At 33.4% G+C, this 72,089-nt stretch overlaps 1 protein-coding gene across 1 annotated transcript; it reads right to left on the reverse strand.

The window, feature by feature from the left end:
- Positions 1-14,771: 14,771 nt before the first annotated feature.
- On the reverse strand, positions 14,772-60,138 carry LOC129218509 (uncharacterized). Its single transcript, XM_054852797.1, has 5 exons — positions 60,041-60,138; positions 59,799-59,875; positions 26,108-26,337; positions 25,548-25,682; positions 14,772-15,757 (listed from the first exon to the last, which is right to left on the reverse strand). Exons 2-5 carry the CDS (start codon positions 59,849-59,851, stop codon positions 15,651-15,653), a joined length of 525 nt encoding a protein of 174 aa, XP_054708772.1. The 5' UTR covers positions 59,852-59,875; positions 60,041-60,138; the 3' UTR covers positions 14,772-15,650.
- Between the last annotated feature and the right edge of the window lie 11,951 nt (positions 60,139-72,089).

A 72,089-nucleotide genomic window follows, 5' to 3' on the forward strand; every position in this document is an offset into this window, starting at 1 on the left:
AAATCGGCAAACTATTTGAAACGCTGTTTTTAAAAAGGGCATTTAATTCAACCAGATACGTCATACTTTCTGTCATATAAAAAGAGGGGCAGATTTATTTGTCACGCGGTCATTTTTTTTTTTTTTTTTTTTTGAAGAGATCCGCCCTTTTTAAGCTCAACTAAACTGAAGCTTATTTCCTCATTTCTTAGGGATGAAGTAACTCAATGCGTCATTGACTGGGAATTTATCTGAGAAAACGGTCATGCATTACTTGAGTTTTGAAAAACTGCATTGAACAAAAATGTTTTTGAAAAAGAAAAAAAAAAGAACAGACCTGAAAATAGATTTCAGGGGCAGGGGGACACTGACAACCCACCGAATCCTGAATTATAACTATACGCGAAATTAGTCTTTAAAACTAAACCTACTCAGTTACGTTAGGTAGTAGTTTATAGGAGACCCCGACTTCAAAAGGTTATTAAAAATTAAGAGATCGTATATAATTAGTTAAGTATTTAAAATAATTCATCGTATAGTAATTTAAATCAGTGTTTATTTTATAATTCGGTGTTTAGTTTAGTTGATTTTTGTACTGGAATTGTAAAATAAATTTCATTTCTATGTTTGGGTAGTAAATAGAATGTAAGTGTAATCAGTTATTTTTTGCTTTTTAGTTCCTGGGTATTTTTTTGAAGGCGGTTTTTTTTTTATTTAAAAGTAATTTATTTTTTGCTTTTTAGTGGTGTAAATAACACGGCGAGCGTCTCGGAGACTTCCGACGACTGTGAAGAAAGGCTTTTTCAAATGCATAACTAATGTACAAAAAAAATTGTCTTCATCATTTGTTCAACTTTATCAAAGTTTGCTTTCCGAAAGCAAATGCACAAGTCACTAAAAAAAAAAAACGAAATCGCTTTAAGTTTAAATTTGTAAATTTTAGAATTCTAATATTGTAAATTGTAATTAATGCTTCGTAATTAGTGTCATGTAACTCGTGATAAAAGTCGCATGTTTCTTCACATGGCCCCACTATAGATGAAGATTAAAAATTCCACTAGAATGAATTTTATGTTTGCTTCAGAGAATCCTTAATTCAAAATTTTCATTATCATTACTCTTAATAATATATATTTTTAGTACTTTCTTTAACTATAGGTAAAGAAACGTCACGTGATCGGTTGTGACTTATAAATGTTGCTAAGTAGTATTCTAATCTACTCGAACCTTGCCGCAAGCTACGTTCGAGTAGATTAGAATACTACACTGGTGTGCAAAAATAAAGGACGAAGTCGAAAAATTAGCATATCAGCTGAACGAAGAGGCAGAGCGGACAGAAAGACCAATCAGGAGATTAAGTAAGGTGATGTACGGTAGCACATGCGCAGATATGCAGGCAGACGCAATGGGGGAGTGTCTGAGTAGTATAAAGCATGTTGTCGGTGTAAGATCAGTATTTCTGGCAAAGAGATTGCACGCCGTATAGCAGTTAAAATCACACCGAGTTGCTGCCTCAGCGAGAAATGGCGAATAATCAATCTGTTAGACGACGCCTGGATGCTTTTACCCGAGGTCGAATCATTGCGAAGTTGGAAGAAGGCCGCAGTGTGACAAGTGTGGCTGCTGAGTTCGGAATTGCTCACAGCATCGTTTCACGACTTTGGAGACAATTTCAAACTACAGGAACAGCTATCCGGGGGTTCAGTAGTGGTCGTCCACGAGGAACCACACCCGCAGATTACCGGTATATTGTCTTACAGACCAGAAGAAACAGGCGGCAGACAGCGGGAGAAATCGATAGACACACGACACAGGCGACAGGACGACCGATATCGCGTTTTACCGTGGCCAGAACACTGCACGATGGTGGTCTGTTTGCACGACGCCCTATACGGTATGTACCTCTAACGCCTGTCCATCGGAGAAGGCGTTCTCTGTGGTGCCGGGAACACCGGAATTGGAGAGACAATGAATGGGGACGAGTACTCTTTACAGATGAGAGCAGATTCAGTCTGAGTAGCGATTCTCATCGCATACTCATCTGGAGAGAGCGGGGAAGCCGCAATCATCCCTCGAACATCATTGAAAGGAACAGATATGGAGGTCGCGGTGTTCTCGTTTGGGGAGGCATCATGCTTGGTAGTCGTACAGACCTTCACATCTTCGACGCAGGTTCAGTCAACGGGACCCGTTATTGTAACGAGATTCTTCTTCCATATGTGCGTCTTTTTAGAGGCGCTATGGGTCCGCAATTCCTTTTCATGGACGACAATGCACCATGTCATCGCACAGTAGCTGCCGAACAGCTCTTAGAGAGTGAGGATATTGAACGTATGGATTGGCCGGCACGATCTCCGGATCTCAATCCCATCGAGTATGTATGGGATTTTCTAAACGCTTGGCAGCTCGTACCTTACCACGAGTAAAGATTCGGGAGTTTCGATTGGCGCTGCAAGACGAATGGGCAGCAATGCCTCAGCAACTCATTGACACCCTCATTCTCAGCATGGGCAGACGCTGTGAAATTTGCCTAGCAGTAGGGGAAGATCATATCCCCTACTAAAGACCGGATGTTTCTTGCTAGACACCCATCACAGGGATGTATCGGCCTTCAGTCGCATTGCGCTCCATGCTACTTTTTCAATAAGGCTTCTTTTTATCCCTCTGATTTCTCTTTTAGTAAGTGTTGCTTACGTTACACATGTCGTTACGTATTGGGGATCTTACGGTATTAAATGTGTTGATTTGGAAAGCTTTTGTTCAAAGTTATATTGAAAAAACCGTCTCGTCCTTAATTTTTGCACACCAGTGTACTTAGCGACATTTCTACATCACAACCTATCACGTAAGCGAAAATCTCGATCTCGCAAGCTGACGAGCTTGGAATGACCGGCCTGAACTTGATTAACATTAGACCGCCGAGGAACTTTATGCTGTTTCAAACAAAAAAAGACTTTTCCTTATCGGTACAGGCAGGGGCGTGAACAAAAATTTTGGAGCCCGTCACTAATGACTTTTCCTGGGCCCTCTCCATATTGTTTACTAGGACTCGACCGATGCATCGGCCAGGCCGATGCATCGGCGCCGATGGTTTAACAATTTAGCCATCGGCATCGGCATCGGCGGCCGATGCTAACTTGCAGGAAACATCGGCCCATCGGCCTTAAAAAACATCGAAAAGCCGATGGAATTGGCCGATGTTTTTGAAAAATAAGGACCTTAGTTGTTTTACTTTTCAATACAAAGTAAAGGGAGTTATTGTTTTCATATAAAATTGTTTACTTAAATTTCAGTATAAATTTCTATTTTAGTCACCCCTGAAAGAGTTCTTAATACTGCATTCAGGTACCAAACATGTTAATTATTGCGTTGTTTCTTGCGGCTGGAGTACGTATCTCTCATAAGTCATAACTCAAAAATGGTAAGCTGTAGAAAGCTAAATTTTCGCATATGGGGTGTGCGTACGTTCCAGTTGTGAACTTTCCTTTTTGTTTTCGATCGGGTGTTCTAAAAAGCCTATTTACTCATTTTTTGTGGCTATTAACTGCTTATTTCAATGGAAAACTAATATAGCGTCTCAGACTGACGATCATTTGGTGATATATTGCCGAATTGGAGATTATGGAAAGAAATATGGCGAAACCGGTTTTGTTTCATTTTGTTAGATTCCCGTTAAACCGGCGGTAATTTTTAATTTTTCTATATTTATAACATTTATCACAATAATGCAGTCTTTTCTGTATTGCTTCGGCGGAGCTACAAGTTTGGGGCCCGTCGAAATACCTTTTTGGGGTTCTATTTCTCTATCACAGAAGTTCTAAAACATTTATCATGAGCATTTTTGTAACTCCAACGGTGCCCCTATGGTTATGGGTCTCTGACACAATTGCAACATTTGCTAAATTTTAAATCCGCCACTACACGTCAAAACAAACTCGGGTGCAAGTTTTAAAAGGGTTGTTTAAGTTAAAGGTTTTTCTGCCCAATGTTTATGATTGTTTTGAACTCTATTTTTACGACTATTTTTTGTATTTCCGAGTACACTTGCGTGCCCCTCCTCTCACTCCCTCAATTTCTGAAATTAAACCCTAGTTGTACTTCTTAGTTGTTTAAAACTAACACCATTCATAAAATTAGAGGTTTTATTTTTCAAGCTTTATCTATTGTTTAGGAAGAATTTAGAGCATTAATGTAAGAAATTGATTAAAGACGTTTTGAATGGTGACATAATTCGGAAATCAAAGGGACTTTTGAATTTTTTCTTCGGAAGTGCTGAAGTAGATTTAGAAACTCTTCCGAGGCGTTGGTGGTAGCGGTTTTGTACTAAAAAAATGAGGCTGAAGTTGGGGCCGAAGTTTAATGTTGTGAGTTACTCCAAAACCAGAGGGTGATCTCCTTACCTACCCTCGTCGTTTCAAGCATTTCTTAAATATTTAGAGATTATTTATTTTGGTCAAGAAATGTCATTTTGCGTATTTCTTATACTTGTTTCAATGATCTTTCAAATCCCTGACAATCTTATCAATTTATTTCTGTTAGATTTTTTTGAGCAATCACGATGCTTATTGTTCTCATTTAACAGTCCTTGACGTTACGCTGATTTTATTTCCCCCTCCCCCGCCTCCCTCTGTCGCACTCCCGCCCACCGTCCTCCGCAGGCGCGGCTCCTCCGGTCCTGAGCAATGTCCCCCGAAATCCACTTCTCCTGGTCGGTGGCGTCCATATCCTACACACACACAACTATACACACGTAACCGCCCAAGAGAAGGGCAGGTTTTGGGGGAAAGGAGCAGTTTCTAGAAACAATAACTCCAATGAGTAGGGTCCTGACGCATCTCGTGATTGCGAAAAATATAATTTGAATTAAAAATATTAGAACCTTGTTTGTTTTTTTTTAAATCAAATCTGCTTACTATGCGGTATAGGGGAGGGTGGGCCACAATGAGACATTGTAAATTCAAATATAAATACAATTTTGACTGCTACCACCGCACAGTGGTTCAAAACGATAAAAAAGCAGAAAAAATTCAATAACTTTGAATATTCTCAAAAAATGCGTTGGAAAATTGTTAAAATTGTTGCATGGTAATATTTTTCTTCATGCTTGCTGATCGTATTCACTGCGAAATCCCGATTTTACGTCCCTCGAATCTACGTTTTCCCCACATTTTACGTTTTTTATCATCAGGTCGCAGTTTTTTCGTACACTAATAATATTAATTTGACCCGGATGAAAAGTTTGTTATTTATGAATTTCTCTCATTTTACTTTTTCTCCCTTGGCAGTTTAAAAAAAAAAGAGATTTTTTTTTTAATTAAGAAAAGTGTTTTCCTCTGTGCATTTTTAAACATAATCCACTCTGTTGAAAGTTAATCCATGAGAACATCAGAAACGCTTCTGCTTCATCCGTAGCTGATCTTATGGACTTTTCGACCGCCAATGAAGATGAACAAGAAGAGGAAACACAACTCGTCTCTTCTTTCAGTACTACATTTAATAGCTTAATAATAGTGAAAGACTATTTTCTTTATCATAAAGATCAGGAAAAAACTGTTTCAATCCTGGAAGATGCTGTATTTACTTTGGATTCAATAACTCATTATTACTGACTACTTTCAACTTAAACGCCCAAATTCGTTATTTAATGTGTTAAAATGATCTAAACTGGTGTGTACAATAATATTCTTTTCGTAAAATATCGCATTTTTACATTTCATAAGCGTTATCGTAGCAACCTTTATTACTATTTTTGTTTCCTTATCTGATTTTTGCTTTTTATACATTTCTCGTATTTTACATTTTTTCATATTTCATGTTTTTGGATTTGAATTGACGTTTTTCCATATTTTATATTTGATTCAGACCTCTGACAAACGTGAAATCGGGGTTTCTCTGTAGTTCAAAATCATTTCTGTTTTTAGCAAAAAATATAAATTAAATCAGTCGTATGCCACCCGCAAGGTTTATTTATTGCAATTGATACCCTCGAACAATAGTTTCTGGCAATGTCGACAAACTTAGAACAGCTTTATACTAGAATGGTTTCGAAAAGGAAATCAGAAATTTCAAACGTTTAATGATTTTCTAATTTCATTGTTTTATGAACAGAATGGTTATTTAACTTTTTATATAGAATTTTGGATTGAGTTTAAAAAATTTCTTTCTCATATGTATCTTCTTTAAAGCCAAACGGGTCCGAAAATTGTTATTTTCAGGTTACTACTGCATTGCATGTAGAATAATGCTCCGAATTAAGCCATAACAACGCAAATCTGTTTTTAAAAAATCCTCTATATTTATTGAGGAATGTTTCAAAAGCCCCAACTTTCGGAAACAGTAAACAAACGTTTTTAGGCTCTCCTGCAAAGTAGTGAAACTCTGACATACGTTAGTCTGGAGTAGTGATGTGGATCGGGTAAATACCCAGTGGGTAGGTAAATATTTTTTGGGTATTTACCCGGGTATTTACCCAAGGCCTGGGTAAATACCCAAAAACTGGGTATTTTACAAAAAAATGCAAAAAGTGAATGAGAATTTTTTGCAAATGTTATGCCGTGATACGCAAAACACGCTGCAAAACCTTGAACAATTTGAAAAATCACCCTGCACACATATAATTTTATATAAACACTCATTAACTGCTATATTTTCCCCCAAAAGATGTTACTGACGGCGAGTGTAAAATGGTGTAAGTTACAAAACCAGGGTTCGTACGGGTCATGGAAATCCTGGAAAGTCATGGAAAAAAAATAACAGAATTTCAGACCTGGAAAAGTCATGGAAATTTATTTCAAGTCATGGAAAAATGTCCTGGAAAAAGAAAAAGGAACAGTAGCTAAAGGAGCATTAGAAATCTTGAGTAATTTAACGATATAGCACATAAAAGCTATTAAAAGTGGAAAATTGACGGATCCATAAATCAAATCTGCATTTTGAAATCTCATTGCATCCATTTCTGTTGCAGCCACTTGCCATTTTTTGCGATGTGATTTTACTGCGTGGACATCACTTATTTTGAATTTTCTGTTATTTTCAACACTTCTTATGTTTCATATTCTGTAGTAGCAAAATTTCACGTTCTTAGTTTTGCCACGCCCACTCAAAAAAAAAAAAAAAGCAATTCAATTGCATGCAAGTTCGATTCCATCACTCGTAAGGACTTTATTATTATATGTATCAGAGTTTATCTTAATTTGTTGAATGTTTTAGAAAATAAAGATCTTTAGTCAGGCGATAGAATACAGAAAAAGAGGAATTATAATGCTCTAAAACAGTAGTGCCCAATATACGGCACGCAAAACTAATCCATGCAACCCACTGCTATGTTCAATGACGGGAATTAAACCTGTTCTGGAATTTCTGAACCTACTAATTTATATGCATTTGAAAATATGAAAATTTGTAAACAAAACAAATATACTTTTGAATCAGAAGATTGATTCATTGCTGAATGGTTTTTTCTAAAAAGATCTGGTTTAGAAACATAAAGAACTAAACTATGTGGCTTTACTTTAAAGAACCAAAATACTGTCAAATTATGTGGATGATTAAAGGCACTGTTGACACTAAAAGGTAACTTTTGAAGCAAATTTATTGAAACAGTGATGACTCATTCAACCTTTGTCCCATTCAATATCATTCTTTCTGTTAAAAAAAAAAATCAGACATTTAAGCATCATCACATTCGCTTCACTGCATTTTTACTTTACTTAAATTTATATGATGAAGACAAATAACAATAGTTTAGTTTTTTAAGTGTGCACTTATATTTTTTCCATTACGAGTAAGTGCTTCAATGAGGCTGTGGCATTCATATAGACGTTTTGCTAATGCTCATTTCCAAATATTACCAAGTTTGAGATTAAATAGTGCTATTCTTTTCGTGTAACAAGGTCATGAAATTTTTCATTCAAGTCATGAAAAAGTCTTGGAAAAGTCATGGAATTTTTTCATCCAAATAGAGTATGAACCCTGCAAAACGCTGCGTTTCATATCTGAGTGAATATTGGTCGTACTAATGATGATTTTTTTGTAATTGTTTTTCAGTGGAGATTATTTCCCTAAATACCAATAAGTCAGAGGATCTGGGGCCCGTGTAAAAAGTTCAAATTTGTATTTTTTTACTCATTTTTATTTTTACTTCAAATTTTCAATATCTTAAGTCAGCATCTGATTTTGAACATTTCTGCAATTGTAAGTATGCATCTAGGACTAACGGTTTCAGAAATAGAGGTCTTGAAGGTTAAAACAAAACACTCTGTATATATACATAGTGGAATACATACAGAAAAGCATTTTAGTTGAATATAAATTTTTGAAATAAATACCCGGGTAAATACCCATTTTGGGTATTTACCCAGGTATATACCCTGGGTATTTACCCCTAAAAATAAATACCCGGGTATTTTACATCACTAGTCTGGAGCATGTCAAATTTGACGACCAATTTCTTTGATAAAAAAGCAATTTACCCCCGTCCTACCGTTACGAGTTATTTTTTAACTTACTATGTTGGTATTCGTAAATAGCGAAGATAAACAAAAACATCTGCCACGACTGCAGTTGCAGGTGGTCACAGCTAAAATGCTGTTGTTCATTTACAGGAAGGATTAAACTATTGATATATGTAAATTTTAGCCCACCGGAAGCCGCCGATAAAAGTATATTCCACAATACTTTTCATTATATTTTCAAGAAAATAATGTTTTTTTATTTCAGGTAGTTTTCAATTTTGATGAATTTTTAATTTTTAATTACGATGTAATATGCATCCTATAAGTGTAAAAAACCAATTAGAAATGACTTTTATTAAATTTTAGACCTCCTTATTGAACGAATGAATTAAAACTGAAGTATAAGGCGCACGTCCGGAAAAAGTAAAAACATAATTGTTCAACAATCTCGGCTTATTTTTGTATAAACGAATTTTTTTTTCAAAAAACTCTTATGGAGAAAGTTACTACAACTCAAGGGCTAAGTAATTACGGCATGAAATATTTTTTACCTTAAAACTTAAAAATTGCTATTTTTTCCGTCCTTGAACCACTGTGCACTGCCTAGGAGGAGTAAACATAACCAAAATGCTTCCCCAGAATTCCTTGTTTTATGCTGTTCTATGCTTTTGTTTTGTAGAAAAAAATTTGTCACTGTTTGGACATACTGAAAGTTATTTGGATAATTTCTTTCATGTATCATAATATTGGAAAATTTCAACAATTAAGCTAAGTGTTGTAGTTTATGTTGTTACTGACACTTTAATCCTCTATTGTTCAGCTATATTATTTTTAACTCATAGTTTATTTTAATGATATGAAGCAAAAATCTTTATTTTGTTGTTTGGGCCACAATGAGACAAATTTTTTGGGCCACAATAACGCACCTCATTGTGGTCCAAGTAGCAATAAGCAAGTGTAAAATGCTTACCTACTTCTTGTTTTAGTTTACAATAAAGAAATTTAACAATAAAAAATAGATTTGGTTTTAAAATATTTATATTTTAACTAATTATTACAAGTGACCCGGGACCTTAAAGAAGAGGATTTTGTGTTATCTCAATTCCCTTTGAGTGGAAAAAGCTCAAGCCGGCATACTTTCTATAAATATGTATCTGTCATTACAAAGTGTTCTGATAATGAGGTAGAAATATAGCGCCTGAAGAGAGTTTTAACCCCTCTAAAAACAAATTCATTTATATAGATAATTGTTTTTTTTTTTTTTTTTGTTTTTGTTTTTTGAGCAGTCACGATTGCTTATTGTTCTCACTTGACAGTCCTTGATGTTCCGGTTCCTTTTTCAGCTTGGACCAGGCCTGCAGCACCACCGTCCACCGGCGGCGTCGCGGCTGGTCCTGAGCACTGTCCCCCGGAATCCACTTTTGCTGGGCGGTGGCGTCCATGTCCTACACACGCATGCTCATACGCAGTCACCTACGCGCGCACGCCTTTACACGCATACACACGCCTACGTGCACACACGTAAGCCTACGCACACAACTATATACACGTAACCACCCAGGAGGAGGGACATGCTTGGGCGGGGGAGCCATTTCTAGAAACAATAACTCTAACCAGTAGAATCTTGTCGCAACTCGTGATTGCGAAAAACATAATTTGAATTCAAAGTTTCGGAATTCAAATTACAGTTAATTTTTTTTTTTACTTTTTTTTTGCCAACGGCATCGGCCATCGGCAATCGGCCATTTGGAAGAAAACTATCGGCCATCGGCCATCTTTGAACAATCGGCCAACAATCGGCATCGGCCAAAAAATGCCATCGGTCGAGCCTTATTGTTTACCCCTACATTTCACCGTTACAAAAATTTTGGGCCCCCTCCAGGCTCGGGCCAACAGGTATCCCTCCCCCCTCCCTGTGCACAGGTGTCTTCGAGTATTTATGGAACATTGTACAAAGGAAAAACAAATCCGATGAGTTCAGAACCTCCTCCTTTTTTTGAAGCCTGCTAATTAATGTAACCCTAATTTCAAATTGAACTGGCGGCATCGTGAAATAGTAAATCTAGAATATTGGTCAAACTTCAGAAATCATACACAGTTATAATGTATATTATTAAAAATATAAATTAAATCGTGGGGGAGGGGTGTTCTGTATTCAATTCCTCCTCATTTGAACACTAAATATATTTAAAAATTGGAACATTAAATAAAGAACTTTATATTTTAGTGCCTAAATAAAGTTATTTATTAGTAAATAAAATATTAAGGTAATTGATTCAGCTATTAAAGTAGCAAAATATATTTAATTTACTGCTTTGCTACACAGTAATAAATACATTAGTAACACTTATAATAAAGAATTACCATGCGGCGCAGCGTTGAGAAAATTAATCATCCATGTGCCGCGAGAATTAAATATCGTTTAAGAGAAAGCCAAAACCTTAGATGTGAAAATACACCGATCACAGCAACACCACGTGACCATGACGTATGAAATTCAAAGTTTCTTGGATTTCTCCGGGACCACTTATCAGATCCAGACCAAAATACAATGGGACCATCTGGGAAGTATACCCTTCCAAACAACAGGGATGAGAGTGGTCAGAGAGCAAAAAGAAGGAAATGCAAAAAATTTCGTAAAAGGGATGATATCCAAAAAAAATTTCGTGAAAGGGATGATATTCAAAGTCGCATCAAAGTAGAACCTGAAAGCCATGGTATTCAAAAACTAAACAAAAAAATGGATAATTTACCAGTATTAAAGGTAATACATATTTAAGTATGAGTAATAATTTTGTACAATTTGCTGCATTGTGTCATTCCTTTGCAAGGGTGTTTATTCCTAAATAAATCTAAATTTTGAAAAAGAGGCAACAATTTCTAACCCCTGAGTCCTTGAACAAAGGGTTGGGGGAGCAAGAGGTCAATCTTGGCTGCATCACACAATAGTGTCAACGTTTTACATTTTTTAGAGAAAAATAATTTTTTTTTCATTAAAAACATTTGAGTTTATAGTGTTAAACGAGTGAGAACATAAATTTTAAAATTAGATCTGTTTTTTAAGTAAAAATTTACAACAGAGAGAAAAATCTAAAATTTCTTTATGTGGTAGAACATACTTTTCATAGTAAGAATTGAAAATAAATATATATGTATAGAAACGATTGGTAATCTTTTTCCTTGCATTGGAACCCAAAATTTGTTTTTGAAAACTTCCCGATACAATTTTGGAATAAAAAGAACAACTTGCGGCTGCCTCATTTAATCATGAAATTTCGAAACTTTCAACAGGTTGTAAAGCCTAAATCATTTGAGATTCACCATAAATATTTTTTACCCTTTCTTAAATACAGACAAAAAAAGTAACCATGCCAAGTTACAAAAAAAATCGAGACTGTGGGTTTTAAGCCACATTTTTTGATTGAGTTTTGCATCTTTTCTAAAATAAATTAAAGAAATAAAAAATATTATTGAAATGATGAATAAAATTAGCAGATATAAAGTAGTACATCGTAAAAAAACACCCAACATTTAAAATAATTGAAATACTTTCAGGATGCAAAAAGATTGAAATCTCAAACGAGGCATGCAACTTTCGGCGCAGCACGTGTTTGACGTCGTTGGCATGATTCCAAAACGTACGTTTTTGGCAGATATCGAGGAGGATGAAGACTCAAGGGGACAAAACAGAACAAATAAGAAATCGGGGACCGAAAATTTCAAAGAATCGTATTTTTTTCCGATTTTTGAGAAAAATAAGGCTTGAAAGAGGCAAAAAAAGGAGGAAAGGTTTTAAAAACCAACAGAAAAATCTCATCCCTGAAACAAAGAAAAATTTTTTCAAATTGGTCCAGTAGTGTTGGAATAATTCGAAAACACACATAAAAAACCGCAATACGAAATCATAACCTCCTTCTTTGAAGTCAGTTAAAAACAGAGCTCAAACATTGTTAAAAGCACACCCATCAAAGAAATGTCAGAACAAGGAGCAAAGCGAAAGGGGTGAAAAAAAAGGGATTATTTAAAAAAAAAAACAGGGAAAATAAGATCGTTAAGCTAAAAAGGAAGAAAAAAACTCAAACCAAGTTCCTGTGGGCCCCAAGTCTATACAATTCATGCTGAACAATCCGGTTGCATCAACTTCAAAAAATGGAATTATAAGATGCCCTGCTTAGAAATTGGAATATTGCGACCCTCCAACAGAAGAATGGATCCAGTGCAGTAAAAGCCAAGAGTGGTGGCAAGAGGAATATTCCAATTATCAAAATGGCAATTTTGTAATTGTAACATTCCTCTGTGTCTATTGTTAGCTGCGCAACTTCACACTTCAACATTACGCTACAATGGATTATGTTTAATTTTATACATCGTAAGATGTAAAACAGTTATTTGTTAAACTAGGTAACAAATTCAAAACATGAAATATGTTCAATCTTTTTCAACGTTGTCATCTTGCCCCAGTACTGGGACAAGATGACAATTTGTTAAGGTTATGAAAAAATAAAAATATCCTTAGTTATTTTTATTTGAAAAATTAAATGGTAATATATTTAATAATACAAAGGACTACTCTAACATCTTATGCAAAATCAATTTTACTATCTTTAAAAATAAATTAATAAACCACAAAGATTGTTAACATAGTCATCTTGCCCCAGTCTCCCCTACTGTTAGGCTGTTAATGTGTTGTTTCCAGAGAGACTCCCTTCTGGTATGTCACTGTGTGATAGGAACAGGGGACCCACGAGGGCGATGTCAATGTGTTGTGGATCAATAGTAAGAGTGACTATGCTTTATATATGATAACACCCTACAACATCACTGCAGCTGTGTGAGTGGCGCGCAACTGAAAAGTAATGGTATTATTATAGACCGTTTACAACGGAGTCTCACCCATAAATGTACACTACCGTCATCATTGCCCAAATAAGCATTAGGTTTTTTTTTTTTTTTTAATCTAGCAATAAGATTTCCAGGCATCTTTGAAACACTGTTTAGATGAATTTTCTGTTAAGTTTACGCTGAACCTTGTAAAATGTTAAATTGTAACTCTAAGCTGTTTTTATTGTGCATATCAAAATGAGCTTTCTGAAATATGTAACTATTCAAAAACAACAAACATCTACAACTTTTAGCCAGTGATCTTGCGAACTATAAACCTGTCTTTGATTTAAACATTTAGAAATGTAATCTCTTAATATTGAACAAATATGTAGTTGCCGAGTACCCGTGCAACTGGAAAGCCAGTGAAAATCATCATGGATTTCAGCAATTATACAAAATGGACATGGAAACTGACAATTTGGATTTGTGGATTTTATGTTCTAGACCAAATTTTTATACCGAATTTCACAGATTAGGTGTAAAAAATTAGCATCTTTGCCGTTTCCTACATTTTGAGGCGTCAACACTAGTGTTTTACGTGTTTCAAATTCCGATTGAAATTTCTTCTGTAAAACTTACTCTATTTTCTTCACTGAATGTTTCTAAATTGATAATTTTGTTCTTTGCATTCTTTTACAGCCTTCTTGTATGTCTTGGTGTATACTAAAGGACTTGTATACTTCTACCTTTTTCGAAAATTTTAATTCATTTGTGTCCAAGCTGAATGACTAACCAAGTTTAATTTACAGTTTGATTTGCACATCGTTTTATTTTGAGTTAGTCCTACCAACACAAACTCAAAATAAAACAATGTGCTCATCAAACCATAAATACATCAAGCAGTTATGGCAAAAAAGTGTCATGTTCAAGCCTTACATTTGGAAAAATACTATAAAACGGCTCCTTTATTAATTTTTCAAAAAATATATTTATTAAAAACATTTCAGATGCTGAAAATATATTAACTAGTTTACCCTTACTCTGAAGAGCTTATTTATAACTGGTATGGGAAAACTAAGGTTTTTCATTGGCAGTTGCAGAAGCACCCTAACTACCATTGTTAATGGAGTGTAAACTTCTCAACCCCCAAGGGAAACTGGAATGTGCAAAACTAAAAAACAAAAGGAGTGGTTGAACTGGGTTAAGGAAAGATATTTTCTTTTTGTAATTTCAAGTTGAATGAATCTCAAATTTATTTTACTAAACTGTAAAAAAAGAAAAATCTTTTGAAACTTTTTTTTAATTCCAAGTTTTCTGCATACAAAAGTAAATTTCCCTGACTTTTCCAGTGTGAAAATTTCCCTGACATTTCTAGGTGGGTAGACTGTATCCTCTTCATTTAAGCTTTTTTTTACTACCTAAAAACTTTTAACATTTGGAAAGAGCAAATTAAAATATCAATTTAAATCAAAGAGGGGAAGAATGAAAGGATATTGAAATAACATTTGACAAAACTGCAAAGACAATAAAAAGTTTATTTTTAAAAAATAAAGCTAAATTGAAGCTTAAACAATACTGAAACTTATGATACACTCATACTGCTGAATTTCACAATGAAAACAAAATATTCTACAACATTACACAAAAACAGCAACATGGTATTTGGTCTAGAAGACTTCTTATTGGCATGTACATCAAAGCCAAACAAAAGAATCTAGTGCAAACTCAATTTCACATATAAATTTAAAAAAAAAAAAAAAAACAAATCTTTCACAACAAAACATTTCTATAAGACAAGCAGGATTTTTTTTATGAGGTAATTTTAATTATTTTGCATCAAGACAATTTAAATTTGATATACTTTCTAAATGACAATAGGAAATTCACAATTGCATGAACTTGAAATCTACAAATTATAAATATAGGAACCAAATTAGGTCACCATGAAGAAAAGATATGTTTATACATATAATACTGATTACTGTGATTAAAAGCCTAGTTTTTCAAGGTGTAAGGAAGCTGCTGAATATATACATTTTATATCCGTAATAGGATAATATGCCAAAGGCATTAAATACTTCTGAAAAACGCATTAAAACATTATGTTTGTATAAATACTTAGAATAACATTTCTAAAATATTAAATAAGCTCCAAAATCTCAGAAGTCAAACAATTCATACTATAAACAAATTTTAGAACTGAAGATTGCGGATTACACTTAAAAAGATTTCTTCAAAAAAAATCAGTAGATTTTAAAAAACTTGTAAATGATATCTTCAAGGACAACACAATATTGAAAAAACTGGCACAATAAGGAGTAAAAATTTTAGCACAAATAACTGGAATATAGTACATGAATATAAAAGATTTTTGTAGTGATATTCAATATTAAGCTAAAAGATTCCAGATGATTTCCCTCCTGGAGGATTTCTAATACGAATGCTCGTTTGAACATGTCTTGTTGAAAGTTCAGATGCTTTCTCTTCAGTCATTTTCTCATCTGAAATATTGGAAAAAATACTTCAGTTTCAATCTTGAAAACTTTAATACTTAAATAAAAAGGGAGATTTATGTTCAACAGTCAAGTGATATAGTTCGTACATCAGATACCCAACAATGCGAGAAAACTGAAAGAAAATTACCTAATTCTTCAATGTTTCAGATATCAGGGGTCTGTCCAGGATTTTTCACAGGGTCCGTTTTTTGTGAAAAATAAAATAATTTTGTGAAAAATGAATTAATTTTGTGAAAAATCAAAAAATTTCGCAAAAAAAAAAAAAAAAAAAAAAAAAAAAAAATTTGTTAAAACGAAATTTTCGAATTTAGAGATGGCACAAACTGCATCAATTAAACTTAAAGTTGAGCGTTTTCCTCTTCTGCGTCGAGAAAATCATTCTGAATTTTTTTCTGATATTTGGCAAGGGGGGGGGGCATCGCTCTTTCAAGTATCAATATTTATCTACCATTCTACATTATGTTGAATTATACTAGATATATTTCTGTACAGTATTTAAAATAATTGTAACAAAAATAAATAAATAAAATAAAATTCAGAATAGGGTTCAGCATTCAACTTTTTGACCCAAGACCAGGGTTGGCGAGGTTTTGGACACTATGGTAAAAACCCTGGTTTTTACCGTCCTGTCCAAAACCTTTGTGTCCAAAACTGTCCGAAAGTGTCCAAAACTATATTTTTAGAGAAATTGTATTTTGTGAGAAAAAATCAAAAACAGAATAAAATGCATCAAAGTAAAGTTTTAGATTGAACATTTATTCAATGTGAACATACAACTTATTTATGCCGCTGATTTTAATCTAGTTACAGAAGTTGAGTTCTTGATTTAAATTTAAATTTGTATGCATCAGTTTATTTTATTTATTCATTTATTATTATTATTAGGGTTTTTTTTTTTTTTTTGATAATGGTCACTAAATTTACTTATGCTCGTGCATGTGTGCAAATGAAAGCAGGGTTGATAAGGTTTTTACCATCCGGTTCAAAACCCTTGTATCCAAAAGTGTCCAAAACTATTTTTTTAGAAACCATATTCAGTGAGAAAATATCAAAAACAGAACAAAATGTGTTAAAATTATGTTTTTTTTTTTTTTTTTTGACTATTTAATATATTTATTTAATGTGAACATTCAAGCATAAATATATATGTAGCTTATATATACAGCAGATTTTAATCTAGTTACGTAGCAATTAAATTCTTCATTAAATATTTCAATTTGTATGCATGAGTTTTTTCTGTTTTTTGTTTCCATAAACCAAATTTTTCGACGTGTCGAAAGAAAGCGTTCAAAATATAGTGCAATAATTGACTTAAATGCAATAAATGACAATTTTTTGTACATACAGAATGTATTATATTAAAAATATGAACTAGAAAAAGAATAGCACAAGTTTTAAAATATAAGTTGTGTTTAAGCATTAATTTCTTGTTCTTTAATCTATGATTTAAAAAATAATTTTCATTAAAACATCAAGCAAAATTTATTTGCAAAAACCATTAAAAATACGAAGCTTTTAAAAAAATGTTGTGCATTTGAAAACATTCCTTTGAGTTATAAATGTAACTGAAATTAGTTGTAATGGTAGCAATGTGAATTTCCTTTCATAACTCTACCAACTGTTACAAAAGGAAGTTTTTATGTGATAGAGTTATTGGCATTTTATTTTAAGTAAAATATTTTTTAAATGAACATTTTGGAGAAACGTATTATCAAATACTCATTAATTAAACCTCATTAATATTTATATTAATGCATAACAAATATTGTAGTAAATACAAATTGATTACACCCCTTTAGCTTTAGCATAGTTTTGGATAGTTTAAGACAGTTTCGGACACTTTTGGACAGTTTTGGACGGTAAAAACCACCTGTCCTGTCCTAAACCAGTTTTGGACAGTCCAAAACCCAACCCTGCCCAAGACACTCTTAAAAGGCAGAGAATTTCGTTTAAAACTTATAAATTCCATGATTTTAACAAAACTAAAAAGATATTTCAATTGTTTACCTCTTAACAAAGCGTAATAATCAAAAATTCGAAAAATCTGATTCCCATAGCGGATGCAAAGAGATCGCAATTCTGTGATCAAGTGAAGACATCAAAAGTATAAAAACGGCTTGTAAAAGAAATATTTTTGATAAAATTATTTTAAAATTGTATTTCAGAGTCCTATGATAAATATATCATTAATATCTGTGGACACAGTTGACCCAAAAAATAAAATAAACCATCTATTCAGCATTTTAATTTTTGACTCATAACAGAAAATGGAATTTTGCTTTAAAAACTTGAAATGGGAGTTCTAACAGAAATAAAGAGACTTATGCCTTTTCAGAAAAGTTTACAACAACACCGCTGCTAATTAGCTGTGATAAAACAACCAACCATTATATTTATTTGGCAGTAGCAATTATTTATCGCTTGCAGGAGTATCCCAAGAGTGCCAATTTTTTTTTTTCAAAATTAGCTAATTTTTTTTAAGCTGATCCCTCTAATTTGACTTAAAAAAAGGTTCCAAAAATTATCGGTTTATGCACAGAAATATGCGTTATTTTGCTTTCAGATCTGCTCTTGCAATAAACAATTTGTGACAGATCCGATCTTGTTTATCAGAATTTTGTGAAGGGTCCGTTTTGTTTGATCGGGATTTTGTGAAAGGTCCGTTTTGGTTGATCGGATTTTTGTGAAGGGTCCGTTAACGGACCCAAATATCCTCTGGCCAGACCCCTGGATATTCAACAATTGAAAACTGCATTATAAAAGAATTATGGTTTTAACGTATGAAAACAAATTCGTAAATTAAATAGTAGCTCTATGAAAATTTTTCCCAATTTTATTTAAGAGGAGTTTGTAACCTAATTCCAAATCAAGAGCCTTCAAATGACACAAAACTAGAGTTTCTAATGTAAATTAAAAGAAACTAAATTTAATTTTAAAAAATATACATATGCAATTGATCAAATGTGATTTTCCCTCAAAATGTCAATTTTTAAAACATTGTTTCTAGAAAACAACTTTGTGCAGTGGCCGCTGCTTATATGAATCACGTTTGTTCTAAACAGTTTTGATTCTATAAAGAGGCTGATTCAATAAAGCGGCTAATTCAATACAGCTGGATTTTTTCTTTTTTTGACGATTTGATTCATTGTGCCGTTGATTCAATTGACCACCCATTCATTTAACAGGCGTCCACTATATTTTGTTCCGATATCCTCACCGCATTTTATTTACATGTTCATACTTATACTGAAGTGAAATTTTTGCTTTAGGGCTCTTACTTTTTCGTAAGCGAGTGTTTTTATGTTTAAAAAGTCTCTTCATTTAACACAGTATTAGTTAAAATTTACCAAATTACGAAATCAACAAATTTTGCTTCCAGACTTGATATTGCATTTCTACATGCAGGTTTTGTTTTTATTAAACATAAAAAGTTAAGAAATGAATCACCCCTGCTCCAAGCGGCTGAGTATTTTGTCATGGATGTTTCATTAAACAAACATGGCACCATTTAATACTGCTTTTCTAGAGATTTAGCAACAAGTTATTTTTGTGAATTTTTTTTTTGGGGGGGGGGGGGGGTAGGCTGCTTTTATTTTTCTACACTTTTGAATGATTTCCATTTTCTCAATGTTGAATTCAATCAAATTTAATCGTCAGAATTAGTGATTATTTTCCAAGTCTCTTTGCAATCAATTACACTTATAAATTTAATCCTTGCCTAGTCCCATTCTGAACTGTCTATAGAAAAAAAATCTGATTTTCCTTATCTTACCTTCTGACGTTCAACACTATGGCGACTTTATTCGTCAGAAAAAAGGTGAAATGATAGTGTACCTAACTATACTTCTGCAACATGTTTCACAAGGATGAAACATTTTTGAATGCAAACATTGCAGGGGTGATATTGTGAGGCTCTGAGAAGTTGAGCTCTGACTCTGACAATGTTTATCGCTGTTTTGGAAAATAGGGAGGGGTAACTGGTGCTAAGTTGAGTTGAGAAACTTTCTTAGTAGTTATTTAAAAATATTCTAACTAAAATCTGAGCCAATACACGTCTAATTTTCACTAAACACCCCAAAAACAGGTAAATATAGTCAAGGTCACAGCTCAAGTAACCAGAGCTGCACTATAGTGGACTTGAATAAAATTTTCTGAAGATAATATGAAATTTTCGGAAGCTCTAAGAATTCTGCTGTCTTCATCAGCAGAAAAACTTAATGATCCCACAACTTCATTGCTTTTCACCAAACTCGCCAAGCGACCATGCTACCATAACTCTGCTGATACCGTTAAGTCAGCAAGTGATGTATACTATCAGTTAGCAAATCAATCTTTCTAATGAAACTTCTCAACTATAACCCTCCTCTCCCCCCCAACACACAAAAAAAAGACCAACTAAAAAACATTACCATCTGCAACAAAAGAAAAATCCTGTTCCTCGTAGAAAAAATAATTTAATTCAAACATGCAACTTGATTTATATGATCATTTTACATCTCCTACAAGAAAAAAAAATTTAATAAAAATCCACATTGCACACACACAAATGCAAAAGGAAAACCCCTGTCCCTGTAGAAAAAATACCTCAAATATGCAATTCAATACAGATAAAATTATCGTTTTGCACTCCCTAGAAGAAAAAAGCTCTAAAGTCAAGTCTACATTGTAAATACAGCAAAACAAAAAGGAAAATAAAACCATATTTTGAAAAAAAAATCCTATGGGGACACTAGAAAATAGCTGGGTTATTCGTGGTCAGAAAAAAAAAAAATTGTATTTTATTGAATTAAAATCTGCACTAAACAAAATGAGATCCTAGTACACCTTTCTGAACCCCATAGTGCTACCTGAAATTCTAATTTATTTCGGCAACATTTGAGAAACGAGCTGATGTGTGAATCACATGACTTCCTTTTACTCCAATTTAATGTCATTTCCCCATTACTGGCAATTTCAATGTGATTCAATATCTTACGCTCTAAATATCACCAACAGTGACCAAATTAATACAGATTTTTAAAAAACTCGCCAAATTTATCGCCAAGTTGGCGACAAAACTTGGCGACCAAAAGTCTGGCGATATATTGCCGTGTCCGCCAAATTATAACACCACTTGATTTCACATCAAAATTAACAATGATTACCCCCCCCCCCAAAAGGGGCGGAAGATCCCTTTAGAAACACCCGAATGCAACAAAAGGGAGAGGTGCACAACTAGACCCCACTAGGAGTGTACGTACTTTCTAGGACATACCGTTCTTCAGTTATGCGACATACATACGCACATCCGCACATATATACGTACATACAGACGTCACGAGGAAACTCGTTGTAACTAACTCGGGAATCGTCAAAATGGTTATTTCTCGTGTTTATACATTCTTAGGCACTTATCTACGTGTGGTCGAGTCGAAAAAAAAAACTCAATATTCAATCGGGGGTAAGTAAAATGGAAGTTAAGGTCGATTTTTGAGTGAAAATTTTTTCGTAATACAATTTGCGCCACAAAAGAGGAATTGAAAAAAAAAAAATTGTCGCCAAGTTGGCGAAAAAACTTGGCGACCAAAAGCTTGGCGATACGTCACCAAGTGTTTACCAAATTATAACACCACTTAAGTTTGCATTGATATTAACAATGATTTCCCCCCAAAAAGGTGCAAAAGACCCCCTTAGGAACATCCGAAAGCAACCAAAATGGGAGGTGCACAACTAGACCCCACTACGAGTCTATGTACCAAATTTCAACTTTCTAGGACATACCATTTTTGAGTTATGCGAGATACATACGCACATACATGCAGACGTCACGAGAAAAGTCGTTGTAATTACCTCGGTGATGGTCAAAATGGATATTTCGCGTGTCTATACATTCTTAGGCACTTTTCCGCATGTGGTCGAATCGAAAAAAAAAACTCAACATTCATTTGGGGGTGAGCAAAATGGAAATTAAGGGCGATTTTTGAGTGAAAATTTTTTCGCGAATGCAATACTTCCTTTTTTGTAAAAGGAAGTAAAAAGGAAACTAATGTCTGATAAAAGATTTATTTTCCCTTACTTAAAATGCTTGAAACTTTCCCTTTAATAATTAATTTCATCCGTTTCTTTTTTACCATAGCTAGAAAATATTTTGATTTCTTTGCTCTTGTGAATGAAACCAAAGTCTGAACTATACAATAATTATTTAGAGAGGAAATATTCATTTTTGGGTCCAAAAATGAAATTTTAAATCAAAAAAAAAGAGTAAACCTTCCCAGCAGTACCTAGACAGTTTTAACGAAATCTATCCAGTCGATTACTCCAGACATAAAAATTTGGAGTTTTTGATTTATGCAAGTAGGGTGACGGCACCAGTAACAGTCATAAGTTTGGATTAAAATAATAAGAATTTTAGGCGGGTTAAACAGATGTTGCTGTGGCCAATGAATACGGTGTAGTCATCTAGTGTTAGAGTGAATTTCAAGAGTCAGTATGTATTTACAAGGCAGTAGTGGAAGGTTATGAATAGCTACCTTGAGGTTAGCTAATATTTCATGCAGCAGCTAACTGTTGACGTTAAGAAGGCGTTTTCAACCACCATTTTGCATTGTAAAATGTCGACACGAGTGCATGCTGGAGGTATTTTTAATGTTTGAACTATGCTCTTTTAAGTTCTCATCGTTTTCCATGTACCCTCACTTCTAATGTGAGTTTTATCAATGTCTGTTACTTATCTCCAGAAAACTTGCTTTTCTAGTAACAGACACCCATGTCTGTTATTGGTCCTTAAATCCTTTTTCATTTTTATCTTTTTTTTTTCGCTCCAGATGAGGTTATTCATTGATTTGATTGTGCTTACAGGTTCAATATTGAAAATCAAACAACGTGACTAGTGTCAGACAAGGTGTCTGTTACTCATGCCATATTTTTTGGAAACCTTCAGAATAGTGAATAAATCTTTTTTTCAGTTCAAGATTTTTTTGTGATGAAAATTTTCTACTTGGGTAGGTACTCAATTATTGCTCATTTGAATTTGTACTAGAAACAAAGAATATTTATAAATTTTTAAGAGAAAAATGGAATTTTCTGTTACTCATCCTGTCTGTTCTCATCCCTTTAGCCTGTCTGTTACTGGGTATCATCAAATTTTTTGGTGTCTGTTACTGGGGTTTGGAGCTTTTTTCGAAATTTAGCAAATAAAAATAGAATTGATTAATTCAGAGGATCCAAGAGCAGCCAAACGTTTGATGAGATGTTGTTGCATGGGAGAAAAAGTTTTAAAAATTTATATACATTTAAAGGATCAGAAAATTGAGTTAACCCGAGAGCGATGTCTTAAGCATGTCTGTTACTGGTGCCGTTACCCTATAAAGACTAAATATTACTGAATTGTAAGTGTTTCATTGCTGGAGACTTTAGTGCGTCACTTGGTGATTTTGGCTATTATACACATGAGGATGCTTATTTTAAACTTAGGTAAATATTTTTCCCAATTCATTAAAAACAGATCAAAATTTTAAATAAGTACTAAAACTAAGAAACTTGCACAACTTTAAAACATTTATATTGATGCTTTGAATACTTTTTTATGTGATAATAAATTTTAATTCTAGACATGGGGAAAATACTACAACTTAAAATAAACTTTTAAAAATCTTTAAGACCATGATTTTAAATTTGGACAAGAAAAAAGACAAGAAAAAAGCCCCTGGTTTAATTCTCAGGAAGTGAATATACACTGAAATTAATGTAGACTAAGTTCTCGTTTTCCCCTGGCCAATGTATTACTTTTTCAGGGTTCCTACTAAAATTACAACCAGAATAAAGCACATTACAGCAACCTATTTTTTTTCTCCAACTACGGCATTTCTTTCAAGTTCTTGATAAACTATAAGACTGATACTAAGTATTGTCGGGATGGAATTATAGCTGGTTCCTGGAGATTCCAGCAAACCAAATGAAAATTATACACATTTTGAGAACCTTTTCAATGGCAGGGTTGCCAACCTTGGAAGAACAATTTGAGGAGCATCTGTGGCGATTTTGAGGAGCAATATGAAAGTTTGCGGAGCAGTTCGGTATATTTTGAATAAAAATCTAAAAATAACTAAAATCACATCTAAAATTGTTTTAGAGATTTAATATTAACTTTAAGCATTAATATAAAAATAATTCTTTTAAAATTAATGAAACAGCTTCAAACACTATTTCAATCTTTGAGTATAAGGATCTTTAATGTAACATATTTACATGTTTGACATGATAATAGCAAACTAGAAAAAGTTCGGCAGGGTAATGCGGAGCAAAATACTTTCGAGCCGTTTAGTTGCCATTTTTTCAGAGCAACTCTGCAAAATGCAGAGCAGTTGGCAACCCTGCAATGGTTTTGAAGAGCATTTTGCACAGAATTCAATATTGCACAAAAATAATTAGTGTTTAACTGATAAAACCCTTAGAAACAAAGTCATACTCTGAATGCAAACAGCTTTGATCTCCCCTATCCATACATAGGTCATAATGTTAAAATAAAAATAGAAAAGATGGAATAAAAGTTTTGAAGTTAGTTGAAGCTTTAGAATGTTAAATTAAAATTTTAAAATTATAACATAGCAGACAAAATACAAGATTAAACGAAAATACAGAGTGAAATATCACTTCTCAAAAGAGGGGCATTTGTGCAATTGTCTTTGGGGGCAGGGGGAGTGTTACTATTGCAGAAACTGCAAAATGTCGAGTAGTTTGTAATACTTCTCATACATATAAACTGGTAAGTGTGCAATTATCAAAATAACTTTAATCAATATAAAACATGAATAAAAAAAGTTTTCCAGAAAAATTAAATATATGAGCAGTTTTAAAAAGAAAACAGAAGGAAGCTGAGAAAATCAGAGCAATGAAAGTTTGAAAAAGCATATTTAAGAAATTATATATATAATTTTGAAAAAAAAAATAAATATAAATGCCTGGTAGTTTTCTTTAATAATTTAATGAAATTTAAAATTTTAGGATAAGAAATAACCAATGGACGGACTTAGAAAAGATTGAGAAAAAAGGAGAGAAAATTTTATTTTTTAAGGACTTGATAAGCAAAGCACGTTGTCAAAATAGATAATTTATGCTCAAAATTAAGCACTTAAAAGGACCCTTTTTTCGTTAGTCCTTGAAATCAGGGGCCAATCCAGGATATTTTTCTTGCTACCTATTTTTGTGAAAGTATTACATCATTCTATTTTTGTGAAATTCTTAAACACTGAATTATGATAAATATTAAGATAAAATTGAAATTTCTAATAAATATGCTATACATTATGTTAAATTAAAAATTCAGTTCCATACATAATGATAAAAGTTGTTAAAGTTGCCTCAATATTATATAATTGCACATATAACATTTATAAGTATGGTTAAATTTCCAAACCAGCCTTGGTTCTGCAACATTTTTTTCATTATTCAATATTAGATGACGTACTGTGTCATGCACACTAATAAAAATTATCAAATATATCTTACTAAGTTATATGATATTTCAATCAAAATTATAAAATATGCAGCATGTCATTGTCATTAAATAAATAAAAAATTTTAAATTATTAAAAATAGATTGGACCGATTTCAAAATTTATTTACAAACACCATAAAAAAACTTAATTGTAATTTTAAGAAAAAAAATTATTCTGAACTACATCTAACCTCTATCATAAAATAAATAACACTATAAAAAATCGCTTGAAAATTTAGATGAACAAATAAAGCTTGCACCTGAAAATACATCAAAATTTTGATCACAAAGACAACTTACCAGTAACCTTTAAGTTATTTTCTTCCACATTATTTTCTTCAGTTTTATTTTCCCCTGTATCACTTTCAGGCATCTGAGATCTTTCTCCATCAATTTCTATTACTATTTCTTCCCCAGTAATTGGATTACGACGAACTATTTAATATTGGAATAAACCATGCAAAAATAAGCAAATAAAACAAAATAAACTACAGAAGTTCAATTTATAACAAACTAAAATTACTACTATTCAGAAATAAAAGCTTGAACTTGGTACTTAAATCAAAATGCCACACAAAAGAAAAAATCTATTAAAATATAAAAAATATGTAGGGAGAAACATGCAAAACTGTCAACATTTTTTCATTAGATTTTTAAAAATCTAAACTGAAATGTAAGAAAACTAAGGCATGAAAAAAATTAATGTTAAACTTATTTTAAACAAATCCATTTTTTATGGAAGATATACCAGTTCCTTGCCATGAAAATTAGATTAACTTCATTCTAAATTTTACAAATTCTCTGAAATTGAATTGAAAATATTACCCGAGAAATATTAAACATAACTTAATACATCATACCATATTTTTTCTTCACTGATCTCTGCACAGATTCTGAGCCATTTTCAAAAATATTAGATTTCGTTTTATGATTGGCTTTAGATGGAGTTGAAAGATCAGCATTAGAATTCCCAAATAATCTATCTTGAGTGCTATTACTCTGTTGCTTTGGTTTTTCTCCATTAGTTGCATAATGAGCAGCCCCAAGCCCAAATATATCACTAGATCCACCACCAGGAGGTTTCAATACTCTAAAATTAAAAAATTGAACCAAAATATTAATTTGATATAAATTTTAACAATGTGAAAAAAACTTTTGAAAATTAAAGTTTAACATTTCCAGATCTTAAACGTATAATAAAAAGCACTGATATTTCCTTTTTATAATGCTGATATGGAAGGATTTTTACATTGATAAAACTTGTAAATAATTGTTTTAATACTTAAAAAATCTTCAGAACTACTTTAAAAATTGGATTCAACAGTTTCAATATTAATTACTATTTTTACAACATAAATTACTTCAAAGGAAAATTCATAAACTTATTCATTTTAATAACTCAATTGGGTGTAAATTATCGTTAAACAATTTTTCAGAATAGCCAATCTTGAGTGTATATAAAAAATGTCAATAATGAACATATTTAAACGTCAGTTGTCAAACATGCTTATCTCTATTTCCCCGAGATAGAAAAAAAATTAAGGTATAAATATTTCAATAGAAGTTACAAAAATAAACAATTGGAACAAAGTCAAAGTGATTATATTATTGATATAGTTGAACATTTTATAGTATGACATGTTCTGATTACATGTTTTACTAATTTTAATGATTATACAGGGGTCTGTCCAGGGTTTTTCACGGGGTCCGTTTTTTGTGAAAAATCAAATAATTTTGTGAAAAACAGAATAATTTTGTGAAAAATGAAAAATTTTTGTGCAAAATCCAAAAATTTTTGTGGAGGATCGTTTTTCTTTTTTTGGTGAATTTTTTTTTTGTAAAAACGAAAATTTCAAATTTATAAACATTAATAAATGCGTTGGGGAGGGGGGCTCATGGTGCAAATTGCGGCATTGAAAAATTTAAAATAATTGAAAAATAACATTTTCAGAGAAATCGATAACAACATCGTTGCTGGCTCTTTTTATTCTGCTGTGATAAAAGAAACAGTAAGCATCACAGAAATATGCAGACATTTCTTTGAAAAATTAGCCATTATTTTGATTTTAGATTTGCTTTTACAATACATGATTTGTGAAAGATCCGTTTTTGTCGATTAGAATTTTGTGAAGGGTCCGTTTTGGTTGATCGTATTTTTGTGAAGGGTCCGTTTTGAGTGAACGTATTTTTGTGAAGGATCCCTTAACGGACCCCAATTTCCTCTGCCAGACCCCTGTTATATTCATAGCAAGTTTATGCAAAACTTAAAACCAAATTTCAAAAATGTAGAGATTTTTCAGTTTTGTCAATAGAAATAATTTAAACGTTACAAGGGCATAAACCTAGAACATAACAAAATCTGTTCTCAATGATCTAAAAATAATTGTCGGGCAGCTTTTTCACTGTTCAAGAATGCCCCCTTCCCTCAATTTCCGAATAGATGTAAGTTTCAGAAAATTCTTTGTAATATATAGTTTAATTAAACAACATGTTTCAAGACTTTGAGGTCTACATGACTGCAGACATAAGAAAAAAATTTCTAAATTCTATTCAGATAGCTGAAGAATAAAAGACTGAAGTCTGATTTCGAGATGGAGGTTTGGGAAAATTCATTTGAGATATACCAAGGAAAAAGTACGGCATTTATGCTATAAATGCAGGGAGATCTATACTATTATAAAGAGAGAGTGGATTTTTGTGCGTTTATATGTTCGAGATAATCTCGGAACCACTGCAACTGTTTGAAAAATTCTTTCACTATAAGAAAGGTGCATTCTTGCTGAGTGACATAGGTTATAATTTATGCACATATGCATTCATACAATTTTTTAAAACCAATAGTTTGTCTTCGCTACCAGTTGATGTTTTGTACTATTTTGCTCTTATATACGTTAAAACTAATTCCGATTGCCCTGCATCTGCTGTGACGGGAAAGTTGACAGCTCTCTTTGAACTCAAATGCTGATGGTTAGGAACAACTGAAAGAAAATTTTATCACAATGCCAGCATGAGAATTGCCAAAAGCTTTACAACCCATTTGAGGCTGCAGAAATAGGGTACATAGCATTCCATTAAGCCTAGGGCATTGAAAGCCATTTAGAATCAAAGAATGTTTATGCTGCAAAATTTTAAAAAGTATAACTGAGATTTGCTTTGAGCATATTAGGTTTTAATTCCCTGTTCTCCTTATTTATAACCGGAATCGAGATTGGGGATAATACTAAGAAATGTATAGGACTGTATGCTGATGATATAATTATCTGGAGCACCAGCGGAAGTCTAACTACTGCTCAAGAGGACATCAACTCTTCTCTCGTTGAACTCGAGAAATTTGCTATAGAGCACAAAATTATATTCAATCCTTCTAAGTCTGTTACAAGTATATTTACCACAAATAGACATTTTTATAATTATGAGCCTGAAGTTTTTCTGCTGGAAAAACGGCTGAAATGCGAAAAGCATCCGAAATATTTGGGTTATATCCTTGATCAGGAGATTCTCAGTCATGCACATATAAATAACTTGGTCCTGAGAGGCAAACAGAGATTGAAAATTTTGAAATATATCTCTGGCAGACCTGGGGAGCGGATGCTCAGACACTTCGAAACACTTATACTGCGCTTATTCGTCCCGTTTTGGAATATGGGTTTCACGTATATCGGGCTGCCTCTGTCAGTAACCTTGAAAAACTGGAAAGGGTTCAGCTCTCTGCTGCAAGAATCATCACTGGCCTCCGAAATAGTTGCCCTAGGGATATTGTTCTGTACGAGGCTGACCTGCAACCTCTAGGACTCCGAATCCGAAATCTCCTGGCTAAATACTTTGCTAAGCTTGTTAGTTATGGTGACCAGAACAGGACCTCCAGTTATGTACGAAACTGGAAGAATAATCAACGCCTTAAGAGACAGAGCCCACTTGGCTTTGCTGAAAGTGAGGGTTTCCTTTTTAATGAAGTTGAATATGTTTCACTGACTTGTGGTCTGGATGCTGCCCCATCATTATATGAACGAGTTTTCTTCAAACCTCACTTGTGCTCGTACACCAACAAGAGCTCCCAACATCCGGAGTATCTTAGACAACTTGCTTTGGAGGTTATTCACCAAATCCCATGTGATGCATTGCAAATATATACTGACGGTAGCAGGGGTGACTGCGCTATCTCCGGTAGCGATGTTTATATCAGAGAAGGAAACGGCATTAAGATTTGTATTAAAAACCCTGATTTTTGCTCCAACAAGAGCTCCCAACATCCGGAGTATCTTAGACAACTTGCTTTGGAGGTTATTCACCAAATCCCATGTGATGCATTGCAAATATATACTGACGGTAGCAGGGGTGACTGCGCTATCTCCGGTAGCGATGTTTATATCAGAGAAGGAAACGGCATTAAGATTTGTATTAAAAACCCTGATTTTTGCTCCGTCTTCCGGGGCGAACTTCTAGCTATTGAGGAGGCTCTGAATTATTGCATCACAGAGTGTCAGTACTGATATTTGGATCTTGAGTGATAGCCGAAGCTCTATTCAGCATCTGTCTGAATGGTGGAAACAAGGTGACAAAACAACTCTGAACATAATCCAACATCTAAAACACTTGAGTAAACGCCTCACCATTGCTTTTCAATGGATACCGTCACATGTTGATGCACTTGGGAATGAGATTGCCGATGGGCTGGCTCCTCAGGAGAGCCGAGAGATTTCTCCTCATAACGGATGCCTTTCTTTTTCAGAAATTGCAACCCGTGTTAAGCAAAGCATCAGTTCCTCCTGGAGACAGCCCCCTATTCATGAATGGTACAAAGCATCCCGCCCTGGTGCTGCTTTACTTCGGGCAAGTAGTAGAGAACATCAAACCGTCCTAGCCTGACTGAGAAGTGAACACACTCGAGCACAGCTACATGTGGCTGGTATTAAGGTTTTCTCCTTGTGCCCAAAATGCAATTTGACTCAGGCTGCTCCCGCCCATATTTTCTCTTGCAATGGCTGTCACCTGAATCAGCTGTATTCCGACCCTTCTGCTGTTTTGGAGGGACTTTGTTCGCACGGCTTCATGGACTTGGTATGATGTTTCTGTCTGCCAAGTGGGACAAGCAACAACAACAGGTTTTAATTCAAGTTGTGTAGATAGATGATAATACTTCGTGGTTCTTAAAGTTTAATTTTGCATGCATTTTTGACTATCCTTTAAGGTTGAATTCAATTAAGTACATTTAGTTTAGAAGATTCTCAACTGAATGAGTATTTACTCACAATTATTATACTTTCAAAGTTCCCAACAGCAACGAACAAAAAGCATTGGATAGGAAAGAATTTGACAGAGAGGAAAAATTAAAAATTATTTGTAAAAATAATCTTCATGATGATCTTATTAAAGCATTTAAAAACTATATAATTAAGTCATAGCTGATAAATATCCTATCAGAAAGAAATTACCAAAAAAAATGGAGGCATATGAGAAAAGCAAGTTTCCCGAAAAAAACTAGTACAAGAGGTGGAAAGGCATTCCGCGACTGAGAAAGACTCTCCTCTTAGTAGAATACAGTCAAGTCCCGACTTACGCCAGGGATGCATTCCAAGACTCCGCGACTGAGAAAGACTCTCCTCTTAGTAGAATACAGTCAAGTCCCGACTTACGCCAGGGATGCATTCCAAGACTCCTCGCGTAAGTCGAAATTTCAAGTTGTGGAAAAATGTAAGCATTTTTTAGAAACATACCAAATTTTTAGACATTTGTTAGCATCCCTCAAACTGCTTTAAAGCATTCCTCAACTATACATTACAGTTTTACATGAAAAACTCCACTTTTACTGTATTTAAAAAATAAAAAAATGTTTTATTCAACATAAAATAGTTAAAATGCACAAAAAGAATGATAAAATAAAACACGGTACATACAGTATGTAGTAATAATAAAATGCTGCACTATAATAGTACTGTACAGTAGATACAATAATAATATTTATGAGTTAAAAAATGATGATGAAGATTTATGCTGCATAATCAGATCGTTATTTTTCATAAAATACATTTTAAAATACGGTTGCTTCACCTTTTCTTTTATAACGTTTCCATTTATGGCAACAAGCCCCTCTTTCCAATCTCTTTAATCCACAATACAAGAGCAGCTTCCATTTTCATATACTTTACTCAGACTCTGCAAGCTTTAACATTGAAACTAAGTTCTGAACTTATACGGATATCATTTTGTTTTGACTTTTAATTGTACGTATGGAAGATTCACTCATACTTATTGCGTTGCTACCGTCAACGTTTAGTAGCTGTCCAAGCATATCGAGAATCTTAATCTTCTTACAGTGAAACCTGTGTAAGTTGACCACTCGCGATGCAGTACTTTGGTGGTCAACTTATAAAGGGCGGTAATGATTTTTTTATTTTTGTCATTCTTGGCATCATGTATTCATTTTTTGAGTAATTCACCCTTATTCTTTCTGTTCAACTCACTTTCCTTGTTTAACATTACTGAAAGTGAAACAATAATTAAAAATACTATTCAAATAATTTTACAATTTGTTTCCTTGTTTTTAATTATATTAGACACTGTAGTGTTAGAAATTCCATATGTGCCGGCTAATTTTCCCTGGCTTTCTCCATTTTCAATTAATTTTAATATAATATTTCATACTTTTTATTAATCTCAAGCTCAACTAACTTTCTTTTTCAAGCCTTTTTTATACAACTTATAGCACAAAGAGCAATAAGAGCTACTCTCCCAGTTCATAAAGGCAAAATTAAAATGTCATATCTCTTAATCCCTTGCACCAGAAACATGTAACTTTACTCAGCCAGGCGTACATCTGCATACCAGCAGAGCGAAGGGCCCGCGTCCTTAAAGGGGCTAACTGCCCTAGAAATTGAAGAAAAAATAGAAAAAAACTAGCACTAAGACTTATTCACTTTACAAATAGACACTGCTGGCCACTAGGGAGGAGCCCTACATATTTTGTTGCAGGGGGGGGGGCCAAAATGCATAGATCCTGGCCTGCTCTTTTTAGCACAATTCCTGTGTTGCCACAACATATTGCAACTGAAAGAAAAGACTTAGAACTTTTCTACTGATACCTATTTTCATCGAACAGAGTACAAAAAGCTATCTCAAACAGAACAACAAATGAAAACAAGTTTGGAGAATAAAGATCAGCATAAGCTTTATACTGCTGTTTAGTTAGTAAAATGCTAGTCTCTCATCAAAGCATTAAAAATATTTTTGGAAAGCTATCAAATAATAATAATAAATAAATAATTTGCTGAAGAAAGTTTAAAAAAATAAAGTGGTCAACTTACAAAGGGGTTTTTACAATACTTCAAACCAAATTTGGCATACATTAGTGGTCAAGATAGACAGGTGGTCAAGATAGAGAGGTGGTCAAGTTACAGAAGTTTTCCTTTATTATATGATAGGATTAATTCCGTTCCTGACGAAAGCGGTCAATATAGACAGGTGGTCAACTTACAGTAAAACCTGTGAGGTTGACCACCCTTGTATTTTCAGAAACTTTATTTCCCTTCCCCCCCCCCCATATTCATAAGTTTTAGATGAAACAGCTCACTAAGGCGCCATTATATTTCATCAACTTTAATGCTTAGAATATAAAAAAAAGAAAGCAGTTGAATGATTTTTTTTATGCACTAACAATGTGATGCCTAGACTAGTTTGATGTGGGAACTTTCTATGGTCAATGTGATGCTAATGGGATTTAATAACATTCACAAAGTATATATTTAGTTGTCAATAACGAAGCCACTACTTCCTTCTAAAGAAATTCGTGTTGTGGACGAGGAATTCGCTCGCGTCAGCTCTAAAATTTGTTACTTGTGGAAAATTCGCATTATAGCCATTTCACGTCAGTTGAATCACGTTGTAGCAGGAGTCTACTGTATACAATATTCATCCTAATAGCTAATCTGAATTTTGCCACATAAGAATTCATTTGGAACATTTTCGTGTTCATATTTCTAAAGTCGTTTAACTGTTAAAGCTCCTCCCAACCTATCAAGCAGCATGTAAAGGACTGTCTTACAGATGACAATAAACCTTGGAAACCAACCTTAGTTGATACGTGCAACTTTCCGACTCCGCTCCTAAACTCAGAATTGTTTACAACTACCTTAACTTTTATGTCAACTTTTAGACCCTATTGCTTAATGGCAAAATTTTGAAAAGATCTGTGACGACATATTACAAGGAGAGCGTCAGCAGAAATATTATGATTTTCTTTTAATGTCAAGCAATATAAAAATAAAAGGCTAAATTTGGAATGAAGCAGACATTAAATTGGGGACTTGTTGCCGCAGCGGTAGAGAATCAATGAAAACAATTCCATCAAAACATGATTGGTACATGAAAACCAGGAACATAAATTAATGTTGATTGGCATACCCGGTGGAACTGGAAAAAATAAATAAATTCAACACTTTCCAAAAATCAATCAACAGGCTTTTGAGATTCTTTTTTATGGAACTGCCGGAACTTAGACAAGTAAAAACTGACCAGTCCACATTTAAACTACTCTAAAAATCTCTTCCAGAAAGACTCCGTATATTTAACAAGAAAAAACGTACAATTTTTAGAATTTCTTCAACAGGGTACTCCTTAGGACTTCTCTTCACGCTTTTAAAATTAAAGGCGATATCCCAATAATTTTATTGCGCAACTTCAATTTGTCTAAACTATTCAATGGAATTCAACACAAAATTAATTTCACTACGGAATATGATTTCGAGTACAGTCGAGTCCCAACTTACGCAAGGGATGCGTTCCAAGACCCCTCGCGTAAGTCAAAATTTCGCGTTGTGGAAAAGGGATGTAAAAACTTTTATAAACATAACCAATAATTTTAGACACTTGTAAACACCACCTTAAACAGTTAAATACCTTTTCTTAACTATACATTACTGTTTCTTACATAAACTGAATTTTTATTTGTGTTTAAAAAAAACTTATTATTCAACATAAAATACTGCTGCGATGCACATAATCAATGATCAATGGGAAAGAAAGGCATAAAACAAACCAGTCCCGTACGTACAGCATGTAGTAAGGAAACCAAATGCCCTATAGTTGTACTGTACAGTTGATTCTGTAATGATATTTATAACTTGAAAAAAAAGCAAAAATGATTATTTATGCTGCGTGATCAAACCGTTATTCTAATATATTTTTATATACAGCTTCTTCATTTGTTCTTTTATAAAATTTCCATCTATTGCATTACCCCTCTTCCTGGTTTCTTTAATTTACAATAAAGAGCAGCTTCCATTTTCATAATTTTTGCATTTTGCTTGGATACTATTACTCTGAACTTTTATGGATTTCCTTTTCTTTACTTTTAATTGTAAGTATGGAGGATTCACTTATAACGTCATACCTAATTGTTGTGCTACCCTTCGAAGCATTTTTTGGTTCAGCTTCAGCTTTTCGAGAAGCTTTATCTTTTCTTTAATTGTAAGAAACATTCTCTTTTTCTTTCTATCTTCACCAACTATAGATGAAACAGCGCTCTTAGGTGTCGTTTTATTTCGCTAACTTTCGCAATTAGAATGAAAATAATTAATGGAAAATGAGTAGTTATTTGTATAAGAGATAAAAGACGAGTACGGTGTGGGTACTTCTGCTCTCATTGATGCTAAGTTCCGTTCATGAAAAATCTTACACATCGCGAAAATTTTCACGTTGCGGGCGAGGAATTCGCGCTAGCTCCAAAATTCTTTACTGTTGAAAAAATCGCGTTATAGCCATTTCGCGCAAGTCGGATCGCGTTGTAGTGGGAGTCGACTGTCTTGTTCTTACAGCACCAGCAATAGATCAGCTGGCTCAATAATCCTTGATTCCCCATGGTCCCCCCTTTTCCAATTTAGGTGATTACAATATCCAATGAAAATTTCTTATGCCATCACCAAATCTGAAGCTCAAACGTACAGCTATAAGATACGTAGTGCAACGTTACATACGGGAAAATTGTATTGTTCAGTAGGAATTCTATGTCTTTCTTGATCGGGACATTTCACAGTATTTGGCTGTTACGGACTCGACACTTCATAAGGATGTTTTAGCCTCCTACTCATGATGAGTGCAAATAGTAAAGTTAAACTTTTTGTAAATGAGTAGTCCTATGTGTACTTATATCATAGCAATGAAAAAAGTTTAGATTTGTGTTGAATTTCTAAAGATGTAGGAAGATATATAGCAAGTTACGGACTCTACACTCAAAAGACTGAAATTTTTGCTTAAACTGTCTTCAAATTTTCTGTGAAAGTAATAACTATTCTTACCTAATGAAGGTTTTCTACTATGTCTCAGTTTATCTATAATACATTTAAGCACCAAAATATTTTTTAAAAAGATAAAAATTTATGGAATTATTTACTGAAGAACTTCACGTTTATGAACATGTTACGAACTCTACAAATTGTCACGGTTGAGTATTGTTTGAATTATTGTTTATAGAGTCTAAATAACAATGCTACCTCGTTCAATAGTTACAGTGATAGAATCAACTGTTATGGCTATTACTTCATCATAAATGAGAGGGGTGCCCACCTGGGGAGGGGGGCATCCAGCAGCCTGTACTATTTAAGTTTTCTTAGGGGATGTTTTGTTGAGGGGTATTTTTCTCATTTTGGGGGGGGGGTTCTTGATATTATGGGGAAGGAAGGTCTGTGAGATATTTAGGGGAGGTGCACCCAAGCTCTAGGGAGGGGGGTACCAGATTGAAGGTGGCCTCCTGTTGGAACAGACCAAGTGATATGTTGATTTCTTCAGTCTTGAATTTGTTATTAGAAATGATAGGTTTTAACGCAAATTTTACTAACAATTTAACTTTTATAGTAGAACCTTGGTTATCTGAAATGATCAATACCAGACCATCTTCGATGAATCGAAATTTCTGGATAAATTTTAGGGGGGACATGTTAGAAGATTTTTTAATCCAAAACTTTTTAAATTGCATTTTTAAAGGTAAGTTAAATTTTCTGTTAGTTCAATAAAAAAAACATCTTCAGGAATCACATATATTTTTTAGCAAAAAAATTTTCTTCATTTCCCGTTTAAATAATTGCATTTAAATTAATTAAATGTATGATCAGTCATGTATGGCACAAAAGATCTTATACTTTGGTTTAATGGCCCTAATATTAACCTCTTTACTGTGAGAACTTCTTCGCCAAAAAAGGTCATTTTATGCGTAAACATTTTGAAGAGAAATGTTCACTTCCCAGCAATACATTTGGTTCCGAGACCTCCTGGATTGCTACTCCTTTCGTTTTACAAAGGAGCTTCTGCTTGATCAATCTAGCCATTATGGGGATCCAGCGTGCGATGGTTTCTAAAGAGTGGGAGGGAACGCTGTCCCTGAGGTGCAAGGGGTAGGTTGACGATGACAGCTGGAATGTATTTATTTTGGCTTTCTCTTTTCTTAGGTTTGTTCTGAAAACCATTTTGAAATTCTCCTAGCTTCAAAAGCACCTCTAAGCATTTTACTACGAAATTCCGCAATATTTACTTATGTTCAGACAGACGTTATATATTTTGTAAATGCTAGTCAACTAGTTTAATTATTGAAATTTGCTGTTCAACCTTTAAAACTGTGCAATTAAATCAATTTAATTTAAAAATTAAAAAAATAAGATTTTAAAAAAGAAACAAAAATTGATGGAAGTTGAAATAACTTTCCCTTACCACAAACTTTAACATGAAGTTCTTTATATTCTATGGATAATTAGATTGCTTATTAAAACTGCGAAGCTTAGTATTTGCTACATGATTGTACTATGATAAGCAATGTTATTTTTTTTTTTACAAACTAACAGTGTGTAAGTTTTCTAGCAATGAAATTCAGACTGAAACATTTATAATTTATCCTGCTCTATATTAATAATTTCAAGCCGGCAAAAAATTCAATGGCAATTGTATTTTTTTAAACGATAAATTTGAATGCTTCGTATATGTTGTATTGTCATTTGGAACCAACGTCTACAAACTTACAATTGAAGAAGAGTTTGCTTACAAAATGTAACTGTAGATGAGGCAAACCTAACCTGGCAGCATTTTGAAGGTTGAGCAGATCCTAATGATAACATCACAACGCTGTCTGATTAGGTTTACCTCAACTGTAACTGAAATCAAAATCAAATGCAGAACCCGACTAAAATATGGGGAGAGGGGCGTAGATAGACTTTAATGCTCCCCCCCCCCCCGCAAGATTTAAATTTCAACATAGTGCTTATTTTTCTGAACGTACGCCCTCATACTTCTTGCGCCCCCCCCCCCCCGCACCGCGGGGTTGCCATGTCCGCCACTGGATTTAGCCATTGGCTAAATCAAAATTTTAGTCACTTGGGAGCATTTCAAAAGCAGGAACTGTAGGCTACGGCCCAGTTCCCAGATGGTAATTCTGATTACGCCAGTGACTGCTATAATACCTAAGCACTAAATTGATTTTTCTTTCAACCTTTTTTGACCCGCAGGCCGGCAATATCTTTTTAAATGACCTCCCGGACCGGTCAGTTTTTTTTCTTGCCATTATTATTATTTTTTTATATGAAAAAAAAAAGAAAATGACTCGCAGAACCTGAAAAATCTGCTAAAAATCTAATCTGACCGGAGAACACCCCCTCCCCCCTTTTCCTCTTTTTCTTTTTATTTTTTTTTTCTCAAAAAAAAAGGGAAATTTTTGACTTGCGGATTGTTGTTGAAAGAGTAAGTGGGCAGTTGAGTTTTTTTTTTTACTACATATTAGAGATTTGTTGCAAAACATTTTATAGCAAAGGTTGTAGATAGCTAATTGTAGTAACAACTATCCATAAGTAAGTGAGCCTTTGAGAAAAATCAGACAATTTTGAAAATTAATCACCAAATTCATGCAAAAACCGTTACATAGGATATTATTAGACTTTTACATTTATTTCTTTATTTGTATTTGAATAAAGAATTTTTAATGTGTTTATTTCATAGCTGCGTCACACGGGCTTCAATCTGTCTACCTCGAAAATAAAAGTTATGTCAAACGATTAGGCTAAATAATATTAAAAATCTGCAAAATTTCCTGACGAAGCGAGAAAAAGTTACCAAAATAGAAAATTTTTAAATCCCCCAATTATTGAGAAAGCTTCATAACAAAAGGTAGAATTTTTTTGTTCATATTCGAGAGAAAAAAAACGGCAACAGATCTCTCTTCTCAATGATTTTCGTCACGCTACTAATTTTTATTAAATCATTATTCAACAATGACCGTAAGCAGCAACGAATTTGAAATTGAAGGCTTACCTACATTTCAAGATTGAAATTAGTTAAAAACAGTTGTAACTCGTGTTCTAATCACCTTGGGACATTGGAACAAATGATGCAGAAAAATCAGTGGTTTACATGGATATTTTATTCTAATTTTTGTGAGCATTTTTTTGCCCTCATATTATAGAAAAACGCCATTTTTGGATCTTAGTATTAGAATTCAAACGGTTTAGTTTTTTTTTTTTTCGCGTTCGAAAACCCCCTTACGTTCTTTCTTGGGTGCTCAAGTACCTCCCTGCCAAATTGTTCGAGATCCGACATATACTGTGGATTTATATAAGGCGCCATACAACACACACATATATATATATATATTGAATGTTTTATTTATATAGATTTTAAATCGAGGACGAGCAAAAACCCCTGAGGACCGGCAAATTTTTCCTCCAGACTGGTACCGGTTCACCCAACCACCAAGAGAGAATCACTGTTCTAAACTTATAAACAATCTAAGCAGGGGAGGGGAGGGCCCCAAATAAAGATGGTGACTAGCGACTCAAGTATTGTTGTCGGGTCGTGGGCGTACATATTCTTTCGGCGGAGATGGGGGGGGGGGGGTATTTGGCTAAATTGTCATCTGCGCTGTTTTCTTCATCAGAAGATTCTTGGTCATTAGAATAAATACTATAATTAGAGCTGTCGTTGCTCGAATAATCTGCGTCTGACATTATGAAGCATATAAGTATTCGCTTAGAAGAAAATGGTCTAAATGCATGGAATGTTCAACAAAGAATGAAGGCCTTCTCGTTGTAGATACAACAATGTAGCTACTGTGAAGTGCGCATGCGCAGCCAGTATACACCTTATCAGTCAGATATTGCGCCCATGAAAAGCAAGAGCAAAGAATTAATCCCCTTTCAAAAGAAAACCTGAACTATTGTAGAAGAATCGAAGTGGGAATTCGTGCTTGAACGAGCATTAGAATCTAGTTTCTGTGATTAGAATTAGTACTCGAAAAAGATCTGGGGGTTGTGTTAGTACATGTTTAAACTAATACATATATATTATACGTGTATATATAAGTAAGAGGGGAAGGCATACATTTTTGTATTTTTATCCTTTTTTCTTTCAAACTATTAAAATTTGTTCTTATTTCTTAATTTTTCATATTCATGGCTAAACGTCCCAAGTGACGGTGAAAATTTGATCATGATAAAAACTAAATTGCTTGGATTCGGTTGCAACATTTGTTAAAAGGGAGGAGAATAAAAGGGGGAGGGGAATAACGAAAAGAACGTATAAGAAGTATTCTTCTAATATCGATCCAATTTATGTGTATAATCAAAGCATTTAATTTTCTTGTTCATATTTATTGAAAATATATCGTGCATTGTAGGAATATTGCTTCGTTTTGAATGCATCCAAGATTAGTTAAATAAATACCTTTGTGTCAAAAAGTAAAATAAGAAGTGACACAACGTCAAAAAAGCACAAATTACAGATTACTCCAGACACGTGCTTCGGCATTACAAGGAAACTTCTTTTTCAATGCAAAAAAAAAATGAGCTTTCGGATGTCTTTTCCTCCATAAGCTCATTTCTTTTGCGTTGAAAAAGGTGTTCCTTGTAACGCCGAAACACGTGTCTGCAGTAATCTGCAATCGTGCTTTTTGGAGTTATTTCTTATTTTACATTCTAGATTGTTTACTATATGCAGTAGAACCTTGCATGTCCGAATCTTTGGATACTCCGAACAGATTTTCTTTTTTAATTTTATGGAAAGTATTACCGGAAGAAAACTAAATGTGTTAAAGGAAAAAAAAGAAAAAGAATTTTTCAGCACATATTGATTTGAAACACATTGAAAAAAAAAGAAAAAAAAACGCAATACAGGATTACCTCATTTACCTTTAACTAAAAATATTAAAGGAAACTTTACTTGAAATTTACTTTACATTAAAGACGTTTTGAGGTGAAGAGACAGGTCGAGTTTTTACTGGTAAAGTGATGATACTTTTGACGAGGAAGAAATACTTTTCCTTAGGTCTCATAAACATAATGTCTGTTCGTGAAACCTAGAGTCTTACTATGTTTCACTGATTTTAAATATTTTTTTCCTATAGCAGAACTATATTTTACTTTTTCAGCTTCAGAATGAAAAGTAAGAATATTCTCTGATCAATTTCTTCTAAAACCAGTCATCTTGTGTTGAATGTATACGAGAAATAAAAATGGGATTGAATATTTATTTCGTTGAAATGGAAATTTCTTTGCATAGGTATTTTCGCTGCTATGAGATTTTACTGTATTATTTAATTTTTTTTTTTTTATCATTGATTAAATTTATTATTACTTTATTTTTTTTTTTTTTTGACATTTTTTTGACTTAAGATTTTCTATTCAAATTCACCAGCTGTTAGTGAATCTTGCTATTATAAAACTACACATTCCACAATTGTGTTTGTGGCAAAGAAAGGAGGGCTAATGGAATGCTCTGATATGACAGCGAACCTGTTTCCGTATTCATCTATCTCTCTTGGGAGTGTCTGAAACCTTTTATTCGCATCGCATTCTAAGCCTTTCTGAATAGGTATCTTTTTGGGGTGCAAACAGCTCACACACACGTGTTGTATTTTATACCTTGTCACTCTATAATAGTAAAAGTGACGCGATGTGATAACTGCTACTTTTTAAATCTTATTTTTTAAAGGAAAAACAAGAAGAACATATTGATTAGAAGGAAAACTACTAGCCTCAACTTGGGGTTTGGGACCACAAAAAGCAACAGCATAAGTAAAGGTGGCTTTGAGCGATTTTACGTAAAAATTTGCATTATTTTTAATATAGAAATTCAAATATTTCGGGGGGCAGCATTCCTTCCCCTTCGTTCTCCTAAACTACATAATTACAGATTCATACATTTAATTGATTCACGTTATGCCACGACTGTTTTGCACTACGTTTAGTTTACACAAACTAAAACGCCGTACAAGTTTAGATTCAGCCGACTCTTTGTAATAAAATAAAAACGTCCAACTGGATTCTTTCTCTGTTTACATATATTTATAATCGACTAGTGTGGGGGACAACTGCCCCCTTTTCTTTCAAAAGAAAAGGTTCCTATTATTTTATTCAAATTAAAAAATGTAGCATCGAATTGAAAGAAGTACTATATGACCATTAGTCCCAATATTTGAGGTCGTGCCCCGGACATTTTGAGAAAAGGTCTGTTAATCAATAATGACGTTAAAATTAAATTTTAGAAAAAGTCACCTGTACAGGCACCGCCTACCTACCCCCCCCCCCCCCCCATGTATCTCCAACTTTTTTGTGCACCAGCTGCTTATGTTCTCTCTAATTATATCTTTATCTCTCACACTCTTGCAAGGAAAGTGACACAACTCAAAATTTGAGAAAAACGTACTAGATATTTTAAATCTAAATTTAATGCTCTTTTTTTGCCAACAAAACTCGCACAATACTTCTGGCATATGTCGAATTTCTCGGGTAGAGAAAGAATTTCTGACCCCGCAATGCGATATAATTTCAAGTCGTCAGGATGCATCCCACCCCTCCTAGGAGCTCTGAAACATTTAACTGAGACACCCTGCATATATAATAATGCATCATGTTTCTCTGCAGTTTTTTCAGTTCGAGCTTTACCAGGTGTATGAGAAGCGTTTCGCAATTTCATCTTAAAATAATTAATATTTTCCTTTGAAAACATTTGCATAAAAGGTGCAATATGTAATATTTTTCTATTTTTAAATAAAAACTTGAAGCACTTGATAATTAATAAGTTTAACATCGTTTAAACAGCACTAATTTGCAAAAAAAAGTTACAGATAGAAGGGGATTGCAGTGAAGAGGAGGATTGCAATGAGAAACTTGTAATATAAGAAGATGTGAGCTTTGGATGTTATAAGGTAATCAGAACATCCAATAAAGTCCATACCTAAGTTAAAAAAATTTTTGCTATGAAAAAGGTCTTCCTTGCCCCCCCCCCCCCCCCCCCATTTTTCCCGAAACATGTGACTGCAGTTTTTGGTAAACTTGTGCTGTTTCCAAAGTTGTTCATTTTTTCCCCCATTTACTTTTTTGTTCAGATATTTATTTATTTCATACTAGGAAATTTATTAAGAGCTTGACGGAAAGGCATTCTGTAGAGAAAAGAAAAGTGCAAAACAGATATCCGTATAACAAGTTAGAATTTTATCTTGAGAGGGGTTTGTCGTAACAGTTCATAAATAAATATATTTCAGAAGACTTGAATTGCAAATATCAGTCCAAGTTCAGGATTAATATTAAGTGATAAGTATTGTAGATTACCTCGAATGTTTAGGGGAGTACTCAGAACACATTGAATTTGCTCTAAAAACCTTTCATACTTCCTCTTCAAGAGTTGATAAAGCATAAGAGTTTCGCGATGGTATTACATACTTCATAAAAAATAATTTATTTAATGGAAAAGTATGCATTTATACCAATAACCTCGTACCTTTTTGCTTTGAAAAACGGGCTTCTAACTCCAAAACAGATGTCAGCATTTTTTTGGGGGGCGGGGGGACTTTGCATTTTTTTAAAACCAAAATGGTGCTTTTATTTCATTATTTTAAACCGCTTGTAAACATGATCTTTTTTTGCAAATATCAAAAATTTAATTTTACGGAACTGTGTTGTGTGACAAGAAAATTTTCCTCTCAATTCCGGATTTAACGCAAAAAATCGAAAAGAATTAATAATAAAAAAATAAGATACATGACATAACCCACATTAATAGATTAAGTTCATATTACATCGGACAATAGTGTCAGTTAGAGTTCCTAGGGACGCTAGTGCCATGAACTTTCATTTTATCAGAGAGATTAAATTTATGATATTTTTGAAAAAGTATAGTTGACAGGTTATTTATATTTGAACAGATTAATAAAGATTTTATGCTGGCACGTTAGTTATACTTTTACATTTATTTCAGACTAAGATTTCTAATTCAGATCTTTTTGTATTTGATAATTAATTTTAATGAAAACTTCATTTTCAGCATTTTGCGAGAGTATTCATTTTTAGTACCTGTTTTCAATCTAAAAATACACAATTTCTGAGTACACATCCATTTCAAGCAGTGTTAGGATGCACTTATTCATAGCTCTCGAACATGTGCGCCTGTCCAGTGAGCGGAAATAAATTAGATCGACAACTGACTCTCCACCTACTCACGGTTGCTCCTTTTTCGGAATTTATCTTAAGACTCCCGCGGTTAGTTGCTTCGAGTACTGCAGGAAAGTCCACTGCCCCTACTCAAGGGGCTCGGACTACACAGTTAAAGGCACATAAACCTCACCCCGAGCTCGGCTCGGGCTACGCAGTTAAGAGGTTAATGCACTAAATAACATCTGACATGCCTTACTTTGTTCCTTTATTTTATCGTGAAAGTGATTTTCTTTTTGTACAATATAACACTGGAAATTTTTCAAATGTCACACTGGAAATATACTGGAATTAGAGACTACCAGATCAGTCAACAACCCATAATATAATAGGGGAAATTGAGGCTCGTTAGACCGGCTTTGATAATTTTAATACCTTTTTAAATTTACAACCAACATAAAATAGCGCCTACGCCTATACTGCCATGTGCTGGTAAATGGTAGTATCTGCAGAAATGAGTTTGAGATATTTGAAGAAGTGCGTTTTGGATTCAATACAAACAATTTAGAAAAATGCTGGATTTAGACTGCTTTTTCTCTAGACAAATTTTTCAGCGGAAACCAAATAAGCAAGCTTGTACATTAAAGATAATGTACAATAGATGACAAAAATGAAAAAAAATGAAAAATTTGCAGTTACTGCCCTTTACCTGCACACGGCAGTATAGTTTTACAATTCTTATAATGAAATCATATGGTAGTTATTTTGATTAACTTTCATAACTAAGCAACTTTAGTTTTCTAAATGGTTTTCATGAAGAATGAAGCAATCAATTGAATTCCTCTCCTAAAATAAGTTTTTAGCAATTTATTTTTAGTTGTAAAAAAAAAAATCAGGACAACTTTTTTTAGATCAAGAACCTAGGGTATGTTGGTTCACTTTTAGAAATCCCACAAAACTTTTAGAACAATAAAAAAACAATACTCCAGTATTGGCAATTGAAGTTGCTAAAAACATAAATTGCGCTGATTCTTGAAAAAATTTAATAGTAGATGTTGGTCAATTTTAATTATATTGATTTTTAAACTTTGGTTTTTGATTCTAATCACAAAACATTTGTTTGGTATAAATGTTGGATAATATCGAACGTTAAAAATGTAATAGAAATTGTTTTTGTAATGTGGACCCCGGGACTGTAACAGGTTGGTTCACTTCAAAGTTCTCTTAAAATATGTAAAAAAGGCAATAAATTGAAAATTTTCTGGGATGAGAAATATTTAATGTAACTCATGGTAGAAAATAAAACTACTAATTGACTTTTATGATGAAATAGAAAAAGAAGGAAAGGAGAGAGCCTGACCAATGTGTCCCGACTCCCCCTATACATTTGAGCAGTAAAAATTCTTCTGAAATTTGAAGTTTTTTTAAAGTTAAGTTGTAATTCCCTTTAAAGGGTTACTTTTATTTCTTCTATTGTGTTGAAACAACTGCCAAATGTAGAGTCCGTAACGTTTTGTAGAGTCCATAACCAAATTTAGAAAATTAATAAAAAATACAGAATTTAAATTTTCATGGAACTTATTTTAGAATATTGTAACAATATAGGAGAAGTTAGAAAATATTCAATTTAGTGATATAAAATGCATAAATAAAAATTTTAACAAAACTTTTCTTCTAATTATTGTTATGGACTCTACAATCACTATTTTCACAACTTATAATTTTTTAACGAATGCACTTTTTGATTGTATTAGAGATAATCCTTTACGTTATTTGTCCCAAGCACCAGTTTTGGTTTGAAATTCAGTTCAAATCACTGTTGAAGAAAAACTTAATGTAGAGTCCATAACAATAAATTTTTTTTTTTTTTTGATGTTGATTACATGGATAATATAAAGTAAATAAAGAAAAAATATGGCATACATGTCCGTTGGAATGTGCTTTTTCAATATATATAAAAATTTTAACCTTTTAATAAGTTTTGCTACGGACACACCCCTAAATGTCACAAATACCGTGAAATGCATCGATCGGGAAATGAGGTAAATCAAATAAGGTTACAAATCTCATAACGAAACAAAAAATGAAACAAAAACGAAACATAATAAAAATTAAAGAAAAAAAGAAAAGAAAAAATGTGGCAGACTGTTAATTTTCAAATAAAAAAAAGTATCTTTATAAAAAAAATTAAAACGGATAGTTTTTTAACCGAAACAAGGTCACAGCCTAAGGATGGAATTTTAATACCTGAAATTTATAATTTGGTGGTGCATTTGGGAGGGGGAAGATCTTACCAATCTAATTTCATGCCAGCTCATTTCAAGCATAATCATGTTTATTTCCAACTCACTAGACTATCACTAGCAAGAGAACCCCACATTTAACTAAATAGAATCTAAATACTATCATTTAGTCAAATTTTATTCAAATATTCATAAAAATATGATCCCATAAGAGATCCTAACTTGAAATTTTGCATACACTAAGATAAAATACATAAAAATGAGAATTTTTTTAAAAATTCAGTCTACGTTTTTAGAGAAATTTAAAATTTTATTTTTGTAAATGAAATTTTTTATAAAATTAAGTTATGTTGCAAATCTTATCAAACTGCAACTAATGTACTTAAAAATATTTAGTAAAAAGCATTTTAATCTATATTTGGTGATGAGTTATCGTCCATCTTTTGAACAGGCATCCATGAAAAAAGAGGGTTTTTCTAAAAATCAAAATCCTATTAAAAAAAGGATAAAAATCTAAAAATTTGGATTTTTGATAACCTTGAAAGGTAGAATCAATGAGCCAAATTTCAAATAAATACAAAAATGTGAAGGAAAAAATTTCTTAAATTGAGTATCATACTTGACATGATATAAATCTATGTTATCTATGTTAACATATTCAAAAAAATTTTCTTATGAGGGGGACACTCTTCTAAATCTTGCAGGGGGGAGCCACGGAAATTTATGTACGCTACAAACCGTCTAGTAATCTTAAAGTGTGGAAGTGCAATCACCCCTGGAAACTAATTTTGAGTTAGGAACTGAAGGTTTAGTCTATCTTTGATATTGGGAGAAGGTAGATAGGAGAAAACTTTAAATTTGTCAAAATTCCCCTTTTAATTGAATTAAAGACTCTTTTCATCAAAAATATCTTGCCCCTTTCCATGGAGGAATTGTTCATTAGTTGTAAAAACACATGTAAAACTAAATTTGCAAACTAAACGGTATTAAGTGCTATTTTACATTACAAAATTATACACACAGGCACATTTTTAAAAAATAAATACAGGATGTTTCTGCAAATACACAAAAATGTTTAAAATAACGTTCTTCAGAAATAGAAACATTTTTTAAAAGGAGTAGTGAAGAACCAAAAGTAGGTCCCCTCATCAATTATTTATAATAAAGTTCTGATATAATTTGTCTACTATAATGTTCAGAAACATAGGGTCACACAGGAGAAATATGAGCGACTCTTTCCAGGGTAAATAATTTTCACCAACTTTTCACTGGTAAAACGTTTTCGCAAAAAAACTAAATTATGCTAAGTCATCCTTATACTTTTAACTTTCCTATACTAAGGTCAAAAACAATGCAACAGTGAAATAAATAAGAGAGAAAAAATAGTTTTCACACTTCTATAAAAACATTTTCAAAAAAGATTACCTCGGAAAATCATGTTTTTTTCAAGATTTGTGTTGGTGAAACACTGTTGAAGGAATAATTTTGTTGGTGCTGTTTTTTAATAGCAAATGGTCTAAGCTTTTCATACCTACATACATTTTTTCTTCTTTTAAAAAAAGTTAGCATAAAACTATGCCGATTTATACCCCAGTTTAGCGGGGTAGTTCTGGATCACTGGGGTAATTCTGGATCAGTATATTTTCTGATATTTTAGATGTTTTTCTTATTTATTTCTATGTGAATAACATGAGCATCAACTCCAGCTTATCCTTTTCTGTGCCAAACTCTCAAAAAGAAATTTTAATACTCCAAGTAGAACCAAGATATTTTCATGCCCTTTTTGCTAGCAAATCAATTTCAGCTTTGAAGATAATTTATGTCAGCATGCAATTATGGCATACATCAAGAAACAAAATAAGCAGCAAATTAATGCAAATCACTTTAGTACCAAATAAGGGGACAAATTCGATAGTTATAACAAATCAAACTCTTGCCTATCTAGTAACTGCAAGAGAAATCGAATTCACATATGTAGTCAATGTCGATCTTGTAACTGCAAGAGAAATCGAATTCACATATGTAGTTGATGTCTATCTCGTAACTGCAAGAGAATCGAAATTCACATATGTAGTTGATGTCTATCTCGTAACTGCAAGAGAAATCGAAATTCACATATGTAGTCAATGTCGATCTTGTAACTGCAAGAGAAATCGAATTCACATATGTAGTTGATGTCTATCTCGTAACTGCAAGAGAAATCGAAATTCACAACTGTATAGTCAATGAGAAAACCCCTGCTTGCAAAAAAATAAAAATAGTACCTCAACAAGCTGATGTAGACAGCGTTTAAATGTAAAATGAGCTTATTTTGGAATTTTTTATGACAACGACAAGAATATGCAATAGCACAATTGGGTCAATCCATGTCACTTCAACCCAGTCATGACACCCATAGTCTCAGATTTTGGTGAAATTTGGCACAATTGTTCCTTTTATAAAGTTATGAGAGAATGCAAAATTTTTTTGCTATATCTCAAACGGTTTAGATTTTATGGAATGGAAAGTTTTCTGAATTTTACGATTTTTGCCGATCGCCGCGCGTGAAAACTAATTTGCATTTATGCAGAAAATAAATTATAACTTCCCTATTTACCAACGAATATTGTTGAATTTTTTTTTTAAATAAACCTGATTATGCAAGGATTACAGAAAAAATACAATTTCATCAATAATTATCAATCAAAAAATATAAAAAATTCCTAAAGTACAATTTATTAATTCTTTTTGAGAAAGTTTTGAGCTATACTTAAAATGAGATATCTCCAAATGGGTTGTAAATAATCCCTCCATTTTTTTTTATTTCTGATCTAAAAGATGTATTTTATCACATAAAAAAATAATTTAGGTGGTTTTTACACTCCTTCATTTCAACAAGGGGCAGAAAACATTTTTTAAGATAACTGCATGAAGAAAAAAAACATTAACACCAGCCTTGCTCTCAAAGGGTAAAAATCTGACTACTATTATGCAATTTTGTCTGGATGAAAAATTAGATTGAATATACAACACATAAATGGTAAAAATTACATTTAAAATTTGTGATTACAAAAATTAGGTGCAATGATGAACATGTTTATTGCAATGAAAATCATCAACTTACCTCAAGGAACATACATAATGTTAAAAAATCTTTTAACTGCAGATAAGTGAACTAATACTTTCAAAAATTGAGCTGACAATACCCCCCCCCCCCCCCCCCGCTTTTTTCTTCTATTTATGATCTTAAAAATTCATTTTATCACATTTAAAAATCACCTTTGTAATTTTTCCCTTCCTTCATCATTTTTTTAATCTTTAAAGATAGAAATTGTTTTAACTAACTTCTCTGGGAACTTCAAAACCAAAATGTTAAGCCAAAAAAAAAAGAAAGAAATAAAAAAAAAGTGATCAACCAGGATAATCCACTGTCATTCATCTTTATTCATCAAGTAATAAATAAGAGCTCCCCCTCCCTTTCTCCTACACTTCCAAGTGATGAATGAAAATAAACAAAGTAGCTGCACAAACCCCTTGAGAGGCCCAATGAGCCTCTCTCTTGAGAGGCTCATTGAGCCCCTCCCCTCCCTTGAGAGCTCATACATGAAACTTGTCTGAAAAAGTTAGGTCTTTTTGAAACAGAACATATGGCCTTGACTTGTGTAAAATATACAAGTTCATACCACATATTATATGATTGGAGATTGTGCAGTTGCACTTAGGGTTTCCCACACATGAAATCATCATAGAAACAGAACTACAAACCTTAACCAGTCAGTCATTCAAAAGCTGTTGCTTGAGTAACACATATGATTGAGTTTAATACTTTAACTGATTCTTATTTCCAATTACAGTATTTTTAGCTGTAATTAGAAATGAAAAGTTTTTGTTCTAATATTGTCGTTTAAAAAAAAATTGCTAGTAAAATTTTGATTTTGCATGGCTGTAAACTAAAAATGGAGACATGTAGCGTTGGAGAAGTTACGCATAGTGATTGTCATTTGTTGAGTTTTGTCAAGAAAAAGGACACAAAGAGTACTAAAAACCTCTCTGAATCTGAGTTAACTTTATTGAAATTAAGAACAGGTGCAAGCAATAAGTTAAAAACTATTTGTCTTCATCATCAATGTGTGTATTTGCAAAAGTATGAATTTTTACAAAAGTGTTGTTGTGATCCTTTTGAAAGACACAAATCTTCAATTCAGAAAGGACTTCGCATTGTAACTTTAGAACTAAGTAGGACTATTTCAGCAAAAGGATTTCAAGTGAAACCAGGACAGAAGCTTTGTGCGAATTGTAGGAACAAGTTTTCTCAACTGAATGAATTTTCTGACGATATTGAAAAAACCAGTGAAAGCAGAAATTCCCCAGAAGAAGATGATGGATTGAATCTTAATGAGTTAAAAAAATTACAAAAAAAAAGACAAATCGAGGAACTGAATTCTTCTTTGCATGATATTGGATGCTCCCCAGTGAAATTACATGCACTTGGAGAACACAGCAAACCATCTTATGGCAAAGAAAAGTTACAGAGAGTGCATGAAACTGTAAAAGAGAAAATTAAAAATATTCTTGAAGTTAATTTGCCAGAAGAAAAAGATGTCCCAGAAAAAGATATTATTCAAAAATCCAAAGATCTAGATCAACTTATTTCCATTATTAAGAAAGACTTAAGCAATGCTCCAAAAAAAAAATTCAAATGTTGACAATTCCAGCTGCATTGATGTGGCCAAAAAGGAAAATAATACAGACTTTCAATGCTTCTGATTACATAGTTCGCAAAGCACAAAAACTGTTTAAAGATAAAGGTTTTTTAGCAGAACCGGAGCCAAGACGGGGAAAATGTTAAGTTCTGAAACTATTCAATTAGTAGAACAGTTTTATCAAAGTAGTGAACATTCTAGAATTCTGCCTGGAATGAAGGATGTTGTGAGTGTTCGAAAAAACTTTACGAAAGAAAACTCGTAATTTTGTGTAACCTCAGGGAACTGTATTTAAAATTTAAAATAGAATACCCAAATATGAAGATAGGTTTGTCGAAGTTCTGTTCATTAAGACCAAAGTGGTGTGTTTTGGCTGGTGCTAGTGGCACACACTTAGTGTGTGTATGCACAATTCACCAAAATGTAATTTTGCTAATTAAGGGGGCGGGAGTGGTAGAAGATTATAAAAAAGTTATGTCCTTCATTGTTTGCCAGGACACAAAAAGAGAATGCATGCTGCGACATTGTGATGACTGCCCATCAAAAACCAACCTAATCCAGTTTTTAGAGTCTAAATTTGAAAATTATGAAAATGAAGAACTTGTTGAGTACAGCCAGTGGGTTACTACAGATCGTACTGAAATGATAAGATGTTCAAGCTCAGTGACAGAATTCATTGATATATTGGTTGAAAAATTGAACAAATTGATTCCACATGCATTCATAGCCAAATCACAAACTTCATTTTTCAAAAATTTAAAAGAAACTTTCATCATACATTGCTGTAATATCAATGGATTTTAGCGAAAATTATGGTTTTACAATACAAGATGAAGCTCAAGGTTACCATTGGACCTCACAGTCATGTACTATTCATCCTGTTATGATCCATTGCAAAGGTCCAAGTAATGAAAAAAATATTTCATCACTTTGCATAATATCTGATGACCTAAAACATGATGTAGCTATGGTGCATAAGATTCAGGAAATAGTAATAGCATTCATTAAAGAGAAACACCCTCAAATCAGGATTGTTCACTACTTCAGTGATGGATGTGCTGGGCAGTACAAAAACAAGTTCAATTTTATAAATTTGTGCATGCACGAGAATGACTTTCAACTAAAAGCTCAGTGGTCATTCCACGCAACTAGTCATGGAAAAACGGAATGTGACGGAATAGGGGGTACTGTCAAATGTGGAGCCAGAAAACACAGTTATCAACAAGAGCTAGGCAAAGAAGTATTAACCACAAATGATCTTTTTGAGTTTTGCAAAACTAGCTTCAAAAATATTCACTTCCAATTAATTTCTAAACAGGAAGTCGATTTAACTCGCCAGACTTTAGAAAGTCGATTTAAATCAGTAGAAACTCTTCCCGGAACAAGAATGTTCCACAATTTTCGACCATTGGATAATTTGGGAAACATTGAAGCAAGAAGAATTAGTAGTGATGAAAAACCAGCTCTCACTTTCAATCTCTACAACAAACAGCAAACTTCAATTGTGAAAATAGAACAGTTGTATTCTGGGTGCTTCATCGCAAGTATATATGACAATTTGTGGTATGGTGAATGAGGTAAATGAAGAAGAAAAAGATGTTACTGTAAATTTTATGCATCCTCATGCACCTTCGCCATCATTTTTCTGGCCAAATAGGGAGGATATTTGTGCAGTCCCTATTACTCATGTCCTTGCAGTTGTGGAGCCCCCCCAAAACAACTGGAAGAACTTACCAATTTTCTCAAAACTTTATGAAAACAATCAACTCAATTTTTGAAAATACAAGTTCTCCTATCTGCAATTAAAAGAGTATAATATTATGCATGTTCCTTGAGGTAAGTTTTTAAAGATTGCGATTTTCATTACAGCATTTAATTTTGTAATCAAAATTTTTAAATGTAATTTTTACCATTTATAAGTTGTATATTCAATATAAAGGTATGCTCCAGACAAAATTGCATAATAGTAGTCAGATTTTTACCCTTTGAGAGCAAGGCTGGTGTTAATGTTTTTTTTCTTCATGCAGCTATCTTAAAAAATGTTTTGTGCCCCTTGTTGAAATGAAGGAGTGTAAAAACCACCTAAATTATTTTTTTATGTGATAAAATACATCTTTTAGATCAGAAATTTAAAAAAAATGGGATTATTTACTACCCATTTGGAAGTATAGCTCCCAACTTTCTCAAAAAAACTTAATAAATTGTACTTTAGGAATTTTTCTTATTTTTTTATTGATAATTATTGATGAAATTGTATTTTTTCTGTAATCCTTGGATAATCAGGTTCATTAAAAAAAAAATTTCAACAATATTGGTTGGTAAACAGGGAAGTTATAATTTATTTTCTGCATAAATGCGAATTAGTTTTCACGCACGCCATCGAGAAAAATCGTAAAATTCAGAAAACTTTGACACTCCATAAAATCTAAACCGTTCGAGATACAGCAAAAAAAATTACATTCTTTCTTACATCCATAATAGAAACAACTATGCCAAGTTTCATCAAAATCCGAGACTATGGGTGTCAAAATCTCATTTTTTGGGTTGATTTGACGTGGAATGACCCAATTGCAAAAACAATCCTGCGTTAAAAACGTTAAAAGATGGTGCTATTACCGAATTCATTCTGTACTTGAAAATCAGATATACTTTGTTGTGTATGATAAGCAATATATTCTACAATGGGAAAGTAACTTAAATTTTGGACAAAGAAAAAGCAGAAAAGAGTTTTGTGGAACAAGGTGTCGGAAATTTTAGTTTGTTCAAGCGAGAAATTTCTAGAAGTAATTTGAAATAAGTGCATTTTTTTCAGTCTAGTTAATTTGAAAAGAAAAATCCTTGCAGTTGATAGAAACCTAAATGATAAAGGTAACATACAACTATTAAAGAAATTTCTTCATCAAATTGTGGGCTTAGAGCAAAGAGCAATAGCGAATTGTAGTAGACTAGTAAGAGTAACATCAAATTATTTCAATTACAATGTATTATTTCTTAAACATAAAAGTTTGTCATTAAAAAGTCTCTTAGTGGGCTAAGAAATGATAATTTAGAATAGTTACCTTTGACATGGATTATTTTTAAAAAAGGGGGTGACCCATATTTGCCCCCCTGTGTGAGCCATAATTGCCCCCCCCCCTGTGTGAGCCATAATTGCCCCCTGTGTGAGCCATAATTGCCCCCTGTGTGAGCCATAATTGCCCCCTGTGTGAGCCATAATTGCCCCCTGTGTGAGCCATAATTGCCCCCTGTGTGAGCCATAATTGCCCCCATGTGTGAGCCATAATTGCCCCCATGTGTGAGCCATAATTGCCCCCATGTGTGAGCCATAATTGCCCCCATGTGTGAGCCATAATTGCCCCCATGTGTGAGCCATAATTGCCCTGATCCCGGGTAACTCCTCATCACTCATTTAATTTAAAATAAATAACGTAATTTTAGGTAAAGGGATTATTTGAATAATTTCTAAATTGTATAAGCTTACTCCCCATGCCAAATTAAAACACTTTATCTTTTATACTTAAGAAAATATTAAGATACAGTCGGACCTCCATATATCGAAGTAGCAAATTGCCGGAAAAAAATTTGATATATAGAAATTTCGATATATGGAAACTCTTATTTTATCATAAAAGTGTCCTAAAACATTAAAATAAAAGCTAATTTTCGTGAATGAAACCCAATTTATAATTTATACGAGTATCGGATTAAATGAAAGTTAATTAAATAATTAACAGAAATTACATTTTTACGCCAACCATACATCTTCATATTCTTCAGCAATTCAACTTTATCGCAACATTAGGGGTTTTCGTTTTAACAATGCAGGCCGAGGACTGCTGATGGTCTTTGAAAAAAGTGAGAAAGGTGACAAATTTGAAAACAAAAGTGACTAAAAGGTGACCAAAAGCAATTTGTTAAGAATTAAAAAAACAGAAAAGGATTATCCCTTTTTACTGACTTTTACCAAAATAGCCCTATATGCTTTTTGTAAAGATTTCTACAGTTTCACTTTCAATATATGTTTCAATTTTTTCCATTTTCTTAGTTTCTTCTTCACAATCCTTTCTTTTTTGCTCTTCTTTTTGCTTCTGTTTCAATTCCAAATCCTTTTTCCTTTCACATTCATCCATGTATGTTGTGTAATTTACGTGTGCTTGTTGTGCACATTTAATTATTTCTGGACCAATTGGTAAAGAAAGCAAATGAGGATATTCTTTTTTACGTCTTTAACTATAAATATGCTGTTTAAAAATATTTCAGTCCTTGTTGTCTTATTTTCACCAAAAAGGTGCTTTGAAATAGAAAATAGTCTTAATGTCAGCATTACCATGTGATAATGCAAGTGAAGCAGGGTTGGCAAGGTTTTGGACACTACGGTAAAAACCATGTTAAAAACCCTGGTTTTTACCCTCTTGTCCAAAACCCTAGTGTCTAAAACTATATTTAAAAAAAATAGTATTGTGTGAGAAAACATCAAAAAACAGAATAAAATGTATCAAAGTAATGTTTTATATTGAACATTTATTCAATGAGAACCTTCAACTTACTTATGCAGCTGATTTTAATCTAGTTGCATAGGAGTTGAATTCTTGATAAAAATTTCAATTTTTATGCATACGTTTATTTTTGATAATAGGAACAAAATTTCCCTATGTTTATACATGTGTGCAAATGAAAGCAGGGTTGGCAAGGTTTTTACCATCCTGTTCAAAAGCCTTGTGTCTGAATATGTCCAAAACTATTTTGTGAGAAAATATCAAAAACAGAACAAAAAGTGTCAAAATTATTTTATTGACTATTTAATATATTTATTCAATGTGAACATTCAGGTATAAATATATATGTAACTTATTTATGCAGCTGATTTTAATCTAGTTAAGTAGGAATTAAATTCTTCATTAAAAATTTCAATTTGTATGCAGGAGTTTTTTTTTTTTGCATAAACTAAATTTTTTTACATTTATGCGTGTGTGCAAAAGAAAGTGTTCAAAATATAGTGCAATAGACTTAAATGCAATAAATTACAATTTTTTTTAGTTACAGAATGTATATTAAAAACGTAAACTAAAAAAAAGAATAGCACAAGTTTTATAATATAAGTGTTTAATCATCAATTTCTTGTTCTTTAATCTAAGATTTAAAAAATGATTTTTGTTAAAAAATCATGTAAAACTTATTTGCAAAAACCATTTAAAAAAATTAGCTTTTTGCACCTAAATATTGTACATTTAATAATATTCCTTTGCGTTATGAATGGAACTGAAATTAGTTGTCTTGGTAGTGTTATGAATTTCCTTTCAAAACTCTACCAACTGTTAAATAAGTTTTTGTAAAAAAGTTATTCCCAATTTTTTTTAAGTAAAATGTTTTTTAAATGAACATTTTGAAGAAAAATATTATCAAATACTGATTAATTAAACCTCATTAATATCTTTATTTATGCATCATGAATACTGCAGTGAAAACGAATTGATTAGATTACACCCCTTTAACTTTAGCCTAGTTTTGGACAGCTTAAGGCAGTTTCGGACACTTTTGGACAGTTTTGGAAGGTAAAAACCACCTGTCCTGTCCTAAACCAGTTTTGGACAGTCCAAAACCCAACCCTGAAGTGAAGCTTTTATCACCTTAGAAACATTAGATTATTGGAAGTTGAGTCCTTTTTTGAAATGTGCTGCTGCCAGTAGATATCAATGGTTTTGTTTTCGGATGCTTCATCATCTTTTTCCAGCTGCAAAAGTTTCCATTCATCTTGCAACTTATTGAGTGGAACATTAAAAGGCATGATTTTGGCAACCTTTATCAAATCCTTACAGCTTCTAGATTTACTTCTCTCTTTTGGATCCAAAAATTTAAAACTTTTCAGTAACCCGTTTGATATGCAACTTTTTTCCATTACATACTTGCATGCAGTCACACAATGCTTTTTAACAGCTCTTAAAAACATAACCTTTTCATTTTCTTTCAGTTTTGACAGTTCATCTGTCCCCTCTCCACTAACAACAAGATCTTCAAGAGGTAGTCTGTTACCAACTGCAAACAGTTTATTCGTGTCTACATTTAAAAAATCAACTTACTTTATAACAAAGGCTTTTATAACCCGAGCCATAAAAGTCTGAACAATGGTCTATTTCTTGGTACAATTTATGTATCATAAGTGCTTGGCATTGAAAGCGTTTCGTGAACTGCATAAACAAATCAGCAGATGAAAAGATAAAATGCAGCTCGCTTTTATAGAAGGTCTTTTTAAAATATTTGCAACAGCTTTATATGACCTGCATTGCATAGCTGAATTCTTTTTCAAAGCACATGTTTTAAAAAATACTGAAGAGCATCCCACTGTTCCAGTAGTCTGTTTGCTGCAAGTCCAAGGGTAAGCCAATGGGTAGTTGTGTTTCAGGAACTTGCGATGAGGTGTATTTAGTTGAGCTTGCACTTCTTCGAAGTCCTCCTAACGGGAAGGCCAACCATCAAAATAGCTATAAGTACTAAGAAGAAGTTCAGATGCTTCTTCACCTAAATACTGCAATGCTTTGACATACGCATTATGCATTGTATGAATACTGCAAGTATTAATATTTATTAGGCTTTTTTCTCGTGTCTCAAGGATAATAGTGTCAAACAGCCTAAAAACCTTTTTATTAACATAAGGACCATCCAAAGGAAAGCATGAGACATTTGTTCATGGATAATTACTCTCGGTAAGTGCTTCACATAGCTTCTCAATCGAAATTTCACCAACTGCCTTGCCCAAGAAGAAAGTTTTGAGATGCCTTGTTGTGATGCAACATTGGCTTTCAGACCAATATTTTATTGTTCGTTGCAGTTCTTTTTTGTCTTTCACATTGGTAGTTTCATCAAAGCTCAAAGTATAATAGGATAAACATGCTTCCTTTAACATACATTCCCGAAAATAAGGAGCAAGTCTATCTGTAGAAGGGATAGAAAGACTGGTTCTGCTCATAGGGTGCAATTGCAAGCGATAAAAAAATTCCCCGATATCCCGGTAGCATAGCTATTTTTCTTAAACAACAACAAGGTGGGGAGGGGGGCATATTTAAGGCTATTTTTTAATTAATTTCACTATTAAAGCTATCATTCAGATACTTTTCAAAGATTTATTTTTAAAAAAAAAATCCTAAGACGCATTTCAAGAAAGGTGACAAAAGTTGCAAAAGGTGACTAAAAGTAACCAAATTTTCAAAAGGTGACTAAAGGTGACCGACTCCTCGGCCTGAACAATGTGATCGAGAGAAAAGTAAAAAATCAATCTACTTAACTTAAATGATTTTTACTGAAGCTAAGAAGACTAGAAATGATAATCAATAAACAAAAGGGATAATTTGAAACTGATTTTACAGGTTTATTGGTTACAGCTAAGATTTGAAATAAACTTGAGGGAATTTAAGAACTTCAGTCGGAACAACGACGTAACTACACACCCTTCAACCCCAGATTTCTTATGAGTTCCGTAACAACCTTTAGCAAGTGTAATTTTCTCCTCTAGCCTTCATTTTTCATGAGACAAACAGTCTAAAGTGGAAAAAAAATCTACGAATGTCTCAAATTTTTTTTCCCGATAGATATATAGAGATTTTTTCGATACATAGAAATAATTTTTCTATATAATGAACATAGAAATTTGCTAGGATTTCGATAAGTAGAAAATTTCGATATGTGGAAGTTCGATATATATGGAGGTTCGACTGTATTATGGTATTTTGACCCATAATTGCCCCCCCCCCTTTGACCCTACATACTAATTTTATTTCAATGCAAGATATACATTATCTTTAACATTTTAAGCCAAATAATACTAAATCTTATAATTTCACTCAAATGCTATAATAATCAACGACTTTAATTAGAAACCATATTGCAATGACCTTAATTATAGGCTTTCAAACAGATCTATAATCACATGCAATCAGGGTTGCCAGACGTCCCAGATTTCAAGGGACAGTCCCGTATTTTTAAAAATCGTCCCGCGTCCTGGGGAACTTCCATACGAGACACTTAAAGTCCCGTATTCTAGCTAATAACATTTCACAAAATGCGACATTATTTTAAGGGGGAAAAAATAAGTAAAACAAAAAGTGTGAAATAAAGAGCAATAAGAAAATTATGTGGCAGCAAACGCAAAAATTATTTTCATTTGGTTTTTGTTTTGGCGACAGACCATGAGGATCCGAATGGTTGCTTTTTCTTTGCTCATAGACTAAGGCTAAAAATATATCTCTGTGCATTCGTCGTAAATCACAATGAAAACAATTTTTATACTTCGGTCGGCGGTATTGCGTAAGGTTTAATGCTTTGTTGCGATTGAATTTTACAGATTTATCATGAAGAGATGTTCTACGTCGGAAAGCACCCCTTAAAAACACCAAGTTATTGCCCGCAATCTAAAAGATACCCCCCCCCCCCTTCACTCCTTGATGCCTGTCCCGTATTTATCGTTCTTAAATCTGGCAACCCTGCATGCAATATACCAGACAGAACGGTTATTACATCTAGAGATTAGTTTTTCTTCCTGTTAGAACTTGCCAGTCTCTGGATGTGTAATAATCGGGCTGCCTGGTATAGTGCATGTAGTTCTGCCTCAGCCCTCGCTTAAGGGCGATGCCTCACTGCTAATGATCCATAACCTTTTATAAATTTATCTTTTTTCATGGCATGGAAGAGAGTTGTACTAATTTGATATCAATCAAACAGATCTTTTTCCTGCATCATTTTTTCCTTGGTATTTTGATGTTGATAATATATTCCGTTACAAGGTGATTATCACTAAAAAAACATTGATCGCAAGTTTTAATTAACATGCATTGCATCATCAACAAGAGTCCGCATAGTATTCAACTTTTTATCTTTGTTCAAGGCAAAATGGGATTTGTTAAAAAATATCGAAAACCCATTTTAACCGATTTGAACCACGTGAGGTAATTTGGACAAACCGGTTTTATCCGGTGGTTAAACACATTGGAACTTTATTATCAACGGCGAAAGAAACGTTACCACTGACTTTTAATTACCAAAAAAGTTTTCAGACAAAAATGAATAATTTCGCCGATTCTGCGTACACAGACCAGGAGTATCTTTTAAGTTTTATTCCATGCATGCGGAATCGAAAGATTCTTTAGAAATATACAGTTTTAGGAATAAAAGCGTTTGTAAAATTGAAACCACAAACATCATTGTTGTAATATAAGGAAAACCATAAGTTATATTAAAACTTACTTCGAGGAAGCTCTGGATCCATCATAACCGATGTTGAACTCCGTAGAAGTCATTTTGAAAGTAATTCTTTGATGTATCTACAACAAAAGACACGTAAGGAATAAAACAATGCTCTATGAACAAAGCTCTTGTTTGGGAGCTCAAGAGCTAAATTACAACTAAAGCTTTGAGGAGTTTTAAGCGAGAAATAATTCGTAATTTAAAGCAAAATTCCAAAGAGGATGAATCATGAGGTCACTCACTTCTCTTCAAATTGTCCGAAGCAGAGCCAGACGAGTGATTTCAACGGCTGAGTCACGAACTCACGAGCAAGAAGGAAAACCAATTTCCTACAACTGTCAGAATTTGAAAGTTGAAAAGGCGCCCTCTGCTGTGCATTGTACCAATTTCAAACCGCATATGCAAATACAATGGTTGCGTTCGACGAACCTCACCGGTCGACCGGTAAATAACCAGTTACTAACCGCGTCGTTCTATGATCAAACGGTTACTGCAGCGGTTATTATTCTAAGCAGTTGATTGGTTAATTGGAGCACGTGATCATTGGTTGTCACGTGATTAACTAACCGGTCGCTCTCGGTCGTGCTCGTCGAACGCACTCAATATAATTACACATTCTGTCAGAAACAATATAATATATTTAAAGAATTAAAGTTCTTGACCTTTTCACAAGCTACAATATATAAAACAATTTTGGCAATCAAAGAACTCTGTGGTCAATCCCCGCGGGTGGATTGGGTTTTATTTCCTTCTCTTGTGTTGTGAATCTGTCCTGTGTCTGGAGGCAAAGTGCTTTGTAAGCAGTCATACGTATGTTAAACTGTATAGCTTCTGTATAAATGAATAAAGAAGGCTCGGAAAAACTTGAAAACGTATAGGGACTCTAACGGTATGCTCGCATAGAGCAGCCTGTCGATCATGGTTAACCGGTGACTAATCAGGTGCGTTGTAGCTTGCGTTCGACGAGCCTCACCGGTCTACCGGAAAGTAGCCGGTACTAACCGCATTGTTCTTGAGAGCTACCGGTTAACTGGTTGCTTCCGATGTCGTTTTATGAGCCGATTGATCTACCGGTCGACCGCAACTCTAGCTGGTTGATTGGTTGATGGAACCACGTGACATTTTTGATCAATTATATCGCTTTGGACGAAGCCTCTAATCAAGAGACACAAACCTTGCGTTCGACAAACCTCCTCGGTCGACGGTAAGTAACCGGTTACTAACCGCAGTGTTCTGTGATCACCGGTTACCGCACCGGTTACCATTCTAATCAGTTGATTAGTTGATTGGAGCAAGTGATCATTAGCTGTCACGTGGTTAACTAACCGGTCGCTACCGTCGTGCTCGTCGAATGTAAGCAAAATAGAAAAAATAAATAAATAATTAAATAAAAAAAATTGTAATGAAGTTTTTCACTGAATTAAAAAAAAATCCCTTGAGGAATATCAAAATAATAATACTAATAATAATGTTTTGGATTAGTGACCACAATGCTTTCAAAGACAACAGTGGACTTAATATTTTTCTACAAATATGAAATACTCTTCAGGGGTGTCCATGCAAACTAGGGGCGGGGGTGTCATGCCCAGGGGTGATAGTGGTATCCCTCAAATTCTGCGGTGTACCTCTCAAAGCAAGACTCGCTGAAATAAAATTAAAAATCCTTTAAACGAATCCTTGATAACATTTTTAGTGGCACAGTTTGCGCCGTATCCCCCCCCCCCTCTGATCATTATATTCATTGTAGTTAAAACGTAGATCTACAACAACTATAGTCTGTTGCGGAGATTACAAAATTTTCATTCAAAATCTTTTATGCACCAGTCATGTTCCCTTACTTTTTCTTGTCAGAGTACTACACTATGTGAAAGATTAACACTATGAGACACCAGAATAATTATTTTATGCTTATATCTGATTTTAGATGAAAATATATTTTCTGTCGTCGAAGTACGATTTTCTGTAATACATTGTTATTGTTAATAAGATGTATAAGTTTAAAAGAAAATATCTAGGAGCTTGGTACGGTATTATACACTAAAAAATAAGTACAGGAGTTTTTGATTACAACACTCAAAAATTGCACTTAATCTAAAAACCTTTGTATTATGTTAATTTTAAAGCAGCTAATAATTTTCAAATTAAAATTATTATTTTTAACTACTTAAAACATCTTTCACGCGTGTTGGTAAAGACCAAAAATTTCAATGAGATGTCTTGTCAGATGCAGATTTCGAATTCGCGCCGTACCTACCATTTTTGAACAAAATTCGCTAAATTTGGCGGCTGAACTTGAAATTTCGACAAACTTGAAGACCTCATATTTCGATAACGGGGTCGAGAGGGCACGGAATTTTTGTGCAATAAACATGTTTTAGGATGCTCTTTCAAATGCTACCAATTTCGATTTTTTTCGAATTTGCTTGATCGTGTGGTTTTTTGGGTGAGGGGTAAAATGAGCGAAAATAGGTTGGTAGGTTAGACTTTGCTACCAGTTTCTCATGATGATGAATATGTAACTCTCGATGAGGTTATTAAAAAAAATGACTGTGTCCAACAGAGGATTACTCTTGCAATTTTCAAATTTTTATTTTACATTAAATTTTGCTGCTTGTTTTAAATTCAAATGCATTCAAAAGTATCACTTGTCATTAATACTAGTTAAATAAAATTTTCATCTCTAAAATCTATTTCGCTTATTTTTTCCTTACCCCCCCCCCCCCCCCCCGATGAAATCCTGGCTACGCCACGGATTCTGAGGTTTAAAAAAAAAGTCAGTACTGTCCCACATGGACTATATCGCTGGTAAAAGATGCCTGTAGCTTTTTTAACATCGTTATTAAAAAAGCTAAAACCGGTGGGAAACATTCGCGCTCGACGACAGGAATTCATGACACCAAAACGCCGATGTTTTAAGTATGATTTTTTTCAATAAAATTCAAAATGTAACTTCCTTCCTTTTTTTTTTCTTTTGCGAATAGTGGTGAAACATTCCCTAACAAATGATTATTATTTGTTTATGAAATCATGGCTCCCCCTCAAAAAAGACTTGATGTAACAACACAACTGTAGTTCAGAATCCCACACCCTGTTTCCATGAATATATTCATGGTATAGTTTCCATGAATATACTCATGGAAACTTTTGTCAGAATTCAGCTGTGAAAAATTAATAATTTAAATAGTACATTTTCTGGCCATGGAAGGCTTGATCCCACGACAGTGGCTCATCTAGGATGGGGCGGAGGGAGCGGTCCGCTCCGGGCGGCAATAACCCTTTTGATGTGGAAAAAAAATAAACGCATTTTTCAAATTTTTAAAAAAAAAGGAAATTATGGTTTTAATATGTTACTGCAAGCAAAAAGAAAACCTTCGAAATGTAAGACTTTTTTTATCCCTACCAGATTAAAATTACTTTGATACAAAACTTTCTTCTTTCTTGATGGCATATCAGTACAATTTCATGTTTTTTTTTTTTTTTTCTTTTTTTTTTCTTTTTTTTTTGACTGTAGACGTTAACTTCAGGAGGAAGAAAACAATGAAGTTTTTCAGTTTTCGTTTTTGAAAGAGTTAACACTGGAATTTAAGAGAGTTTCTTAAAAACCTCCTAGTGAAATATTTATTTATTTTTTTTTTAACTTCAGGAAAATGACGACAAGAGTAAGAAAGCGAGGGGGAGGTAAAAATGGTACACAAAAGAATTTATTGCTCATCACAGGAGTGACTTTATATGTTTCAGATTTTACTCTGATTTTGATTTCTCATTGATTACAAGAGTTCTCTATTTCAAAAGAATTTGTTTTCTCGCTTTTGAGAGTAGAAAATATATCCGATAACTTTGGATTACATGTTAGTCGATTGCTTATGGAATGTAAGCGAATTTAATTTTTAACCGACTTTAAAAAGGAGGTTATGATTTCGTATTGCGGCTTTTTAGGTGTGTTTTCGAGTTTATTATTCCAAGACTACTGGACCGATTTGAAATTTTTTTTTTTTTTTTTTTTTTTTTTTTTTTTTTTTTTTTTTTTTTTTTTTTTGAAGAGTATACTTTCCAGATGGTCCCATTGTAATTTGGTCTGGATCTGATAAAAGGTCCCGGAGAAATCCAAGAAACTTTAAATTTCATACGTCATGGTCACGTGGTGTTGCTGTGATCGGTGTATTTCCACACCTAAGCTTTTTGGCTTTCTCTTGAACGATATTTAATTCCCGCGGCACATGGATGATTAATTTTGTCAACGCTGCGCCGCATGGTAGTTTTTTATTATAGGTGTTACTAATGTATTTATTACTGCATAGCAAAGCAGTAAATTAAATATATTTTGCTACTTTAATAGTTAAATCAATTACTTTAATATTTTATTTACTAATAAATAACTTTATTTAAGCACTAAAATATAAAGTTCTTTATTTAATATTCCAGTTTTAAAATATATTTAGTGTTCAATTGAGGGGGAATTGAATACAGAACACCCCTCCCCTACGATTTAATTTATATTCTTCAATAATATACATTATAACTGTGTATGATTTCTGAAGTTTGACCAATATTCTGGATTTACTATTTCACGATGCCGCCAGTTCAATTTGAAATTAGGGTTACATTAATTAGCAGGTTTCAAATAGAGGAGGAGGTTCTGAACTCGTCGGATGTGTTTTTCCTTTGTACAATGTTCCATAAATACTCGAAGACACCTGTACCCAGGGGCGTGCACAGGGAGGGGGAGGGACACATGTTGACCCGGGCAGCCTGAAGGGGGCCCAATATTTTTATAACTAAGGGTGAAATATAGGGGTGAACAATATGGAGAGGGGCCCGGAAAAGTCATTTGTGATGGGCTCCAAAATTTCTGCGCACTCCCCTGCCTGTACCGATAAGGAAAAGTCTTTTTTTGTTTGAAACAACATAATTCCTCCGCGGTCTAATGTTAATCAAGTTCAGGTTTGATGAAATTGAAGGAACTCTTCAAATATCATACTCACATTTAAATCGATTTATACTTTATTAACTTTGTATATCGTCTCACTTAATAAACCGGTTTTTATGCTTTTTTTTTTGTTTAGTGGTGGTTTTGTTTAGGGGTGCTCTAACTTAGGTTCCAAATCTTTGATTTACCCTATTTGTTCTTTAGGGAAAAGTTAAGGGTAAAACAATACATTTCATGCAGTTTCCCTCACAAACGATTAAATATAAAACAAAGGTTTATACTTTCTTTACCTATAGTAAAAGAAAGTACTAAAAATATATATTATTAAGAGTAATGATAGTGAAAATTTTGAATTAAGGATTCTCTGAAGCAAACATAAAATTCATTCTAGTGGAATTTTTAATCTTCATCTATAGTGGGGCCATGTGAAGAAACATGCGACTTTTATCACGAGTTACATGACACTAATTGCGAAACATAAATTACAATTTACAATATTACAATTCTAAAATTTACAATTTTACAAATTTCAACTTAAAGCGATTTCATTTTTTTTTTTTTTAGTGACTCGTGCATTTGCTTTCGGAAAGCAAACTTTGATAAAGTTGAACAAATGATGAAGACAATTTTTTTTTGTACATACGTAGTTGCGCATTTGAAAAAGCCTTTCTTCACAGTCGTCCGAAGTCTCCGAGGCGCTCGCCGTGTTATTTACACCGCGAAAAAGCAAAAGAAAAATTACTTTTAAATTAAAAAAAATGCCTTCAATAAATACCCAGGAACTAAAAAGCAAAAAATAACTGATTACACTTACATTCTATTTACTACCCAAACATAGAAATGAAATTTATTTTACAATTCCAGTACAAAAATCAACTAAACTAAACACCGAATTATAAAATAAACACTGATTTAAATTACTATACGATGAATTATTTTAAATACTTAACTAATTATATACGATCTCTTAATTTTTAATCACCTTTTGAAGTCGGGGCCTCCTATAAACTACTACCTAACGTAACTGAGTAGGTTTAGTTTTAAAGACTAATTTTGCGTATATTTAAATAAGTGTTGAATTCAGGATTCGGTGGGTTGTCAGTTACGTTATATAGTTGTTTATAGGAGGCCCCGACTTCAAAAGGTGATTAAAAATTAAGAGATCGTATATAATTAGTTAGGTATTTAAAATAATTCATCGTATAGTAATTTAAATCATTGTTTATTTTTTAATTCGGTGTTTAGTTTAGTTGATTTTTGTACTGGAATTGTAAAATAAATTTCATTTCTATGTTTGGGTAGGAAATAGAATGTAAGTGTAATCAGTTATTTTTTGCTTTTTAGTTCCTGGGTATTTTTTGAAGGCGGTTTTTTTTTATTTAAAAGTAATTTTTCAACATTTAGTTGGGTCTCTCAACTTGGTCGAACATAGTCGACAATTGCGATATAGCGTATTCAAGTTTCTAATAATTCCGGTTGGGAACCTCTCCCAACTCCACTTTGAAGTCGAACAGCGAACATAGCTTCAAAATGTTTTTAGCAGGGAAAGCTCTAGAATCTTCCATCCCTTTTCCTCATATTATCAAAGCTAGCTTAGAAATACGATGTTAGAACTCAATGATGAGAAATTTCTGGGCAGTGCCCCGAATCCTGTCTTTTCCTCTAACGTAGTAAACAGTCAAAAAGTACAGATTTAGCCTTCAATTCTGAAAACTTTCCCGGAGAAAACTCCTAGCCTCTCATCTGAAGTCTCAACATATAGCCTAAAATTACATTTTTCAAACATCGATACTTTCAATATGAGAAAACAGCATTTGATCTCCTAACATGATCAAAGATAGCTTAAAATAGTTTTTAAGGACTTCAGTTTCGGAAATTTGCCGAGAGAAATCCCTTGTTCACCCCCTCCCCCCTCATTTAACGTGTCCAAAGATCGAAACTGCATTTTGAAAATTTTCCGAAGAAGGAAAGATCCCTTTTCCTAACGTCAGTGGCGTAGCTACAGTGTTTGCCGCCCGGGGCGGATCCTCAATTTGCCGCCCTTTCGTTGTGAAATAGCTAATACACAAAACTGTCAAACGTGTTTAAATTAAAACTAGAAATTTAATTGAAGAAAAAATAAGATCTAATACTTTCGAAAGGAAAAAAAAGGGGGGGATAAGGAAACACACTTGGAGAAAAGTCAAAAACCGAAATTTTAGTAAAGTTATTAGAAAGAGCGCGTTGGGTTTGCTCCCGATTTTTTTCAAAATTAGTCTCTTTTAGTGTTTCTTTGTTGACGTTAGAGGATCGGTGGGCAACGAAAGGAAATTTTAAGACATTTTAAAATGCAGCTTAGGCTACGTAGAAGAAGTCAAGGAAATTGGGAATGGTCAGATACTCAATGCGAAAATTTTAAGCTCTGAAATATGCAATTTTAGGCTATCTTCGGCAACGCAATTGCATGCGTATACTTACGCAGTCGTAGGCGTTAGGGTAGAAAGAAGCGTTGAGGCTTCTTACTGAAAGGTTTTTTAAATTGAAATCAATTTTAAGGGTATCTTTGGTGATTTGATTGAAAGGAGAAGGTTCGGGTTCTTTGGAAATTTTTCGGCACCGAAGTCTCAAAACAGAATTCTAGGCTGTCTTTGGTGACGTTGAGAAGTTCCCTAATGATTTAAAAAATGTTGCGAAGCCAAGCAGTTCTCTCCTGAAAAATGTCCGTAATTGACGTCCAACTTTGGGCTTTGTTTTATAATGTTAGGAGGAAGAGGGGACAGAGAGAAGTTTCCCTCTAAAAATCATTCTTAATGCTGAATACTATTTTAGACTATCTGTCAGAAGGAAGAGTTAGCGAGCTCTCCTATACTCACGCAAATTTCTAAGAAAAGTTTTTTTGGGCTATCTTTGGGACGTAAGGAAAAGGGATAAAGTGTTCTTTCCTCGGAAATTTTTCAAAATTGAAGTTTTAAAAATACAGTTTTAATCTTTTGAGACGTTAGGTGAAAGGGGAGAGCGACTAAGATATTTGTCGTGGAAAAATTCCAAAATTGAAGTCCTAAAAACGTATTATAGGCTATATTTGATCACTTTAGGAGATCAAGGACAGTCAGGGTTCAGATGCTGTTTTCACAAATTGATATTGAAGTATCCAAGCTTTAAAAACGTAATTTTAAACTAGATGTTGAGACTTTAGAAGAGAGGGTGGGAGTTTTCTCCTGGAAAGTTTTCAGAATTAAATGCCTAAATATATACTTTTTGGCTGTGTTTGCTATGTTAGAGAAAACGGTAGGGTTAGGCGCTCTGCCTAAAAATTTTTGAACATTGAGGTCTAAAAACGTATTTCTAAACTACCTTTGGTGATATCAAGAAAAGGGATAAGATATTAAAGCGCTCCCCTACCTAAAAACATTTTCGCACTGTTCGACAACAGATTGGGGGTGGGACATGTTCCCAACCGGAATTATTTGAAACTGAATACTTTAAAACGCATTTTAGACTATGTTTGGATAAGTTGAGGGTTCAACCCAAATGTTGAAAAATGAAATTCGCTTACCTTCCATAAGGAACAGATTAACATGTGATCTAAAATTGTCGGATAGACTATCTACTCTCAAAAGCTAGAAAACGGAAATCCCTTAAACTTCGTTTAAAGAAGAGAACTCTTGTAAAGAGTGGGAAATCAAAGCAAACCCTGAAACATATGAAATGTGATGAGCAATAAATTGTTTCGTGTAACATTTTACACCTCCCCCTCTTTTTCTTATTCTTGTCACCATTTTCCTGAAGTTAAAAAAAAGGAAATTTTTGTTTCACGAGCAGGCTTTCAAGAAACTCTAAACTAAAATCCTGTATTAGCTTTTTCTTAAAACAAAAATTGGAAAAGTTCATTGTTTTCGTCTTCCGGAAGTTAACCTCTACAGTCTAAATAACAGATTTTTAAAAAAATACTATGCACTTTTCATAATGCACTGAAAAAGAGGAAATAACTTTTCTAAAATAACACCGCAAACAAAGAAAAGAGCGGCTCAAGTTAGGTATAGAATTTCTTATTATTATCGAGCTTCCAATCATAAATTTGAGTGTTGAAACACGCATAATTTTCTGGGAAAGTTTGGTTTGAAATGATTTGAGCCGCTCTTTTCATCGTTTGTGGTGTCACTTTCTTGGAATAATTGAAAATTACAGGAATACTTAAACTGTCCATTATGCCCCAGAAAAGTTATTTTGTCCTTTTGAGTGCTTTAAGAACAGATTTTCTTGCATGCAGTAATAGATTAAAACCATAATTTCCTTATTTGGAAAATACATTTAAATTTTCCACATCAAAAGGGCCAATTTGCAGCCCCTAGAAAAGTGCCGCCCGGGGCGGACCGCCCCCCCCCCCCTTAGCTACGCCACTGCCTAACGTTCCCAGGCCCGGACTGGCCATAGACTTGACCGGGACTTTTCCCGGTGCGCCCTCTCGAAAGGCGCCCTTCTGTTCTTTTCTTGTTTTTCGAAACAATGTTTTAGAAAAATGGAAATAAATTATGTGGAACAAAGAAGTGATTTTGCATGTGAATATTTTCACATGCAAAAGCAATGGTCTTCTTATTTATATAAACGTTCCCTTTTATTGCCCCCATAAAGGCAATTAGTCCCCTCTCGTTTCGTAAACGGTCTGCTCCCAGGGCATCGTTTGTGGCTTATCTTTTGCTCAAGGGCTGGCTCGTTCCTTTGATCTTTTCGTCCGCCGCCGAGTGGACAGCGAGAGTAGAAAACTCGTTTTTGACGTCATAGGGTACACTCCGCGGGACAATATCCACAGCGTATGCCCAAAGAACTGTGATATGCCTGCCTTAGCTAAAATACAATTCAAGAATTTTTACTCTGTACAAGGATTGTTGAAGAGGCAGTTGAAGGGGCCGAGCCCGCTCCCAGACAAGGCTAAAAATCACTCCTTATGAATAAGGATATAAATATTGTTTTCAAGGTCTGATTTTAATTTGGAAATGTCTCATAACATTTGACTAGGGTTTCTTCAGAAATAAGCTCCTGCTCCTGCACTAAATCTGTTGGCAGGTTATTTTTCCTTCACGTTACGTTACTACATAAAGGACACATTTGTGGGTAATTATATTTGAAAGTATTGAAAATGCCTTTACGTGATGATGGCCAAGTTACTGAAAAAGTTCTGGAAACTTAAGCTTTCCTTCAAGATTTTCAAAGAGCTCAAAACACACCCAAAAAATAGGAATACAACCTTCTTTTCTGTTTTGAAATGCCTTTTTTTTTTTATTCAATACTAACATTAAAGCTGCTTCAATAAATAATTGGGGGAAGAATTTCAAAAAGTTAAGATAAAGAGCAAGACAAATTTTATAAAATGTGGTGTACGAAGTTATTATTATTATTTTTTTTTCTTTTGCAGGATTTGGTTCAACCCTGTCTCAATGAAACTATATGATATTTAATTTGTTTAGTAACGGCACTGTGAGACCGTAATAAATTTCCTTCAACCGTAAAATTACAATGCATTTCGATGTAATGCATGAAATTTCTTTGTAAACATTATTCAATAGATTTTACTTAACAATTTTTTTAACATTGTACATTGTATCCCCATACTTAAATTCTTTACTAATAATAAAGCTGAAAGTCTCTCTATCAGGATGTCTGGATGTCTAGATCTCTGTGACGCGCCTAGCCCGTTCTGCCGATTTTCATGAAATTTGGCACAAAGTTAGTTTGTAGCATGGGGGTGTGCACCTCGAAGCGATTTTTCGAAAATTCGATGTGGTTCTTTTTCTATTCCAATTTTAAGAACAAAACTATCATAAGATGGACGAGTAAATTACGAAATTATCATAACGTGGAACCGTAACATGGGTACAAGCCAATTGTCGAGATACGAAATTATCATAACGTGGAACCGTAACATGAGTACAAGCCAACTGATGAGAAAATTCACCATAGATTATTTGTAAATATACAGGCGAACCAGAAGACCTTCTAATTTTTCTATTACGGGTAAAGCCGTGCGGGTACCACTAGTACCTGCATAAAGTAGCTAGTATACAGGGTGTCCCAAAAGGTCGTTTACAAACTTAACATGCAAGTCTGTCATATCATGATGAACAAGATTTACATAGGAACATGTGCTTGCAAACGCAATGTTGGCGCACTACATGCACTAAAGTCAGACACTAACGGATACACGACATGTCGCATATCTCTTACACAAAGACGATTTTACACAAAATTTTAGTTTTTATGGAAAGCTTGAAGCAATTGCTAAAATTTGCGACCAGCCAGCTCTCATAATCACGTTGCAACGACAACGCAACTATCGGTGAAATCTTGTCGGAATAGATCGTTATTACGACGGTCGGTACTTTGTCGTTGCGACGCGTGTATGGCAGTTAAAGGCAACAAATTTCAACAACAGCTATTAGCCTTCCTTGACAACTAAAATGTTGCGTAAAATCATTTTTGTATAATAAATATGCGACATGTGTGCATCCGTTATTGTCTGACTTTGTGTGTATGTAATGACCAGCATTGTGTTTGCGAACGTATGTTACTATGTAAATCTTGTTAATCATGATATGACAGACCAGCATGTTAAGTTTGTAAACGACCTTTTGGGACACCCTGTATAATAATTCGCAACGATGCGACAATGACTTAAAGATGGGAGAGGGGAGATGGAAAATGAGCACTATGGTCGTGATTATCTCAATCGTGTATTTTATTTTTGTATAGGAGCTTTTTTTTTTTTTTTTGTGATCATTTAAAGCTTTCAAATCAGATACATTAATGTTTTTATGATTGTACAAAAGCTACGCCATTTAATTGTTCTTCTGTATTGAACTTTTTTCTCGAGTAAGAACATTTGGAAGAATCCGATATTTGAATGAAAAACTTTCTGAGGACAAAATGTAAGCCGGCAAAAATATTTTTAAAAAAAAATGGATCACAGAAGAAAACTTTGTACAATATTCGGAAAGATTTCATTTATTACTGTAACGTAATGTTTAGTAGAATTCAGACATGAAGAAATTTTTCTGTCTACAAATAAGTTAGCTTTATAAATTTGATGATAATCATTGAAACTTGAAATTTGATTTACGTTGCTAAATTTCAATACGTTATTTTTAAATTGAAGTGATTAAAATGCTGATTAACAATTTCAGTAAACACCTATTAATCTGGACTTCGCTTTATCTAGACAACCATTTGAATGTACATACGGTGTAAATAAAGAACGCGTTAGCGCAATAATGTATTTTTGTAAGGCTGTATTTTTATTTTTTTAACTTTTTCTAATGCAGCTTTATATTTCATTCTCTTGAATTCAAAATACAATTTTTACTGTGTTCAAGTATTTTACTTATGTACAT

The sequence above is a fragment of the Uloborus diversus genome, chromosome 3 (assembly GCF_026930045.1).
Source record: "Uloborus diversus isolate 005 chromosome 3, Udiv.v.3.1, whole genome shotgun sequence".
In the NCBI taxonomy this organism is placed as follows: Eukaryota; Metazoa; Arthropoda; class Arachnida; order Araneae; family Uloboridae; genus Uloborus; species Uloborus diversus.

Coding starts and splice junctions, on each gene's coding strand:
- LOC129218509 (XM_054852797.1), bottom strand. CDS start 59,851: ATGACTTCTACGGAGTTCAACATCGGTTATGATGGATCCAGAGCTTCC. Junction 26,338..59,798: donor GGATCCAGAGCTTCCTCGAA/GTAAGTTTTAAT, acceptor TTTTAATTTTAG/AGTATTGAAACCTCCTGGTG. Junction 15,758..25,547: donor AAATAACTTAAAGGTTACTG/GTAAGTTGTCTT, acceptor CCAATATTTCAG/ATGAGAAAATGACTGAAGAG.